The following is a 72089-nucleotide window of genomic DNA, read 5'->3' as shown; positions in this document are numbered from 1 at the left end:
CAGTGTTAGGATCACAACTTTTCACTTTAGACATTAATGATCTAAATAAAGGAACTGTGGCAATCTGGCTAAGTATGTAGATGATACAAAGATAGGTAAAGTGATAGATGGGATTGAGGAGGCGGGCACCTCCCTCCCCTTCAAGGGTCTCTCCATTTCCACTAATGACCACCGACTTGACACTGACATTTCTTTACAAACCCACCGACTCCCACAGCTACCTGGATTACACCTCTTCCCACCCTATCCCCTGCAAAAATGCCATCCCGTATTCCCAATTCCTCCGCCTCCACCGTATCTGCTCCCAGGAGGACCAGTACCACCACAGAACACACCAGATGGCCTCCTTCTTTAGAGACCACCATTTCTCTTCCCACGTGGTTAAAGATGCCCTCCAACGCAACTCATCCACATCCTGCACCTCCGCCCTCAGACCCCACCCCTCCAACTGCAACAAGGACAGAACCCCCCCCGGTGCTCACCTTCCACCCTACCATAAACCATAGAACATAGAACAGTACAGCACAGAACAGGCCCTTCAGCCCATGATGTTGTGCTGACCACTGATCCTCATGTATGCACCCTCAAATTTCTGTGACCATATGCATGTCCAGTAGTCCCTTTAATGTGCCCAATGACCTTGCTTCCACAACTGCTGCTGGCAACACATTCCATGCTCTCACAACTCTCTTGGTTAAGAACCCGCCTCTGACATCCCCTCTATACTTTCCTCCAACCAGCTTAAAACTATGACGCCTCATGTTAGTCATTTCTGCCCTGGGAAATAGTCTCTGGCTATCGACTCTATCTATGCCTCTCATTATCTTGTATACCATAATTAGGTCCCCCCTTCTCCTCCTTTTCTCCAATGAAAAAGGTCCGAGCTCAGTCAACCTCTCTTCATCTTTCCTATAATAGGGCAATCAGAACTGGACGCAGTATTCCAAGTGCGGTCTAACCAAAGTTTTATAGAGCTGCAATAAGATCTCACGACTCTTAAACTCAATCCCCCTGTTAATGAAAGCCAAAACACCATATGCTTTCTTAACAACCCTGTCCACTTGGGTGGCCATTTTAAGGGAGCTATGTACCTGCACACCAAGATCCTTCTGTTCCTCCACACTGCCAAGAATCCTATCCTTAATCCTGTACTCAGCTTTCAAATTCGACCTTCCAAAATGCATCACCTCGCATTTATCCAGGTTGAACTCCATCTGCCACCTCTCAGCCCATCTCTGCATCCTGTCAATGTCCCACTGCAGCCTATAACAGCCCTCTACTGTCAATGACACTTCCAACCTTTGTGTCGTCTGCAAACTTGCTGACCCATCCTTCAATCCCCTCATCCAAGTCATTAATAAAAATTACAAACAGTAGAGGCCCAAGGACAGAGCCCTGTGGAACACCACTCACCACAGACTTCCAGGCAGAATATTTTCCTTCTACTACCACTCACTGTCTTCTGTTGGCCAGCCAATTCTGCATCCAGGCAGCTAAGTTCCCCTGTATCCCATTCCTCCTGACCTTCTGAATGAGCCTACCATGGGGAACCTTATCAAATGCCTTGCTGAAGTCCATATACAACACATCCACAGCTCAACCCTCATCAACATTTCTAGTCACATCCTCAAAGAACTCGATAAGGTTTGTGAGGCATGACCTGCCCCTCACAAAGCCGTGTTGACTGCATTTAATCAAGCCATGCTCTTCTAGATGGTCATAAATCCTATCCCTCAGAATCCTTTCTAACACCTTGCAGACGACAGACGTGAGACTTACTGGTCTGGAATTGCCAGGGATTTCCCTATTTCCTTTCTTGAAGAGAGGAATTACATTTGCCTCTCTCCAGTCCTCAGGTACGACTCCAGTGGGTGGCACGGTGGCACAGTGGTTAGCACTGCTGCCTCACAGCGCCTGAGACCTGGGTTCAATTCCTGCCTCAGGCGACTGACTGTGTGGAGTTTGCACGTTCTCCCCGTGTCTGCGTGGGTTTCCTCCGGGTGCTCCGGTTTCCTCCCACAGTCCAAAGATGTGCAGGGTCAGGTGAATTGGCCATACTAAATTGCCCGTAGTGTTAGGTAAGGGGTAAATGTAGGGGTATGGGTGGGTTTCGCTTCGGCGGGTCGGTGTGGACTTGTTGGGCCGAAGGGCCTGTTTCCACACTGTAATATAATCTAATCTAATCAGTGGAGAGCGAGGATGCAAAGATCTTCGCAAGTGGCGAAGCAATTGCATTTCTCGTTTCCCAAAGCAGCCGAGGACAAATCTGGTCAGGGCCTGGCGACTTGTCAATCTTAATGTTGGACAAAATTTTCAGCTCATCAGCTCCCTCTATCTCTATCCATTCCAGCATGCACACCTGCTCTTCAAAGGTTTCATTCACTACAAAGTTCGTATCTTTCGTAAAGACAGAAGCAAAAAACTCATTTAGGGCTTCCCCTACCTCCTCAGACTCCACACACAAATTCCCTATGCTACCCTGATCGGCCCTACTCTTTCTTTGACCATTTTCTTATTCCTCACATAAGTGTAAAATGCCTTTGTGTTCACCCTAATCTGTTCTGCCAAGCCTTTCTCGTGCCCCCTCCTGGCTCTCCTCAGACCATTTTTAAGCTCCTTCCTCACCTGTCTGTAATCCTGTAGAGCTGAGCTTGACCCTAGCTTCCTCCACCTTATGTAAGCTACCTTTTTCCTTTTGACGAGAAGCTCCACCGCTCTCGTCATCCAAGGTTCCTTTATCTTACCACTTCTTGCCTGTCTCAGAGGGACATATTTATTCATCACTTGCAACAACTGTTTTTAGATTAGATTAGATTAGATTAGATTACAGTGTGGAAACAAGCCCTTCGGCCCAACAAGTCCACACCGACCCGCCGAAGCGAAACCCACCCATACCCCTACATTTACCCCTTACCTAACACTACGGGCAATTTAGTATGGCCAATTCACCTGACCCTGCACATCTTTGGACTGTGGGAGGAAACCGGAGCACCCGGAGGAAACCCACGCAGACACGGGGAGACCGTGCAAACTCCACACAGTCAGTCGCCTGAGGCGGGAATTGAACCCGGGTCTCTGGCGCTGTGAGGCAGCAGTGCTAACCACTGTGCCACCGTGCCGCCCACTAAACAGTCCTTAAACCATCTCCACATGTCTATAGTGCCTTTACCATGGAACAATTGCTCCCAATCCATGCTTCCTAACTCATGTCTAATCACATCATAGTTTCCTCTTCCCCAATTATATATCCTCCTATTTTGCCTAATCCTCTCCTTCTCCATAGCTATGTAGAATGTGAGGCAGTTGTGGTCACTATCACCAAAATGCTTTCCCACCACAAGATACCTGCCCTGGCTCGTTTCCGAGCACCAAGTCTAGAACAGCCTCTCCCCTCGTCGGCCTGTCAACGTACTGAGTTAGGAAACCCTCCTGAACACACCTTACAAAAACAGCTCCATTCAAATCTTCTGCTCGCAGGAGGTTCCAATCAATATTGGGAAAGTTAAAGTCACCCATTAGAACAACCCTACTACGTCCACACTTTTCCAAAATCTGCCGACCTATGCTTTCTTCCATCTCCCTGCTGCTATTGGGGGGCCTGTAGTAAACCCCTAATGAGGTGACTGCTCCCTTGCTGTTCCTAATTTCCACCCATACTGACTCGGTAGGCAGATCTTCCTCGACAAGGGAAGCTTCGGTAGCTGTGATACCCTCTCTGATTAGTAGTGCTACACCCCCTCCTCTTTTCCCCCCTCTCTATTCTTTTTAAATGTTCTAAACCCTGGAACATCCAGCAACCATTCCTGCCCCTGAGAAACTCATGTCTCTGTTATGGCCACAACATCATAGCACCATGTTTTAAAAAATTCTCAAGGTCAGGTTCGTAGGAGAGTAGTCTGACACAGAACAAACGACCAAGAGGCGAGACTGCTAGAATATGGGCATTTTATTCCCCGCAGCGTCGCACAACGGGTCTGGCTTATACTCACTCTACATGTTACAAAAACTGGGAGCCGTCAGTTCTCGTAGAGCGGTTGCCAACAACCCACGCTCGGCGGTTAAACGTAACCCCGGAGCAGACTCACCGAACTGGAGACTTTTCCAGCTGATATACTCCCTTCCAGATATAAACATTCATGTGAACAGCAGAGCAAGGCTAAAAAACACATTCCATTCTGGTTACATACAGATAAGAAGATTCACACGGGACTAAGCAACACCTCCATTCCGGTTAGATTCACACATGTATTGGGACATAATTTTTAACCGTTTCACCACATTCCACTGCTTGGAATTTTACACCACACACCAGGTACTGATCCATGCTCTAAATTCGTCACTTTTATTCCTGACACTCCTTGCGTTAAAGCAAACACACTTTAACTGATACCTTGGTTCCTTCCCAGGAAAATCCTTCCCCCTAGCTGGTCTACCTCTTGCTATTGCCTCATCTCCATCAACTCTCACCTCCGGTATACAGCTCAGGTTCCCACCCCCCTGCCATACTAGTTTAAACCCTCTCGAACTACTCGAGCAAACCTTCCACCCAGGACATTGGTCCCCTTCCAGTTCAGGTGCAACCCGTCCTTCATGTACAGGTCCCACCTTCCCCAGAAGGCATCCCAATTATCTACATATCTGAAGCCCTCCCTCCTGCACCAGCTGTGCTGCCACGTGTTAAACTGCACCCGCTCCCTGTTCCTTGCCTCGCAATCTTGTGGCACCGGTAGTAAACTAGAGAACACTACTCTGTTCGTCCTGCTCTGCAGCTTCCATCCTAACTCCCTGAAATCACTTTTTATATCCTCAATCCTTTTCCTGGCTATATCATTAGTGCCAATATGTAACACGATTTCTGGCTGTTCGCCCTCCCCTTTCAGAACCTTATACACCCGATTGGATACGTCCCGGACCCTGGCACCAGGGAGGCAACATACCTTCCGAGAATCCCGATCCTGACCACAAAATCTCCTGTCTATTCCCCTAACTATCGAGTCCCCTACCACGAGTACTTTTCTATTCTGCCCCCTTCCCTTCTTTGCCACAGTGTCAGGCTCAGTGCCAGAGAACTGATTGCTATGGCTTTCCTCTGGTAGGTCATCCCCCCCAGCAGTATCCAAAATGGTATACTTATTGCTGAGGGGAATGTCCACAGGGGATCTCTGCACTGTCTGACTGTCCCCTTTCCTCCCCCTAACTGTAACCCATCTATCCTTGTCCTGAGCCTTAGGAGTGACCAACTCCCGGTAACTCCTCTCAATTACCCCCTCAGCCTCCTGAATGACCCGTAGTTCATCCAGCTCCAGCTCCAATTCCCTAACACGGTTTTCAAGGAGCTGGAGCTGGGTGCACTTCCTGCAGATGTAGCCAGCGGAGACATGTGCCATGTCTCCCACCTGCCACATTCTGCAGGAGGAGCAAGCAACTACCCTAGCATCCATACCCCACTTACCTGAACACCCACTCAAGTACTAAAGTAGAAAGCTTAGTTCAAGTTGCTATAAAAATTAATAACAAACTTATATCCAATAGAGGAAGTTTAGAATGAACATTACCTTATTAACTAGGTTAGAGGAGGAGGGCGGGTGGGAGACTCTACAGTAGTAGAGTCTCGAGTTTAGCCGTCTTGCTGATATATATGGTCACTGCTTTCCTTCCCGGCTGCTCCTCCGGTCCACGTCACTTCCCCCGCTGCTCCCCCTCCTTCTGTGAAAGGGAAAACACCGCTGTCCGCTACCGGTAAGTAATTTTTTTAAAAAACTGCCTTACCTTAGCTGCAGTGTTCTGGCTTCGTCTTGCCTCCGCTGCTGCTCGCACTCAAAATGGCTATTGGTGTCGAAGGGTGAGAATTTATACTCACTGCTTACCTTCCCGGCTGCCCCTCTGGTCCTCGTCACTTCCTCCGCTGCTACTCGCACTCAAAAATCTAACCTTCGCTTAAACCACGCCATCAGCTGACATTTCTGCCACTTCCAAATGGACCCAACCACAAGGGATATATTCCCCTCCCCACCCCTTTCTGCATTCCGCAAAGACCATTCCCTCTGTGACTACCTGGTCAGCTCCATGCCCCCCACCCTCCCTTCCCGGCACCCTCCCCTGCCACTGCAGAAATTACAAATCCTGGGCCCACACCTCCTCCCTCACCTCCATCCAAGGCCCCAAAGGAGCCTTCCACATCCATCAAAGTTTTACTTGCACTTCCACTAATATCATTTATTGTATCCGTTGCTCCCGATGCGGTCTCCTCTACACTGGGGAGACTGGGCGCCTCCTAGCAGAGCGCTTTAGGGAACATCTCCGGGACACCCGCACCAATCAACCAAACCGCCCCGTGGCCCAACATTTCAACTCCCCCTCCCACTCTGCCAAGGACATGCAGGTCCTGGGCCTCCTCCACCGCCACTCCCTCACCCGACGCCTGGAGGAAGAACGCCTCATCTTCCACCTCAGAACACTTCAACCCCAGGGCATCAATGTGGATTTCACCAGTTTCCTCATTTCCCCTTCCCCTACCTTACCCCAGCTCCAGCCTTCCAGTTCAGCACTGTCCTCATGACCTGTCCTACCTGCCTATCTTCCTTCCCACCTATCCACTCCACCCTCCTCTCTGACCTATCCCCTTCATCCCCACCCCCATTCACCTATTGTACTCTTTGCTACTTTCTCCCCATCCCCACCCCCCTCTCATTTATCTCTCCACCCTAGAGACTTCTTGCCTCTATTCCTGATGAAGGGCTTTTGCCCGAAACGTTGATTTTCCTGCTCCTCGGATGCTGTTTGACCTGCTGTGCTTTTCTAGCTCCACTGTAACTTAGACTCTGCTTTCCAACATCTGCAGTCCTTGTTTTTACCTTGTAGAAAGTTTTTGCACAGGTTTGTAGAGTGGGCAATGAAGTGACAGATGGAGTACAACATGGGAAAGTGTAAGGTTGTGCATTTTGGTAACAAGAATAGAAGTATGGACTATTTTTTAAATGGAGAAAAAAATTCAAAAGAGACTTGAGAGTTCTAGTCTAGGCTTCTCTAAAGGTAAGCTTGCAGGTTGAGTCAGCAATTAGGGAGGAAAATGCAATGATAGCATTTATTTTGAAAGAATTTGGATATAAAAGCAGTAATGTACTTTTGAGGCTCTAGAAGAGTCTGGTCAGACCACATTTGGTGTATTGTGCGCAGCTTTCGGTCCCATATCTCAGGAGGGATGTACTGGCCCTGGAGCGTGTTCAGAAGAGCTTCATGAAAATGGTCCCAGAAATGAAAAGCTTAACATATGAGGAACTTTTGATGACTCTAGGCCCATATTCTATGGAGCTTAGAAGGATGAGGGGGGATCTAATTGAAACAGACAGAATATAGAATGGCCTGGAGACAGTAGATATTTGAAAGATGTTTCTATTTGTAGGAGAGATTAGGACCCGAGGGCACAGCCTTAGAGTAAAGGGAAGACGTTTTAGAATGGAGGTAAGGAGAAACCTCTTCAGCCAGAGAGTGGTGAATCTATGGTATTCACTGCCACATAAGGCTGTGGAGGCCAGGTCAGTGAGTCTGTTTAAAACAGATAGGTTGATTGTCAAGAATATTGAGAACTACAGGGAGAAAGTGGAATCATGGAGTTGAAAAACTCACCAGCCATGATTGAATGGCAGAGCAGACTCGATGGGCTGATCGGCCTAATTTCTGCTCCTATGTCTTATGGTCTTATACCCAGACATAGCGATAGTGCTTCATGAAACATTACTCATCAAGGTTTGGTTCTCTGAGCATGATGATGTCAGACATTTTCTTGACCAATGAAAATGAGGAAAAAAGCTGACAATGGAGCAGCGAATAATGGGTTATAAAGCTGAATGAAAGGCCTTCTATCTGAATGTGTGTTATATTCTCAAAAAGATCGAGGGATCCAATGTATACACTGAGGGAAATGAATATGATGTAATGACATGAGAGAGATTTGGCTACTGATTGACCGATATTGGATACTGAATATCCAGGACATTTTATATTTGGGAGTGTTAGACAAAAATAAAAAGGAGGTAGGGGAGTTCTCCGAATAAGGGATGATGTCTGTATGATCGCAGGTGATGATAGAACATGAACTGTTCAAGGCATTGGTTTCATCTTATTGTTTTGTGCACAACATGCCAGTTGAGTCAAGTTTGGGGGAGAAATCAACAGCGCGGCCGAATGGATCTCACCAAACTTAATGGGCAGAAGGGCCTTTTTCTTTGATGTGGAACTGTATGGCTCCATCACATTCTATAATTGACATTATTTTTGGCAGGCTGGACGTCAGTTAATGGAGCAGAAGATAAGATGCCGAGGGAAAAGGCATTATGGGTGGAGCTGAGAAATAAGAAGGTTACATTGTTGGGGCTGTATTACAGGCCTCCCAACAGTGAGCGTGAGGTAGAAGAACAAATAGGTAAACAGATAATGGAAAGATGTAGAGGCAACAGGGTGGTGGTGATGGGAGATTTTAATTTTCCCAACATTGACTGGGATACACATAGCGTCAGAGGTCTGGATGGGGTAGAATTTATAAGAAGCGTCCAGGAGAGTTTTCTAGAGCAGTATGTCAATAGTCCAATGAGGGAAGGGGCCATATTGGACCTGGTACTGGGGAACGAGCCAGGACAGGTGGTAGAGGTTGCGGTGGGGGATTTCTTTGGGAACAGTGACCACAATTCTGTAAGTTTTAGAATACTCTTAGATAAAGATGAGAGTGGTCCTAAGGGAAGAGTACTAAACTGGGCCAAGGCCAATTATATCAAAATTAGGCAGGAACTCAGAAGTGTGGATTGGACACAGCTATTTGAAGGGAAGTCCACATTTGAGATGTGGGAGGCTTTCAAAGATAGGTTAAAGATAGTGCAGGATAGGCATATCCCGTTGAAGGTAAGGAATAGGAAGGACAAGATTCGTGAACCGTGGATGACAGGAGAAATTGTACGACTGGCCAAGAGGAAAAGAGAAGTGTACATAAGGTCTAGGCAGCTAAGAACAGAATGGGCCCTGAAGGAATGTCGGAAGAGGAGGACAAGTCTTAAAAGAGGAATCAAGCGGGCTAAAAGGGGTCATGAAATAGCTTTAGCGAGCAGAATTAAGGAAATTCCCAAAGCATTTTATTCTTATATAAGAAGCAGGCAGGTAACTAGAGAAAGGATTGGTCTACTAAAAGATAATGAAGGAAGGCTGTGTGCCAAACCTGATAGAATGGGTGAGATTCCGAATGATTACTTTTGCATCAGTGTTCACTGAGGAGAGGAACATGATGAATCTTGAGATTAGAGACAGAAGTTTGATTAATCTGAATCACGTTGACATTAGTAGGGAAAATGTGTTGGGTATGCTAAAGGTCATTAAGGTGCACAAATCCCCAGGACCAGATGGAATCTATCCCAGGTTGCTGAGGGAGGCAAGAGAGGAAATAGCTGGGGCCCTGACAGATATCTTTGTGGCATCCTTAACTACAGATGAGGTGCCGGAGGACTGGAAGGTTGCTTATGTCGTCCCCCTGTATATGAAGGGTAGTAGGGATATTCTGGGTAACTACAGACCAGTGAGCCTGGCATCGGTGGTGGGGAAGTTGCTGGACAGGGTACTGAGGGATAGGATCTCTGGATATTTGGAAAGGAATGAGCTTATCGGTGATGGGCAAAATGGTTTTTGTGAGGGGTAGATCGTGCCTTACCAACTTAATAGAGTTCTTTGAGGAAGTGACCAAGTTTTTAGATTAGATTAGATTAGATTACAGTGTGGAAACAGGCCCTTCGGCCCAACAAGTCCACACCGACCCGCCGAAGCGAAACCCACCCATACCCCTACATTTACCCCTTATCTAACACTACGGGCAATTTAGCATGGCCAATTCACCTGACCCTGCACATCTTTGGACTGTGGGAGGAAACCGGAGCACCCGGAGGAAACCCACGCAGACACGGGGAGAACGTGCAAACTCCACACAGTCAGTCGCCTGAGTCGGGAATTGAACCCGGGTCTCTGGCGCTGCGAGGCAGCAGTGCTAACCACTGTGCCACCGTGCCGCCCACGGTGAAGGAAGGGCTGCTGATGTCATATTCATGGACTTTAGTAAGGTGTTTGATAAGGTTCCCCATTGTAGATTAATGGAGAAAGTGAAGTCACATGGTGTGCAGGGTGTCCTAGCTAGGTGGATAAAAAACTGGTTGAGCAACAGTAGACAGAGGGTATTAGTTGAAGGGAGTTTCTCGAAATGGAGAAAGGTGACAGTGGTGTTCCACAGGGGTCAGTGTTGGGGCCACTGTTGTTTGTGATATACATAAATGATCTGGAAGAGGCCACTGTTGATATGATCAGCAAGTTTGCAGATGACACAAAGATTGGTGGAGTAGCAGAAAGCATAAGGGACTGTCAGAGAATACAGGAGGATATAGATAGACTGGAGAGTTGGGCGGAAACGTGGCAGATGGCTTTCAATTCAGAAAAATGTGAGGTGATGCATTTCGGCAAGACTAATTCTACAGTGAATGATACAATGAATGGAAGAGCCTTGGGAAAAGTTGATGGGCAGAGAGATCTGGGAGTACAGGTCCATTGTACCCTGAAGGTTTCTGCACAGGTGGATAGAGTGGTCAAGAAGGCGATGCTAGCCTTCATTGGACGGGGTATTGAGTATAAGAGCTGGCAAGTCATGTTGACATTGTACAAGACATTGGTTCGGCCACATTTAGAATACTGTGTACAGTTCTGGTCGCCACATTACCAAAAGGATGTGGACGCTTTGGAGAGGGTGCAGAGAAGGTTTATGAGGATGTTGCCTGGTATGGAAGGTGCTAGCTATGAAGAGAGGTTGAGTAGGTTAGGTTTATTTTCACCAGAAAAAAGGAGATTGAGGGGGGACCTGATTGAGGTTTACAAAATCATGAAGGGTATAGACAGGGTGGATAGAGACAAGCTTTTTCCCAGGGTGAAAAGTGAGAGGTGGAAAGTTTAAGGGGGATACATGCAGTAAATACTTCACACAGAGGGTGGTGGGCGTTTAGAATGTGTTGCCAACAGAGGATGGATCCAGGCTGATGGATAATGTGTTTGATTTCCTTCCTCACAGTTACCGTAGTGACGATATACGTCCTGCTTTATAAAGATTGTGGATTGTCTCCATGTGTCAGACGTTACCTGGGGGCGATGGCAGCAGCGGATTTTCTAGTCATTATCTTTGACCTGATATTGAGACAAATTCCAATTATTTTTAAAAAACAGTTTGATTTCATGAGGAATATCCCTGTGTGTAATATCCACGCCATCCTGCTTTATGCAGTCACTGACTGCTCTGTCTGGTTCACCGTCACTTTCACCTTTGATCGATTTGTGGCCATTTGTTGCCAGAAGCTGAAAAGTAAATATTGCAGTGAGAAAACGGCGGCTGTGGTTCTGGGAGCAGTGACTGTGCTGAGCTGTTTAAAGAACATTTTCTGGTATTTTATGTTCTCACGTTGGTATTGGCTGAGGAACCTCTCCTGGTTTTGTTTTGTATCAATCGCTGTTCGTCATTCTCTGTTCTGGTCCACAATTGAGTTCCTCCACCATATTCTAACCCCGGCTCTCCCATTTCTCCTGATTCTGCTGCTCAATGTTCTCACCGTCAGACACATTTTAGTCACCAGCAGAGCCCGCAGGAGACTCCAGGCTCGGACCAATTGGGATGGTCAGTGTGACCCAGAAATTCAAAAACGAAAGAAATCCATCATTTTACTGTTTGTGATCTCGGCCAATTTCATCCTGTTATGGTCAACATTAATGCTGTTTTCTATATGGTACCGGATGTACTGGATTGGGTATGATTCTGTGTATCTAGGTTGGTTTGTGATGGAATTGGGCTTCATGCTGCAGCTCCTCAGTTGCTGCACAAACACCGCGATTTATGCCGTGACCCAGACTAAGTTCAGACAGCAGCTGAAGAATGTGCTGAAATATCCCTTTACCCAAATTCATCAATCAATCAAATTCATTCATTAATCAATCCATCCAGGATTTTCACATTCCAGTTCAATGTTTGAGCAATGAAACAGCCTGTCACTATGGTAACAGGCTGAGGGTAGTGCTGGTTTGTCCAACCTTATCCCACAGGGGGGTTTCAGGGACACATTTCAATGTTTCCCTCAACTCAGGGACCAGTGAGAAAAGGCACCATTCCACTGACTGTATCGATAACTTCAATTTGTAAACAATAAAAATGTTCATTAAAAAGTGCTGACCAGCAGAGTCAACTATCTTGCTGTTAGTCTTTGTGCTGAAGAAGCTGAGTCGGAGAGAGACAGACTTGGCCCCAACTCCTGCTCCTCAGGAAAGGGGAGGGGCGCAGGGCCCTGCTCAGGAATTGAGTTTAAGTCACTGTGTCCTTGCTTTCATCTCTGGGCGATCCACTCCAATCTGGCTTCAGTAGAATTCATCTCTCTCACTTGTTCCCTCTCGCTCCATAGCTCCCTCCCTCCCTCCCTCACTCTCTCTCTCTCCTCGTCCCATTTTTGTCTCCTTTTGCTCATAACAGGGAAATATTCGATGGCACAAAACTGCTGTCTCCAAAGACACTGTTTGAAGAAGGTTTCACAGGCTGTGATGTTTTCACCAAAATAATCTGCCGCCTGTGTCCGGGCATAGGGGGGGCCAGCATATGCTGGCACTGTATCACTTTAAACACAAGAGAGTGATAGAGTGTGTGAGAGAGAGAGAGAGACAGAGAGAGAGAGAGAGAGAGACAGAGAGACAGAGAGAGATAGATAGATAGATAGATAGAGAGAGAGAGAGAGACTCGGAACCTCTGATTTATCACTTTTAATTCATTTATTCATAGTTTGTGAGAAGATTTGTAACTTGGATGCTTGTTGTTGTGGTTCTGTTCGCTGAGCTGGGAATTTGTGTTGCAGACGTTTCGTCCCCTATTTCCTCCAGAAACATCACAGCAGCGCTTCACAGGAGGCTCCCAAGCACTGAGGATGTCACCTAGACAGGGGACGAAACATCTGCAACAAAAATTCCCAGCTCGGCGAACAGAACCACAACATCATTCATTCATTTTAACATCCTCCAGTTAGTGCTATTGCAGCCAGATACAAACACAAGGATACATATATGGAGAAACCAACAACATGACCGTTGTATCAGTTTAAACAGTCACATGAGGGAACAGGCTAATTATATTTCAATGGATTCACCCCCAAAACAACAGACTCACTGCACAGAAACACGGGCACAGAATTACATTAATACACACATTCAGACGCACTGCCTTTTACACACACAACTACAAAAACACAGATAGCTCAACAGAGGTATGCAACACACAGATGCAAAAACACAGACGCATTTATAAACACACATGTACAAACAGACACAGACACACATACAAAGACCGAAATACACAGACACTGATTCACACACACACGCACACCCAAACACTGACACTCATACAGACACACGCAGACTGTGTGCAGCAACTGACATTGCCCTCAGTTTAACCTACTTTAACACACTTGTGTCAATCAGATAATTTCCAGCTTTTCCTGATGAAATGTCAGTGAGAAAGTGAAACAATGCTGTGATCCCCCTCTCTTCATTATCAGATAAGAGATTAATGCATTGAATAAACTCATGATCATTTGTAAAATAAACAAACGTCCACTCATAAAACGGATCCATGTAATCTCTTGACGTCCACCTATGAAGTGGATCGATATTCATTCTTAGGAGCTCCTTAAAAGTTAACTCACTGACTTTACTGGTTAATTTCAGTCCCACTCAAACCTTGTGTTGGTCTGTGAAGTGTGTGTGTAGAGAGAATGAGAGAGAGAGTGACTGAGTGAGTGTATGAGGGGAGAAGTTAGGGACAGACAGAAGCCATTGGACTGAAGTTTTGAGTTGCTGCTTTCTCTCACATCTCCTCCTTTCCCACTTGTACCTCCCAAAGAAGACTCTTGGTTTACTCTGTACCTGGAAGACATGTGTTCCAGGTCGTGTGAGCTGGGAACTGACTCGACGAACCGGGATTTGGGAGGACAGAGGGTGGTTTATAAACCAGATATAGGCAGTCATGCTTGCTTTTGTCACGTGGATGGGGTCAGGAGGGAATAGTGTGAAAGAGACCATTCCTTCCATGACTTCCTTGTCAGGTCCAAATCCCCCGACCAACCCATCCTCCCATCCCAAATCCTTCCACTGCCACCACAAGTCCAAACCCTGGCCCACACCTCCCCCCGTCTCCTCCATCCAAGGCCCCAAAGAATCCTCCCACATCTGACAAAAATGTACCTGTACTTCTACAATCACCATCTACTGTGTCAGTTGAACCCATTGTGGTCTCCTCTACATTGGGGAGACAGGGCGCTAACTTGCAGATTGTTTCAGAGAGCATCTCTGGCACACCTGCACCAACCAATCCCACCACCCTGGGGCTGAACACCTCTATTCCCCCTCCCACTCTGTGAAGGGCATGCAGATCCTGGGCCTTCTCCACGCCAAACCCTAACCACATGACACCTGGAGGAAGAACGCCTCATCTTCCACTTTGGGACCCTGCAACCACACAGAATTAATGTGGATTTCACCAGATTCCTCCTTTCCCCTCCCCCACCTTATTCCAGTCCCAACCTTCCAACTGGGAACCCCCTCTTCAACGGTTCTACCTGTCCATCTTCCTTCCCAACTTTCTGCTTCACCCTCCCCTCCGACTTATCACTTTCACCCCACCTTCATCTACCAATCACATTCTCAGTTACGTTATACCCCAACACCACACCCCCCCCCCTCCATTTATCTCTCAGTTCCCATGTCCCACAAGCCTCATTCCTGATGAAGGGCTTATGCCCAAAATGTTTGTTCTCCTGCTCCTTGGATACTGCCTGATCTGCTGTGCTTTTCAGCACCATACTCTCGACTCTTATCTCCAGCATCTGCAGTCCTCACTTTCTCCTCCAAGGACTCTTTGTTCAGTCACATTTCCCAGGGCCTTAAACACTGCAATAAATATTCAGCCCTCCACCTGCACCCCCACCCCCTCAACCAACCCAGCGCTGAATCCAAATTAGCCCCCATGGAAAGAGGCAGAGGAACAGAGGGGCAAAGTCAGAGAGACTCAAACCCCCAGAGAAAGAGACAGAGGGATAGAAAGACAGAGAGACAGAGTGATGGAGATACAGAGACAGACGTTTGTTGAAAACCCAGGGCAGGGGTGGGAAGAGAGAAACGGGGAGACAGAGTGAAACCGCCAATGAGAGAGAAAGCATAGACAATCGCAGGCAGAAAGAGTGAAGCCCTGAGGGAGAGGCAAAGGGATACAGAGAAGCAGGCAGACCGAGAATGAAACCCCCACCCCCAGGGAGAGACAGAGACATGAAGAGACAAAGGCAGACAAAGACTTAAACCTTGAGGGACGCAGACAGACGTATAGAGACTGACAGGCAGAGTGTAAAACCCAGGGAGAGAGAAGGCGACAAAGAATCACAGGCAGCTCAAGAGTAAAACCAAGGGAGAAAGAGAAATAGAGGAATAGAGCTGCAGGCAGACAGAGACAGAGGGGTAGTAAGACAGGCAGTCAGTGTGAAACTCTCAGGAAAACAGAGAGAGGAACAGAGAGAGACAGGCCGATGGAGTGTGAATCCCCAGGGGAGAGTGACATGTGTTATGAAGGTGCAGGTGCGTTCTGTACCTTCAATTCAGAGTGAAAGCTGGCAAGGATTTAACAAGCAGAGAGTGCGCTGAACAATTTAAAAACCAAATTAAACATTTGGTTGTGAAACAAATGCCTGGAGCTGAGTTGCCTTGGTACCAACAAATACAAATTCAGCCAATCAGTTTAAATTATGCCCAAAGTTACCAAAATCCAATCGATTTTGAAATTTAAAGTTTTGATGACATCAAACCAACAAGCCAGTCCATTGTTGGGGAGTGTAAAAATTAGGTATTTTGAACTTTGAGCCAGGTGGCAACAAGCACCAACTAACTGGCCGCAGAACCCGCTCTCTGGATGGTACCTGTTCATATGAAATCTCTGAAGGAGAAAACCGAAGAAAAGAAGACAGGAAAATCTACCAAAGGAAAATACAGCGGAAAGTCGACCCAGCTGACTGGTTTTGAAATTAGATTATTTTGTTAAACTTAATTGGGAGTAGGAGGAATGGGGGGGGGTGGTTTTATGAGATCAGAATATTGTTGTAGAGTGGGGGGAGAATAAATTGATCAGACAAAGAAGGTTTGCAGAGTAGATAGTTGTTGTTTAATGTTTTGGTTTACTTGGAGTAAAAGAATAACTTGTTTTTTTTTCTTTAATGGTGGGATTTGGGTAGTTCTCTGTCACTCATACTTTAACAGATTACAAGGTGAGGTGAGCTTTTCTGTGTGTCTGGTTTAAACTGGCAGAAGGGTTTGCCTGTCATGTAGGAAGAGAATGAAACCCCCTGGGAGAGAGACAGATGTATAGACACAGGCAGACAGAGAGAGAAGCCCCCAGGAAGAGAGAGAGTGACAGAGACACACACAAACAGACAAGAATAAGGAGACAGGGATAGAGCGACACAGACAGAGTTTCAAAAACAAGGGCGGAGACAGAGGGATGGAGAGACACAGGCAGAGTGTGAGAACTCCAAGAAATGAGCAACTGAGTGATAGAGAGAGACCTGCAGACAGCCTGTGAAACCATGGAGAGAGAGAGAGAGAGAAAGAGAGAACAGATAGAGACGGGCAGAGTGTGAAACTCAGGGATAGAAAAGGCAATGGAGTGACACAGACAGGCAGAGAATTAAACCCAAGTGAGAGACGGAAAGAGATATAGAAAAAGACAGAACACGTAACCCCCAGGGAGAGAGGCAGAGGGATAGAGGGGTACAGGCAGATATGGTGGGAAATCCTGAGAGGTAGAGGCATAGAGAGGCACAGGCAGACAGAGATTAAAGTCCCAAGAGAGAGAGAGAGAGAGAGGCAGATATAGAGACAGGCAGACAGAAAACGAAATACTCCAAGCGAGAGACACTTGGATAGAGGGACCCAGGCAGACAGAGTGCAAAAGCCCTGGGAGAGAGGTAGAGGGATAAGGGACACAGACAGACAGTGAGTGGAATCCCCTGGGAGAGACAAAGCAATAGAGAGTGAAAGGCAGAGTGTGAAACCCCCAGGGAAAGAGTGACAGAGTGATAGAGAGAGAGACATGCAGAGAGCATGTGAAACCATGGAGAAAGATACAGGAGCCTGGAGTGTGGTGCTGGAAAAGCACAGTAGGTCAGGCAGCATCTGAGGAACAGAAGAATCAACATTTGGGGCATAAGCCCTTCATCAGAAATGAGGCTTGTGGACCAAGGGGGCTAAGAGATAAATGGGAGAGGCAAAGATAGCTGGGATTGCCTTTCCCCAGCCCCACCGACATGACCTTCTCTCACTATTATCCTTATATACAGATGAAGCAGGACACCACTTCGACTGGGACAACACATCCATCCTAGGACAAGCCAAACAGAAACACGCTCGAGAATTGCTGGAAGCATGGCATTCCAACTGGAACTCTATCAACAAACACATTGGGTTGGACCCATTTACCACCCCCGAGAAAAAGAACAGGGAGAGACATCTTCAACCCAAAGAAACCCAAACATATAAATAGAAAGCAGGAATCATCAGCATTGCTTCATCCAGAGGCTCATTGAAGATGTTACCTAGTATGGTGATGAACAACCTGAAAATAAACCTTCCAGCTCAGTGAGCAAACCTACATTCATAGGCATGGAGGATTGTATTGGTAGAAGGAGCTTCAGGGATAGTGACTGCTGTAGGAGTTTGCATGGATAGGGAAGTTTGTGTTTACTGGAGAAGGTTAGACTGATGCAGACAGTGTTAGGGATTGAAGAATTTGATAGCAGTAGGGCATGTTCTATGGACTGGAGGAGGTTACAGACTGAGGAAAGATTATAGGGACTAGAGGAGACTACAGACATCTGGAGGATTGTAGGTCTGGGAAGACGTTATTGAGGTAGGCAGTGTTCTAAGGGTGGGAGAAGGTTGTAGTGATCATTAAATTTGTCAAGACTTACTTGCTTTATTGATATAGAGTGGGACTGAGGATGTTACAGTCAAACGGAAATTCATCCATTCTAAATGAGTTTACAGAGATATGAATGGTTCGAGGAGTCGCAGGAGGTAACAGTGATGGGGAGCACTGTAAAGAATGGCTAAGGTTACAGTCATAGGGAGAATTCTAAGGGTAGGAAGAGATGACAGACGTATGGATCTTTGTAAGGACTGTAGAGGCTTACATAGGCAAGCAGTGTTTGAGAGACTGTAGGAGATTACAGAGATAAGGAGAGTAGTGGGGATGGGTAAAGGCTCAAGAGACAGAGACAGTTGACTAGACTGGAGAAAGATTTGATTATGCAGAAATCGAATGAGGTCACGAAGTTCATGAAGATTACAGGAACAGGGAAAGGTTACAAAGATGGCATGCTTTGGATGGACTGGCAGAGGTTCCAGCAATAAGGAAAATGGTGGAAGTTCTGTACGATTACAGAGATAGGAACAGTAGTTGAAACTGGATGAAGTTAGTAATACTGAGAGTTGTAAACACTGGATGAGGTTACAAAGTTAGCAAGGATTCTTCGGACTAGCCAGGGTTATAGACAGAGGCAGCTTTTGGGACTGGAAGTGATTACAGCAATCAAGAGGATGTCACACGTTACTGGTTGGTTTTAGTGTCCTCAGGAGGTGACAGAGCTAGAAAGGCTAGTCCTGATTTGGAGAAAGTTAGAGAAACAAAGCATTGTAGTAATGAGGGGAGGTCTCAGATATGAAGGAGATTGTAGAGACTGGGCAAGGTTACAGACAGAGAAAGGATTCAAGTGGTTTCAGAACATTGTATAAGCGGAGGGTTGGCAGGAAAGATTACAGGGACTGGAGGAATTTATGCAAATAGAGAGGTTTGTAGGGATTGTAAAAGGTTAGAGGTAGTGAGGTGCTGTAGAACAGGTTGCCAGAGTACTGTGTGAACTGGAAAAGTTTACAGTGATATCATGCACTGTATAGGCTGGAGCTTGGTGCAAAGATGGGGAGTTTGTTAAGGACAGGAGGATTAAACAGACAGAGTGGGCTGTAGGTACTGGACAAGAAAACAGAGAAGATTTTTGTGGCATGTTTTAGGGAGATCCCGACCATAACTCTATGTGTCAAAGTCACTGTGGAAAGCGATAAGGATAGTGCAGCATTAGTGTTAACATTTGGGGAAGGCCACTTATCATTCGATTATCTCTATCACTGGACATTATCACTATCATTAGATAGGATCTGGTAAACATAGACTGGAAGGACTTAATCTCAGCTGAGTCTATATTCAGAAAATGAGAGTATTTAAAAGTGATACAGTCAGAATTCAGGGCTAGTGAGTTCTGCGAAGAGTGAATGGCAAAGGCAGCAAGTCTAGCAAATACTGATCAAGTGATGTTGTGAGTTTGATAAAGAAAGTACAGTGCAATAAAATCAAGCAAAAGTCTTCAAACCTATAGAGAATGCAAGGGGATCTTAAAAATTAAGCACAAACAATGAAATACTATTGGCAGAAACTGCTAAGGTATAGTCAAAGGTATTTTATCAGTACAGTTCGAGTAAAAGAATTACCAAGAAAAAAGTGGGTTCTGTTATAAATCAAAGGGACAATCTGTGCATGGAGTCAGAGGAAGTAGATGAGGTCTTAAGTCAATACTTCTCATCTGTATTCACACAGGAGAAAGACATTGTAGTTGGGATTTTCAGTTGGGATGGTGAGGTTCTCAAACATGCTAAGATCATTAAGGAGGAGGTATTAAATCTTTCACCAGCATAAAGGTGGATAAATCCCCAGTGAAAATTACCCCAGGCTGCTACGGGCGGTAAGGGACGAGATTGCTGGGGCCCTGGTGGATATATTTAATACTTTGTTGACCACAGGTGAAGTGCCAAATGACTGGAGGATCGCTAATGTGAGTCCTTTGTTCTCGAAGGGCAGCATGGATATGCCAGGTAATTACAGAGCAGATAGTCTAGCATCAGTGGGAGGAGAATCCAAAGAGATTCTACAAGTATATTAAGGGCAAAAGAGTAACTAGGGATAGAGTAAGGTCCCTTACAGATCAATGAGGCCATCCATGTGTGGAACCACAGAATATGGATGAGATACAAAAAGGAGACTTAACGTCAGAACTTACTGTGGAGAAAGACGAAGAAAATTAGGGAATAAATAGTGATGCCATGAAGAGTCTACATTACAGAAAATAAGGAACTGAAAGTCTTAAAACGCACAAAGTAGATCAATCCCCAAGATCTCAGCAAGTGACCTCAGGACATTGTAGGGACACTATGGAAGATATTGCTGGACCCAACAGAGACAATTGCATTGTTTCTATTACCAATAATTACCTCCGTATTACCAATGAGGTAGGCACACTTGTGGATAGTGCCGAAGGGTGTTGTAGGTTACAGAGGGATACAGATAAGCTGCAGAGCTGGGCTGAGAGGTGGCAAATGGAGTTTAATGCAGAAAAGTGTGAGGTGATTCACTTTGGAAGGAGTAACAGGAATGCGGAGTACTGGGCGAATCGTAAGATTCTTGGTAGCGAAGATGAGCAGAGAGATCTTGGTGTTCATGTAGATAGACCCTTCAAAGTTGCCACCCAGGTTGATAGAGCTGTGAAGAAGGCATATGGTGTATTAGCTTTTGTTAGTAGAGGGATTGAGTTTTGGAACCATGAGGTCATGTTGCAGCTGTATAAAACTTTGGTGTGGCTGCACTTGGGGTATTGCATGCAGTTCTGGTCACTTCATTATAGGAAGGGTGTGGAAGTTTTGGAAAGGGTTCAGAGGAGATGTACTAAAATGTTTCCTGGTATGAAGAGAAGGGCTTATGAAGAAAGGTTGAGGGACTTGAGGCTGTTTTCTTTTGAGAGAAAAAGGTTGAGAGGTGACTTAATTGAGACATATAAGATAATCAGAGGGTTAGATAGGCTGGACAATGAGATCCTTTTTCCTGGGATAGCGATGGCTAGCACGAGGGGACATAGCTTTAAATCGAAGGGTGATAGATATCGGACAGATGTCAGAGGAAGATGTTTTTACTCAGAGAGTAGTAGGGGCATGGAATGCATGCCTGCAACTGTAGTAGACCCACCAACTTTACAGGCATTTAAATGGTCATTGGATAGGCATATGGACGAGAATGGATTAGTGTAGATTAGATGGGCTTCAGATTGATTCCACAGGTCAGTGCAACATCAAGAGGCTGAAGGGTCTGTCCAATACTGTAATGTTCTATGTTCTATTACCATTGAGCATAGGATGTTGAGGGCTTATGCATAGAGGTTTATACAACCATGAGGGGCATAAATAAGGTGAATAGCCAAGGCCATTCTCCCACGGTAGACGAGTCCAAATCTAGAGGACGTAGGTTTGACGTGCAAGGTGAAAGATTTAAAAATTACCAGAAGGACAGCACTTTGCACACGGAGGATAGTGCAGAAATGGAATGAATTATCAGAGGAAGTTCTAGAAGCAAGTAAAATGATAACATGTAAAAGAGAACTGGCAGGTACTGAATAGGAAAGTCTTGAGTGATGTTGTTCAGACACAGGCCAATGTGACCAGTTCACCTCAGGAAACCTGGTCAGCATGGATGGGTTCAGCTGAAAGGTCTGATTGCATGCTGCATGACACTATGATTCTAGTTGCTGGAGAAGGAGACCACTGGGATAATGCATGTTGTAGAGACTGAAGCACGTTACAGAGAAAGGGATGGTGGATTGGAGTCTGTTTCAAATATATAAGGGGATTGAAGGGAGGGGAGGAGGCGACGGAGATAGAAACAGTTACAGGAGTTAGAATAATTGAAGACACTGGTCTGCGAGGCATGACAGAGATAGTGGTGGAGAGAGAATCCTGGGAGTCCTGCTATCACCTCTACTGTACGATCCTCACTAAAACAGTTCAGACTTGGATTGATAACTGTGAACTCCCCATGCTGTTTTAGGAAGGCTCAGTACACCAGAGGTTAAAGTAGGCCACCCATTAGTGGGTAATGATTAAGTCTGGGATCTTTCTGCACTGTTCGTCCCCTCCAGCACTGTATCTTTGTCGTGTAATGAGGGACTGATGCTTTAAACTCTCTAGTTGCTCTCTGCTCTGTTGGCTGTGGGTGATCTTACCTTGCTGCAGATTTATTGAAAACTCCAGATCTCTCTCCTCTTTATCTCTCTGGCCAACCATCCATCTTCAATGTGATGATGGACAAGGTGGGAGTCAGTACTTCTGCTGAGTCAGGAACAAGACCAACAGGAGACAGAGAAATAAACAGACTCAGAAATCAGACTGATGCAGTGAGGGTTACACATGGAGGATGGCCCTGGGTCCCACAGAGACCCGGAAAATCCCAGTCTCCATCCCTGGCCTGTGCTGCTGTGTTTCTCTGGAATGGAGAATTCTGTTGGCTCAGGATCTGGAGTAGCTGCAAGAGTGAGACCCTGACAGAGGCAGCAATTAGACCCACACAGTGAGGGATACCACATGGAGATAGACTGAGTGAGATCACCAGAGTGCAGGAAGACTTCAGGATCAAACAATGATGTCACAAGAAGTGTTGATTTTAATTCGGCAGCACTGTTACAAGTACTCAGGGACAACTGAGCTATTATATTGGCTTGGGCTCCATTGGTACGATACTTGGACCAGTGCCCTGGTCAGTCATATGACCAGGATTCTACAGAGTGCTTTAAACTGACACAGATGAGGAGGGATAGTGCTCAGTTGAAGGGCAATTCCCAAATCCAAAGAGGAAGGTTGAAATATTGAAACACCGTGGGAATTTGGTTGAAGACAAGCAGAAAGAAACAGGAAAGGACCGAGTTTAACCATAAAAGTACAATAGCAAATAGGTTTCTAACAGGAAATTGTGGTGAAAAGTAATTTACAGTTTTTTGATTTGAATGCACAAATAGTTTGCACTTGTTACACAGCGAAGTAAACAGCTCCTATCTAATTGCAATCAGGACGACGTGGTTACAGAGCAGATAAAAAGGTGGAGCATCAATATTCATGGAGAGTCAGGCAGAATGGGAAGCAGGATGGGGAGCTCTCATAGTGAGGGATAACAATGGGATTACCAAGAAAATATATGAATCAGCATAAATATCATAATAAGTGTCAGACAACAGAAGTAAAAGGACAGTTTTGATGGCCCTTAACATTGTTAGACACTGCAGTAACATGGAATTATTGGAATTTGTCACAAAAGGTACTGGGATAATCTTCCTATCTCATCATCTCACTGGCTGTGGGTCACAGATGAGGCTGTCTATTTCCCACTCTCAGGGGGAGTCTGTAGGTGGCTGTACAGACCGATGTGCCCTTCCACAGACTGTGTTGCACTTGGGACAGAAGGTGGCCGTGGGAAGGGGGTGAGTGAGGCATTGGGGTGGCAGAGCGCTCCTTGTGCTGTTTTCTCCTGGATTCCCCTTTTACCCCACAGCAAGTTTCAAGGTGCTCGACACCTTCCCAATGCTCCTCCCCGACTTTAGACAGTCATAGCCCAGTAATTCCCAGGTTTCGGGGGGAATGCTGCACTTTCCCAGTGACGCCTTGAGGGTATCCCTGAAGTACTTCCTCTGTCCAACTGGGGCTCACCTGCTGTTTCGGAGCTGAGAGGAGAGCACCTGCTTGGGGAGCCTTGTGTCAGTCATGGGGACGATGTACCCAGCCCATTGCAGCAGATCGGGGGCGGGGGGGTCAGTGCCTCAATACTGGGCATGTTGACCTAGTCGAGGACACTGGTGTTGGTGTATCTGTCTTCCCAGCGGATTCACAGGATCTTACGCAGGCAGCGTTGGTGGTTCTGCTCCAGCACCTTGAGATCCCTGCTGTACACAGTCCGTGTCTCAGAGACATACAGGAGGGTGGAAACCACCACAGCTCTGTACACCATGAGCTAGGGGCTGGAGCTGATGTTGTTATCCTCGAACACCCTTTCCCTCAGATGGCTGAAGGCTGTGCTAGTACACTGGAGGCAGTTCTGGATCTCTTCATCAATATCCGCTTATGTCAACAGGACATTCCTGGAGGGATTGGAAGGTCCAAGGCTTCCCCATGGACATTGATGATCGGGGGGTTGCTCTGCAATGCCAGGCCGGGGGGGGGGGGGGGGGGGGGTGCCTTCATCTTGTGGATGTTCAGGGGAGACCCATTCTCTCACATGCCTCCAAAAAGGTACTGATGATGGTCTGGAGTTCATACGCTGGGATTGTATACTCACAAACACCATCCATGTCCTGCAGCCCCATGACACTGGGTTGCGGTGAGTCTGGTTTTGGTTTGAAGGTGGGGCGGTGGTAGGTTGACTAATTTCCTGATGGTTCTGGAGGTTAGCCCGACTCCAGCAGGGAGCTTGTCAGTGGGGAGGTGAAGCATTGCAGTGAGTTAGATTGGGAACAGTGTTGGAGCAATGACACAGCCCTGTCTGTCCCAGTCCAAGCAGAGAATGGGTCGGTGATGGAGCCATTGTCATTACCACGACTTCCATGTCATCATGGAGTAGGTGAAGATTGGGGACAAACTTCACGGTGTCGCCAAAGCTGAGATGGACACCTTATAATGTTTTCCGGTTGATGGTGTGAAAGACCTTTGTAAGATTGAAGGTGGACCTGGACACGGGGAGGTTCTGTTCTCTGCATTCTCCTGAAGCTGTCACATGGTGAAAATCAAGTCCATTGTGCCCCTCCACAGCCGGAAGCCACACTGCGATTCTGGGAGGAGTTCCTCAGTTTCAGCGGGGAGATGATTGAGGAGGATCTTGGCGATGACCTTTCCATAAATCTGCAGCAAGTCCAACTTAGAAATGTAAGTTGCTTGTCCCAATTTTTCAACACAGTCCTCCAACTGTAGAATTGGATATACATCAGTCTTTGTAACGGTGTTGACTTTGCGATAATCCACACGTAACCGTTGGGTACCATCTGGCTTTGGCACCATGACAATGGGTGAGCTCCAGTCACTGTCACTCACTTCGATTGTGCCGTTTTGGAGCATGCGCTCTATCTCCTGAACCTGCGCCAACTTTAGAGGGTTGTGCATATCAGGATGTTGCTTAATCGGAACAGCATCCCCTACATCTACATCGTGCACAATTAGGTCAGTACTTAGAAAAAGAAATGTACAGCACAGAACAGGCCCTTTGGCCCACGATATTGTGCTGAGGGTTAATCCTAACGTAAAATAAAATAACTTAACCTACACACCCCTCAACTCACCGCTATCCATGTGAATGTCCAGCAGTCGCTTAAATGTTCCCAATGACTCTGCTTCCACCACCACCGCTGGCAACACATTCCATGCATTCACAACTCTCTGCGTAAAGAACCTACCTCTGATGTCTCCTCTATACCTTCCTCCTAATATCTTCAAACTGTGACCCCTCATACCAGTCAATCATGCCCTGGAGAAATGTCTCTGGTTATTGACTCTATCCATGCCTCTCATTACCTTGTATACCTCGATCGAGTCTTCTCTCTTCCTCCTCCTCTCCAGAGAGAAAAGTCTGAGATTAGTCAAACTTACTTCATATAGCAAGCCCTCCAGTCCAGGCAGCATCCGGTAAACCTTCTTTGCACCTTCTTCAAAGCCTCTGTATCTTTCCTATAGTAGGGCAACCAGAACTGGGCACAATATTCTAAGTGTGGTCTCACCAGGGACTTGTAGAGCTGCAGTAAACCCTCGCGGCTCTTAAACCTGATCCCCCTGTTAATGAAAGCCAAAACACCATATGCTTTCTTAACAACCCTGTCCACTTGGTTGGCGACTTTGAGGGATCTATGTACTTGCACACCCAGATCCCTCTGTTCCTCCACAATGCCAAGAATCCTGTCTTTAATCCTATATTCAGCATTCAAACTCAGCCTTCCAAAATGCATCACTTCACATTTATCCATCTGCCATTTCTCAGCCCAGCTCTGCATCCTGCCTAGACCGCACTGCAGCCTGCAATAGCCCTTGATACTATCAACAGCACCTCCAACCTTTGTGTCATCAGCAAATTTACTATATCAACCCTCAACCTCCTCATCCAAGTCATTTTTAAAAACTACAAAGAGCAGAGGCCCAAGAACAGAGCTCTGAGGGACCCCACTCAACACTGACCTCCGGACAGAATACTTTCCATCTACAACCATTCTCTGCCTTCTGTCAGCCAACCAATTCTGAATCCAGATAGCCAAATCTCCCTGTATCCCATACTTCCTGACTTCATGAATAAGCCTACCGTGTGGAACCCTATCAAATACCTTGCTGAAATCCATATAAACAACATCCACTGCTCGACCCTTGTCAACCTGTCTTGTCACCTCCTCAAAAAATTCAATAAGTTTTGTGAGGCATGACCTGCCCTTCCCAAAGCCATGCTGACTGCCTTTAACCACGTTAAAAATCACACACCAACAGGTTTAATTGGAAGCACTAGCTTTCGGAGCACTGCTCCTTCATCAGGTGATTGTGGAGGACACATTTGTAAGACACAGAATTTATCACAAAAGTTTACAGTGTAATGTAACTGAAATTATACATTGAAAAATATCTTGATTGTTGAGTCTTTCATCTGTTAGAATACCATGATAGTTTCACGTCTTTCATCTGTAAATCACAAAACATTTTTTAAAAGCTACATTCTCAGGTTAACTGTAACAATTGGTGTCAGCCAGGTAATATGTTGAAGGTGTTAGCCCCCTGTGTTCCCTGTCTGTGCCATAATGTTTAGACTGATTCTAATCTAAAAAGTGAGTTAACAGTCTTACTTGGATTCATGCAGTTTTTGAGCAAAGTACAATGTAACTCTGCAAGTACAAATTCACCCCACAAACGTCTATGTATATGTGTGCATGTGGGGTTTTTGTGTGTGTCTGCCTGGGGTGGGGGATTGTGAGTGTGAGAGAGAGTGTATATGTGTGTGTATGTGACTGTAAAGTGTCTAAGTCTGTGAGAGGATGCATGTATGTGTGTGTCTGTAGGAGTGTGTGTGTGTGTCTGGGGTGGGGGATTGTGAGTGTCTGTGAGAGAGATTGTATATGTGTGTGTGAGTGTAAAGTGGTCTAAGTCTGTGAGAGGGTGCATGTGTGAGTGTGGGAGTGTGTTCATGTCCACACTCTGACACGTCTTGCAGTGCCTACCGCAACAAGGTTACGGTACCATGTACCATGCCACCATGTACATTGTCTATCTTGTACGCTGTGAGTGCTTGTGTGCATATCTGTGTACACATGTATCCGTGTGTGTGTGTGTAGGAGTAGCTTTGTGAGTGTATAGTGCAATAGTGGTCACCTGTAATGTGACATGACCCCAAGGTCCCGTTGAGGACCTCCCTATGGGTACCAAGCTTAGCTATCAGCCTCTGCTCGGCCACTTTTCGCTGCTGCCTGTCCCGAAGTCTGCCTTGGAGGATGGTCAACCGAAGGTCCGAGGTCGAATGTCCTGAACCACTGAAGTGTTCCCCAACTGGGAGGGAACCCTCCTGTCTGTTGATTGTTGTGCAGTGCCCATTCATCCGTTGTCGTAGCCTTTGCTCGGTTTCCCCAATGTACCATGCCTCCGGGCATCCTTGCCTGCTGCGTATAAGATAGACAACGTTGGCTGAGTCACACGACTACCTGCCACGTACAAGGTGGGAGGTGTCCCCACGTGTAATGGTGGTATCCGTGTCCACACTCTGACACGTCTTGCAGCACCTACCATGACAGGGTTACGGTACCATGTACCATGCCACCATGTACGTGGTGGGTACTCATGTGACAGGCAGCATCGAAAAGTGGGGCTCCGAAAGCTAGTGCTTCCAATTAAACCTATTGGACTATAACCTGGTGTTGTGTGATTTTTAACTTTGTACACCCCAGTCCAACACCGGCATCTCCAAATCATGCCTTTAATCACGCTATGCTTTGTCAAATAGTCATAAATCCTAGCCCTCAGACTTCTTTCCAAAACTTTGCTGACCACAGACTTAAGACTGACTGGTCTGTAATTGCCAGCGATTTCCCTATTCCCCTTCTTGAAAAGAGGAACAACATTCGCCTCCTTCCAATCCCCCGGTACGACTCCCGTGGAGAGTGAAGAAGTAAAGGTTCTCGCCAGCAGCTTAGCAACCTATTTTGTCGCTTCCCGGAGCAGCCTACTTCCTAGTTTATTTCCACATATCTCCCCATGTGATAGTAATAACTCTTTTGGGTCATTTCGATTTTCATGTGGAAGGCAACTCAATACTTTATCCCAATTTTTGACAACTTCCTCATTGTCCAATTTGATTTGAGGAATGTCCAGTTCAGAACCCTCTGAACCTGGTCCTTCCTTCTGTGCAGTAATCAGTAACACCTTCTCCTCTTGCTTTCCTTCCCGATCAAAATACCTTTTGAGCAGATTCACATGACACACTCTGTAAGGTTTCTTCCTGTCTGGAGTCCCTATAAAGTAGTTCACCTCACTCAATCTCTTCTCGATGTGATACGGTCCACTAAACGTTGCTTTTAAAGGCTCACCTCTTACCGTAAGAAACACCAATACCTTCTCCCCAATTGCAAAATTGTGAATTTGTGATTTCTTATCTGCTTCCTGTTTCGTTGTACTCTGTGATACTTTTAAATACTGTCTGGCCAACACTCCACCTCTATTTAATCGTTCTCTAAACTTTGACACATGGTCCAATGGGTGGTCTCTGAATTCTGAATATTAACTTCTCCTGAATCAGTTTTAACGGCCCTCTTACTTCATGGCCCAATTACAAAAAAACAAATGGAACTCCCTTACCCCAGTCAGCTGGATAATCCTGACCATACGCCATTAACGTGGTCTTCACTGTTTGATGCCATCTCTCTCGTGCTCCCTGCGATTCTGGATGGTACGCAGTAGATTTGAATTGCTTTATTCCCAAGTTATCCATAACCTCCTTAAATAGTTTGGATGTGAAGTTTAAACCTTGATCTGACTGGATCTATATTGGCAATCTGTATCAAGTCAAAATTTAAGTAATTCTTCTACAACCCTTTATCTGTGATGTTGTGTAATGCGATTGCCTCTGGAAATCTAGTTGACACATCCATTATTGTTAATAAATATTTATTCCCACCTTTTGTTTGAGTTAGAGGACTTATGCAATCAATCAAGACTCTTGTGAAAGGTTTCTCATATGCTGGAATAGGTATTGAAGGTACAGGTTTTATTACTGACTGTGGTTTTCCGATTAACTGACATGTGTGATACATACAACATAGAACATAGAACAGTACAGGACAGAACAGGCCCTTCAGCCCACGATGTTGTGCTGACCACTGATCCTCATGTATGCGCCCGCAAATTTCTGTGACCATATGAATGTCCAGTAGTCTCTTAAATGTCCCCAAAGACCTTGCTTCCACAACTGCTGCTGGCAACGCATTCCATGCTCTCACAACTCTCTGTGTAAAGAACCCGCCTCTGACATCCCCTCTATACTTTCCTCCAACCAGCTTAAAACTATGACCCCCTCGTGTTAGTCATTTCTGCCCTGGGAAATAGTCTCTGGCTATCGACTCTATCTATGCCTCTCATTATCTTGTACACCTCAATTAGGTCCGCTCTCCTCCTCCTTTTCTCCAATGAGAAAAGTCCGAGCTCAGTCAACCTCTCTTCATAAGATAAGCCTTCCAGTCCAGGCAGCATCCTGGTAAACCTCCTCTGAACCCAAAACACCATATGCTTTCTTAACAACCCTGTCCACTTGGGTGGCCATTTTAAGGGATCTATGTACCTGCAAACCAAGATCTCTCTGTTCCTCCACACTGCCAAGAATCATATCCTTAATCCTTTAAAAGCAAGGTTTAGTGGACCGTATCACATCGAGAAGAGATTGAGTGAGGTGAAAGTACTCAGCTTTCAAATTCGTCCTTCCAAAATGCATCACCTCGCATTTATCCAGGTTGAACTCCATATGCCACCTTTCAGCCCATCTCTGCATCCTGTCAATGTCCCACTGCAGCCTACAACAGCCCTCTATACTGTCAACGACACCTCCAATCTTTGTGTCATCTGCAAACTTGCTGACCCATCCTTCAATCCCCTCATCTAAGTCATTAATAAAAATTACAAACAATAGGGGCCCAAGGACAGAGCCGTGTGGAACACCACTCACCACTCACTTCCAGGCAGAATATTTTCCTTCTACTACCGCTCGCTGTCTTCTGTTGGCCAGCCAATTCTGTATCCAGACAGCTAAATTCCCCTGTATCCCATTCCTCCTGATCTTCTGAATGAGCCTACCATGGGGAACCTTATCAAATGCCTTGCTGAAGTCCATATACACCACATCCACAACTTGATCCTCATCAATGTTTCTAGTCACATCCTCAAAAAACTCGATAAGGTTTGTGAGGCATGACCTACCCCTTACAAAGCCGTGTTGACTGCCTTTAATCAAGCCATGCTCTTTCAGATGGTCATAAATCCCATCCCTCAGAATCCTTTCTAACACCTTGCAGACGACAGAGTGAGACTGACTGGTCTGTAATTGCAGGGGATTTCCCTATTTCCTTTCTTGAAGACAGGAATTACATTTGCCTCCCTCCAGTCCTCAGGTACAACTCCAGGGGAGAGCGAGGATGCAAAGATCTTCGCAAGTGGCGAAGCAATTGCATTTCTCATTTCCCAAAGCAGCTGAGGACAAATCTGGTCCAGGCCTGGCGACTTGTCAATCTTAATGTTTGACAAAAGTTTCAGCATGGTAAAAACAATGACTGCAGATGCTGGAAACCAGATTCTGGATTAGTGGTACTGGAAGAGCACAACAATTCAGGCAGCATCCGAGGACAGGCAAAACCGAAGTTTCGGACAAAAGCCCTTCATCAGGAATAAAGGCAGAGAGCCTGAAGCATGAAGAGATAAGCTAGAGGAGGGTGGGGGTGGGGATAGAGTAGCATAGAGTACAATAGGTCAGTGGGGGAGGAAATGAAGGTGATAGGTCAGGGAGGAGAGGGTGGAGTGGATAGGTGGAAAAGGAACTGGGCAGGTTGCAAAAGTCCGGACAAGACAAGGGGACAGTGTTGAGCTGAAGGTTAGAAACTAGGATGAGGTGGGGGAAGGGGAAATGAGGAAACTGTTGAAGTCCACATTGATGCCCTGGGGTTGAAATGTTCCGAGGCGGAAGATGAGGCGTTCTTCCTCCAGGCGTCTGGTGGTGAGGGAGCGGCGGTGAAGGAGGTCCAGCACCTCCATATCCTCAGCAGAGTGGGAGGGGGAGTTGAAATGTTGGGCCACGGGGGACATCAGCTTCCTCTATCTCTATCCATTCCAGCATGCACACCTGCTCTTCAAAGGTTTCATTCACTACAAAGTTTGTTTCTTTCGTAAAGACAGAAGCAAAAATCTCATTTAGGGCTTCCCCTCCCTCCTCAGACTCCACACACAAATTCTCTATGCTATCCCTGATCGGCCCTATTCTTTCTTTGACCATTCTCTTATTCCTCACATAAGTGTAAAATGCCTTTGTGTTTTCCCTAATCCATTCTGCCAAGCCTTTCTCGTGCCCCCTCCTGGCTCTCTTTAGACCATTTTTGAGCTCCTTCCTCGCCTGCCTGTAATCCTCTAGAGCTGAGCTTGACCCTAGCTTCCTCCACCTTATGTAAGCTACCTTCTTCCTTTTGACAAGAAGCTCCACTGCTCTCATCATCCAAGGTTCCTTTGTCTTACCACTTCTTGCCTGTCTCAGAGGGACATATTTATTCATCACTTGCAACAACTGTTCCTTAAACAGTCTCCACATGTCTGTAGTCTGACAAAATTCAACTACATCTTTGTGTAATATAGGCAAGTAAAAATGCCTTTGTATTTTTACCTGTGCTTTTCTCACCCCTAAATGACCTCCAAATGGTAGCACATGCACCACTCGCTGTACCTCCTTTCTGTACCTTACTGGCAAAACAGTTTGATGAATCTCTGCTTATTTTTCATCTGATTGATTGTGTGATATTCTCCATTTGCTAAGTAACATGCAGGAGTGCATTCAATTTCTTTCTTTGTAAATGTCTTTTGAAATAACTGTTTTAACTCCTCATCTTTCTGCTGTATTTCAATCAGTTTAATAGAGCTAAAGATGCTGGCAAGTTTACCTATTTGCTCCTTCTCTGTCCCACTTATCTGGTCAAAAAAGGTTTTGGATAACACTATGTCAGTTTCCTTATCTGTGCCTTTTGATCTCTCCTGCTTCAACTTGTGCCTCTGATCTTGTGATCACACAATCTGGGAAAATTCCTGGATAAACATACTCCATGTCTTCAGTTGCCTGCGTCTCCACTGGCTTTTCAACTAGAGTAGGCAGCACACCTACCAGTGAATTAGCTATATTATTTACAAGGACAAATTGTATTCCTAGAGCTGAGAGTTTGTGCAGTACTCCAGTTTTCCATTCCTCTCTGGACTCTCTAGCCTCGCTTTAGATAACTGAGCACTTCGTCTCTCACCATGAATTCCTGTTACCAGTACCTTTTCTGGTAATAGGCCCTCAAGAGTACATATTTCCTCATCCCTCAGCATATTTATTGACAATAATGGATGTGTCGACTAGATTTCCAGAGGCATTCTCTCAGACTGAGAGGATCCTGTGTCCCTTAATATTGTAACCTATTGTAACCTATTACTCCTGGCCTATGTGAACAAACTTTACTCTTGCATGTACATTTTTAAGCAGATCTGGCACTTCCCCCTTAACCAACCTTAGATCATCTTGTACACTCTGAGGCAGTTGTCTAACTTCCCTTGTGCTTTTTGTTACTAGTCCAACAAAACTCCCAGGCGTGTCTGGTTTTCCTACACCTGGCTTTCTCCTAGCCCACCAACACTGTGATTTCCTGTGGCCCACTTTATTACATGAAAACACCGGAGCCTTTTAATTTCTTTGTCTCCCTCAAGAGTTTCTTTTTTCCCCTGTGGTAAATTATCCTTATGATCTTCACTGAGATCTACCATTCCCTTTCCACGTGGGGATTTGTCTTTGCCCCAATTTCTCTCCCTCATGGACTGACATTGATTCTAGAAGCCAAAATGAGTTTTATGGACCAGCTCATAATCATCTGCCCCTTCAGCTGCTAACCTCGCTGTTTTAACTCCCTGCTCTTCCACATGAGTTTGCACTGCTTCAGGCAGTGAATTGTTGAATTTGTCCAAAATAATTACCTCTCTAAGGGCATCACAGGTTGCTCGATTTTTAAAGCTCTTATCCATCTATTGAAATTACTCTGTTTGATCTTTTCAAACTCAATATAGGTTTGACCAGGGCCCCTCCTTAGATTCCTGAAACATTGTCTCTATGCTTCTGGTACAAGTTCATCTGCACTTAAAATGGCTTTTCTCACCTCCTCATACTCCCCAGATATCTCCTCTGATAAGGATGCAAATACCTCAGTAGCTCTACCTGCAAGTTTCGTTTGGATCAACAAAACCCACATTGCCACTGGCCACTGCGTTTGTTTAGCCACCTTTTCAAATGAGATGAAAAAGACTGCCACATCCTTCTCATCAAATTTAGGCAATGCTTGAACATACTTAATCAGTTTCTCACTAGGCTTCTGATTACCAGGGGCTTGCTCATCCTCACTCTCTTCCTCACTGAGCCTACCCTCAGCCTTTATCGCCAGCCTTTTAAGCTGACTTTCCTTTTTAAGTGTCAGTTTTGGAAGTTCAAAAACTCTCTTTTTTTCCCCTCTCTTCTGCTTCTAATCATATCCCAAACTGTTTCATTTCTGCTGCCCCTTTCCTTATCTCTCACCTCTAACTCAAGCTGCTTAATTTACAATTGAATTCTTGCCTTCTCTATAGATTCTGATGGTTTCTCCAGCAAGTGTAAATGCTGTGCTACTGCTGTAATCATCTCTCCTTTCCTCACAGAAGCAGGAAGTTCCAATTCCAGCTTCTCTGTTAATTCCTGCAATTTGGTCTTAGTCACTTTTGGCAAAACTTCCAAAGTCACTGCATCCACATCCAGAAAACTCTTGGTGACTGAAAGAGCCCATTCCTATTCCAAACTTTGTCTCCCCAACCAAACCAACACCTGAAATAAAGACACGAGCACCTACCACTCGCTGTTTAAAATCCCGCAAAGAGCCCCCGATCTGTTATGGACCATTCCAGACCACTCAAAATATTCTTGATCAGGCAGCCGTAGACCTAACTTTGCAATTTGCTTCAGTAAGTGTGCAGTGAAAATTATCCAGAGTAAGATAGCTAGGTTGACTACTATATTTTCAAACAGACAAATAATTTATTCACAAAATACAAAGAACAGAATAAAGAACACAACCGGTCCAAGTAGACTCAATAATGCTGTTCCGAATACACACAACAGCCCCAATAAGCAAACTCCCTTTAAAACCCAGTAGAAATGGAACACATCCAAACAGGTTGAAGTTGAAGAGCAGAAAAGAGAGAGTTTTCACACAGCTCCCTGTTGAACTTCCCAGTTCAAGACTCAACTAAAAACAGCTCAGCTCAGCTAGAGAGCTGACCACTCCCCTTTCATTATACAGGTCACTTCTAAAGCATGATCACTTTGGCCTGAAGTCTCATCTTGATTAGATTAGAATCCCTGCAGAGTGGAAATAGGCCCTTCGGCCGAACAAGTCCACACCGACCCTCCGTAGAGCAACCCACCCAGACCCAATCCACTAACTAATGCTCCTAACACTATGGGGCAATTTAGCATGGCCAGTTCACCTAACCTGCACATCTTTGGACTGTGGGAGGTAGCCGGAGCACACGGAGGAAACCCACACAGACACGTGGAGAATGTGCAAACTCCACACAGACAGTCACCTGAGGCGGAAATAGAACCCGGGTCCCTGGCGCAGTGAGGCAGCAGTGCTAACCACTGAGCCACTGTGCCACCCTATATAAAGAAAAACCTCTCAAAATACTTTTCATCTCTGTACCAAACCAGACTGATTGGAGCCCGGCCTGGTTTATTGCCCCTCTGAGAAAAATCATGGACAGAGTCTCCTTGAGCCAAGGAACAGCTTTTAGAAAAAAAGGGATCAGCTCTGTGACACCAGTAGAGTGCCACAAAGATCGATGCTGGGCCCACAACTTTTTGTCATTTATATTGATGATTTGGATGTGAGCATAAGAGGTACAGATGGTAAGTTTGCAGATGACACCAAAATTGGAGGTGGAGTGGATAGTGAAGAAGGTTACCTCAGATTACAACAGGATCTGGACCAGATAGGCCAATGGGCTGAGAAGTGGCAGATGGAGTTTAATTTAGATAAATGCGAGGTGCTGCATTTTGGGAAAGTAAATCTTAGCAGGACTTACACACTTAATGGTAAGGTCCTAGGGAGTGTTGCTGAACAAGGAGACCTTGAAGTGCAGGTTCATAGCTCCTTGAAAGTGGAGTTGCAGGTAGATAGGATAGTGAAGAAGGCGTTTGGTATGCTTTCCTCTATTGGTCAGGGTATTGAGTAGAGGAGTTGGGAGGTCATGTTGGGCTGTACAGTACATTTGTTAGGTCACTGTTGGAATATTGCGTGCAATTCTGGTCTCCTTCCTATCTGAAAGATGTTGTGAAACTTGAAAGGGTTCAGAAAAGATTTACAAGGATGTTGCCAGGGTTGGAGGATCTGAGCTACAGGGAGAGGCTGAACAGGCTGGGGCTGTTTTCCCTGGAACGTTAGAATCTGAAGGGTGACCTTATAGAGGTTTATAAAATCATGAGGGGCATGGATAGGGTAAATAGATAAAGTCTTTTCCCTGGGGTCGGGGAGTCCAGAACTAGAGGGCATAGGTTTAGTGTGAGAGGGGAAAGATATAAAAGAGACCTAAGGGGCAACTTTTTCACGCAGAAGGTTGGACGTGTATGGAATGAGCTGCCAGAGGATGTGGTGGAGGCTGGTACAATTGCAACATTTAAAAGGCATCTGGATGGGTATATGAATAGGAAGGGTTTGGAGGGATATGGGCTGTGTACTGGCAGGTGGGACTAGTTTGGGATATCTGGGTTGGGATATCTGGTCGGCATGGACGGGTTGGACTAAAGGGTCTGTTTCCATGCTGTACATCTCTATGACTGTACATTATCATATCACGAGAGTGGATTGTGAGCAGGTAAATAAGCAGTTAAAAGGCTGCCTTGTCGCTGTCAGAGCAACAAAATGTGATGTTGATTGAGACGGCTAAAACAGTGCAGCAAAGATCTTGAGAGAGCGGAACAAATCCCAGCTCAACTTGCCTGTCGCTTGGCAGCAGTGCAACATAAAAATGAAAGTCAGGTGCAACAATGGCAGGTTGATTGCATGGAAGTGTTTGGGTTATCAACATTAGATTAAAACAAAAATTATTGGAATTGCACATATGGTATTCATCGGACTGTGAAGATGAGTGGATTGAGGGGGAAGGACAGGGTGATGAGCTGGGCAAAGAATTAGCATCCAGCTCGTAATAAATAACAAAGCAAATCATCAGGGAAATCCTCCTGCACAGTACACACATACTGTGTGAGACTATTCAATGACCAAGTTACACAACATGGGCAATAGAGATAGACAGCAGCTCAGCCAATCGTTAGTAACATGGGTATGTCATTGTGGGATCATGGAGCCGCTAACATCCAGATAACTGCAGAGAAATTGAAAAATATGAGGCAGCTGAGTACAGATCCTCAAATTAACAATGTCACTCAGAATACTCACAGTAATGCAAATTTGTTATGAAATGTGCAGTGGCAATTCAATACCAGCATCAATCAAACATGGATTGGGAAAAGAGCTCTTTTTCCTGGATCGCTACACAGGAGAGTATAACTAAATTGAGGAAATTGGATGCACAAACAGAGATATATAATCAAGGCTTTCAGGGGCGCAATCAGGATGCACTTATAACAAGGATGAGAAGTTGGCTCGTAAGGTTCGGAACTCCACATTGGAGCATTTCACAACGCTTTGTTGACATTGTTGCGACAGCCCAAGGTCGACTAGTGGGAGAGGTAGTTTTGTTACTTGGACAATTAGAGGATGTGGAAAAATGAAAGGTGCCTGAGGGAATGAGAAAGTTGGAACACAGAGGGGGAGAGCCCTGAGGTGGTACTGGGCTTGCAAAAAGGATGAGCAGACAGGGTATGTTTCTTTTTTTCATTATTTATTCATTTGTGGGATGTGGGTGCCGCTGACTGGACAGCGGTTATTGCCTGCCCCTGTTGCCCTTGAGAATGTGATGGTGAGCTGCTTTCTTGAGCTGCTGCATTCCAACTCCTGTGCATTGACCCACAATTCCATTAGGGAGAGAATTCCAGGATTTTGACCCAGTAACAGAGAAGTAAAGTCAGGATGGTGAGTTGCTTGGCAGGGAACTTGAAGATGGTATTCCCACATATCTGTTGCCCTTGTCTTTCTACATGGAAATGATGGTGGGTTTGGAAGGTGTTGCTTGTGGATCTTTGGTGATTTTTGCAGTGAATCTTGTAGATAATACATACTGCTGCTACTGAGTATCGGTGATGGAAGGAGTGGATTCTTGTGGATGTCATGCCAAGCAAACAGGCTGCTTTGTCCTGGATGGTGTCAAGCTTCTTGAATGTTGCTGGGGTTCCATTCATCCAGTCAAGTGGGGAGTATTCCATCACACTTTTGACTTGCGCCTTGTGGACAGGTTTTGGGTAGTCAGGAGGCATGTCATTCACCACAGTATTCCAGTGTCTCCAACCTTGTCTTGATATCATGTGCAGTGAATCAAATTGGCTGAAGACTAGTACCTGTAATCCTAGGGATCACTGGAGGAGACCGAGATGGATCATCTACTGAACACTTCTGGCTGAAGAGTGGTGCAAAGCTTCAGCCTCAGTTATTGCACTGATGTACTGGGCTCTTCCACCATTGATGAGAATATTTATGGAGCCAGTAAGCTGTTTAATCGTCCACCATTCACGACGGGATGTGGCATAATTGCATTGCTTTTACTTGATCTGTTGGTTGTGAGATTCCTTAGCTCTTTCTATCACTTGCTGCTTCTGCTCTTTGACATTCTGTTTGGTTGCTTCACCAGATTGACACCTCATCTTCAGGTGTGCCTGGTGCTGTTCCTGGCATGCCCTCCTGCACTCTCCGTTGAACCAGGGTTGATCCCCTGGCTTGATGATAAGGTTTGAGTAGGGGATATGACTGGGGACATGAGATGACAGATTGTGCTGGAGAGCAATTCTGTTGCTGTTGATGGTCGACAATGCCTCATGTCTGTCCAGTTTTGAGCTGCTTAATCTGTTAGAAGTCTGACCCATTTAGCATGGCGATGTGACGACACAACATGATGGATGTTATTCTCAACATGAAGGCAGGACTTAGTCCTTGAGGAGACAATGTGGTGGTCACTCTTACTGATACTGCCATGGGCAGATGCATCTGCAGCTGATAGATTGGGAAGGATGAAGCCAAGTATGTTTTTCCCATTTATTGGTTCACTAACCATTTGCTGCAGACCCGGTCTGGCAACAATATGCTTTAGGACTGGACCAGTTCGATCAGTTGTATTGCTACAGAATCACTCTTGGTGGTGAACGCTGAAATCCTCAACTCTTGCTATCTTCAAATCTTGCCATCCTCAGTGCTTCCTCTCAGTATTGTTCAAATGGAGAAGTACCGATTCATCGGCTGAGGGAGGATGGTTTTTGATAATCAGCAGGGGTTTCCTTGTACCTGTACAAGCTGAAACCATAAGACTTCATTGGATTGAGTCAATGTTGAGGACTCTCAGGACAACGATACACCACTGTGCTGCCGCCTTTGCTGGGTCTGTGTAACTGATGGACAGGACATATCTAGAGATGGTGATCGCAGTGTCTGAAACATTGTCTGTAAGATATAATTGCTATTGTAGGCTGTTGTTTGACTAGTCTGTGAGACAGCTCTCTCTATTTGGGTTCTAGCCCCCAGATGTTATTTGAACAGCACTTTGCAGGGTCGACAGGGCTGCTTCTGCTATGGTCTTTTCCATTGCATGCGCTAATGCCATATGATCCATTTGATTTCATTTCTGTGAGACTTTGTAGCGATTGGTGCAACTGAATCGCTTGCCAGATGAAGGGCTTTTGCCTGAAACATCGATTTTCCTGTTCCTCGGATGCTGCCTGACCTGCTGGGCTTTTCCAACACCACTCTGATCTAAAGACTATTTCAGAGGGCAATTGATAGTCAACCACATTGCTGTGGATCGGGAGTCACATGTAGGCCAGACCAGGTAAGGATGGCAGATTTCAATCCTGGAATATATATTAATATTAATGGTATAGAAGATGGTATTAGTAATAACATTAGCAAATTTGCTGATTATACTAAGCTGGGTGGCAGGGTGAAATGTGATGAGGATGTTAGGAGATGACAGGGTGACCTGGACAGGTTAGGTGAGTGGTCAGATGCATGGCAGATGCAGTTTAATGTGGATAAATGTATGGTTATCCACTTTGGTGGCAAGAACAGGAAGGCAGATTACTACCTAAATGGAATCAATTTAGGTAAAGGGGCAATACAAAGAGGTCTGGGTGTTCTTGTACACCAGTCAATGAAGGTAAGCATGCAGGTACAGCAGGTAGTGAAGAAGGCTAATAGCATGCTGGCCTTCATAACAAGAGGGATTGAGTATAGAAGCAAAGAGGTTCTTCTGCAGCTGTACAGGGCCCTGGTGAGACCACACCTGGAGTATTGTGTGCAGTTCTGGTCTCCAAATTTGAGGAAAGACATTCTGGCTATTGAGGGAGTGCAGCGTAGGTTCACGAGGTCAATTCCTGGAATGGCAGGACTACCTTACACTGAAAGACTGAAGCGACTGGGCTTGTGTACCCTTGAGTTTAGAAGACTGAGAGGGGATCTGATTGAGACATATAAGATTATTAAAGGATTGGACACTCTGGAGGCAGGAAACATGTTTCCGCGGATGGGTGAGTGCCGAACCAGAGGACACAGCTTAAAAATACGGGGTAGACCATTTAGGACAGAGATAAGAAGAAACTTCTTCACCTAGAGAGTGGTGGCTGTGTGGAATGCTCTGCCCCAGAGGGCAGTGGAGGCCCAGTCTCTGGATTCATTTAAGAAAGAGTTGGATAGAGTTCGCTAGGATAGTGGAATCAAGGGTTATGGAGATTAGGCAGGAACAGGATACTGATTAGGAATGATCAGCCATGATCATATTGAATGGTGGTGCAGGCTCGAAGGGCTGAATGGCCTACTCCTGCACCTATTGTCTATTGTCTATTGTCATAATGATATTAGTGAACCAGATGGATTTTTCAGATAACTAACAATGATTACATGCTTAATTCCAGATTTTTTTGTTGAATTTAAATTCCAGCATTTGCCTCAGTGGGAATCGAATGCAGGTTCCCAAAATATTACCTGGGTCTTGGGATTAATAGTTTAGCAATAATACTAATAATATCTCGGCCATCCCCTTTTCATGGTTTTCTGTGCTTTTCTGAGCTGGGGTTGACAAGACAGATTTTGATTGAACTCCACTAATCATTTGTATACTCTGGAAGAAATATTGTGCTCCAAATGGAGATGAGGTGGCAGGGAAATCACAAGTGAGAGAATTACAATCGGACACTGAAAAGACTGGGGAGGTTATAAGAAGTTTAACTTGCTTCCCCTGAAGCTACACAGTATTCCCTACACAGTATTTCCTACACAGTATTCCCTACACAGTATTCCCTACGCGAGTGGAGGGAAACACATAATGGGAAGTGCGTAATCCCATTGTCTTGGGGTGGGCCGCATCTCCAGAATCTTTATGTGGAAAGTCCCAAACGTGATTCCGAGAGACCGATGGGTACTCTGATAACAGTGGACTGGATGGGCGGTAATAGACAGCCAGAAATTACATTTTTGGATATTAATGTTGAAAGATATAATGTTATGGACATCTCCTCTGATATGGAAAAATCAAAAAGTGCCCAGCAGAAATCCATCAACAGACAGTAGCTAGAACAGTTATCTCACAAGACCTTGAGAATGTAGCTGACAGCATTTTCTCTTTTCCACCCCTGTGCAGTGAGACAAAGCCAGTGTGTAATGCCTCCCAGGGGTTATAAGGGTGTAAAAAGAAGTATCCCTATGCTTAATTTAGGAAGCGACCCTCTCCCACAGTGACGTAAAAGACGCCTTTGTGAAAGTTGGAATAGATTCAGAGTTCCCATTACAGTTGTAAGGAGAACATCGCTGATATTCGCCTGAACTTAGTATGAAAACAACAAGTCATGCAAAAGCACAATGATTTGAAGACTTTCATATCTGACATGATTGCAATTTTTTAATATTTCTAAAGCTGTTGTAGAAATGATGTTGTGAAAATAGTTTAGCTTATTCCTAAAACATGGATAAACCATTTTCGAAGACATCCAATTTAAACTCCAAACTTGGAATGAGAAATACTTTGTCAATATACTGTATAGTTCTATTTGATTGCGGTCTTAAACGTAAAAGCTAGCAAAATTCAGACAATACAGATTTAAAATGCCATTTGAGATGATCAGGAGATTTTTTGACAGTATTTTAAACTGAAAACATGAATGTATGACATGATGGTACATGGTGACTCAGACACTGTCCCTTCTGAAATCAGCAGAGTTAATTGTTCCTGCTGCGAATTTTAAATCTTCCCACACACCTTTGGTGTGGTGAAATGTGTGATCCTGGTTATAATTAAGCCACTGTGCTTCTTGCAGTGTTTTTTTTTCTGATCACGTTTCAAGAACAAGATTTCCAGCAAGGGAGTTGGATGTCTTGTAAATACAAAGTTTTGAAGACAGAAGAAACCTGAACTGATGACAAGTATTTGAATCTCCAACATAAGGACATGAGAAAAACAAAAGCTACCAATCCTGAATAGAATTGTTTTTGCAATAGTGATTGAGAAATAATTGATACAAAGTGGCTACTTCAAAAATGCAATAGGAAATTCAACTGCAATTTTAGTCATGGAATTCCCACAGTGTGGATACAGGACATTCAGTCCAACAAGTCCACACCGACTCTCTGAACAGCATCCCACCCTGAATCACTGCCTATTCTATCCCTATAACCCTGCAGTCCTGTTGTCTGATGCACTTTCTCTGCATATCCCCGGACACTAAACGACAATTTACTATTGAGCTTAAAAATGTGTTGCTGGAAAAGCGCAGCAGGTCAGGGAGCATCCAAGGAGCAGGAGAATTGACGTTCTGGGCATAAGCCCTTCGATTCTCCTGTTCCCTGGATGCTGCCTGACCTGCTGCGCTTTTCCAGCAACACATTTTTCAGCTCTGATCTCCAGCATCTGCAGTCCTCACTTTCTCCTAGACAATTTACTATCGCCAATCAACCTAACATCCATATATTTGGGCTGTGGAAGTAAACTGGAATTGAACTCAGTTCCTTCACGTTGTGAAACAGTAGTATAAGGCACTGATTCACCACGTAATTCCATGTCGCTGTGTCAAATGTTAAAGGGCAAATAAATTTGGATCCTTAAATTTTAATCTAAAATAACAGCTGTTAGAACAAGGCTGCATGGTTTGAAAAAAAAAGGGAAAAAACATCATCAGGAAGAACTAAGAGTCCCCTAACAACTGCCAGCCCCTCAACACCACAGGGGATGGATACAAAAGAAGCTTGAGCCAACTGTTTTCAATTTCAAATTTGGAACAATTTTAAAGAAGAAAGTCAGGTATAATTTTAATAGTTACATTTCAGAAAATTGTGTTCACTTTTTTTGTAAGAAAGACCAACAAGCAATAATTGGTAATACTTGAAACCACACAATCATAAAGCTGGTTAATATATTATAACCTAAGATAAAATGAAATAACATAATAGTGAAATGAGGGCTGTATTTAGAATAACAGAATAGTGACAGGGAAAAAGTGACACAACATCAAATAGCAATGGGAACGATTGACCTTGGGTGCAATTAAATGGAATGTATCAAATGAAATCAAAGCAGTGATACAATAGATTATCATCATAGGATTCCTATCATACGGAAACAGGCCCTACGGCCCAACAAGTCCACACTGACCCTCAGAGTATCCCAGCCCATTCCCCATTACTGTACATTTACCCCTATCTAATGCACCTAACCTACACATCCCTGAACACTACGGGCAATTTAGCATGGTCACTTCACCTAATCTGCACATCTTTGGATTGTGGGAGGAAATCCACACAGACATGGGGAGAATGTGAAAACTCCACACAGCCAGTCACCCGAGGCGTGAATCGAACCTGGGCCCCAGCACTGTGAGGCAGCAGTGCTAACCACTGAGCAACTGTGCTGCCACATTAACAGTTTTCACTTGCAGATATGTATGCCCTTGCCTGACAATTATTTTTTAAAGCAAACTGAATTGGCTAGTTTGGCCACCATCTAAGTGTGTAAAAGTGATCCTCACATCTGAAGTAATTAACATGTAAGCCGGCATGGCGAAAGTGCACCAAGGAATGGATCTTGGACATGTATACCTACTTGACAAAATGTTTATTTTGGCTACAAGCACACAAAAAAGTATCATCATTTGAATGATAAGGCATTCACACATAAACAGTCAGGAAATGGCTTTTAGTATGTGTGAAAAAAACATAACAAACAAAACAGAAAAAGGTGACTGGCTGTTCATTCAGGAAATTGACAATGTTGAATGGAAGTGAAGGAAGAGCTGGAGAAATCTTTTAAGTTCATGCAAACCCTGTGACCGATGAAGCATGAGCTAATGTTAAATTCTATCGTATGCATAATCACCTTGCAACTGTTGAACAACATGTATGTGCTTTCTCAAGGCTTTAATTAACTGTCATTTATTGCTCCCGATGCAAAATCCTCTACATTGGGGAGACTGGACGCCTTCTTGCAGAGTGCTTCAGAGAACATCTCCGGGACACCCACACCAATCAACCCCACCGCCCCGTGGCCCAACATTTCAACTCCCCCTCTCACTCTACCGAGGACAGGCAGGTTCTGGGCCTCCTCCACCGGCATTCCCTCACCACCTGACGCCTGGAGGAAGAACGCCTCATCTTCTGTCTCGGGACCCTTCAAGCCCAGGGCATCAATGTGGACTTCACCAGTTTGCTCATTTCCCCTCCCCCCATCTTACCCCAGGTCCAACCTTCCAGCTCAGCACTGTCCCCATGACCTGTCCTACCTGCCTATCTCCCTTTCCACCTATCCGCTCCACCCTCCTCTCTGACCTATCACCTTCACCCCCACCTCTATCCACCAATTGCACTCTCAGCTACCTTCCCCACCCCCGTCTCATTTATCTCTCCACCCCCAAGGCTTTCACCTCATTCCTGATGAAGGGACCCTACCCGAAACATCGATCTTCCTGCTGCTCGGATGCTGCCTGACCTGCTGTACATTTCCCACACCGCACTCTCGACTCTGATCTCCAGCATTTGCAGTCCTCCCTGTTATTTGGACATGTCTATAACCAATTGAAGGCAAGTGGAAATTTATTGATGCAAAACAGTTGCCTGGGAATCACGTGACACATGGTGCATGGTTTTCCGGCCATTGGAATATCTACCAAAGTAGTGAAAGCAGCCAGAGCAGTGTAAATATCAGGAGCTGTGCAACACTTGCTGGATTCCACCTCGGACTGAGATCATGACCGGTGTGAGGAAACCCGAGTTCTCCAGACCAGCCATCGTGAAGTGTGATTCTGGTTGGTCAGAACGCAGTGAGACTCATTGTTCAATGTTTTGACTATGTCTAAAGTTTGTATATGTTTCCAAAATATCGAAACTAGATTATAGATTCTTACCAAATATATTGACTGCTGTATATGTACATATGTATATTTATCTTCTGCTCTGCATGAATACTTCTCAATGTGTTAATTTATATATAATGAATTACTAAAATAAACTTAAATAGAATAATTTGACTCATTGAGTGTCTTTTTACATCCAAAGGAATCCATTATTTAACCATAAAACCTACTGCTTTGTTTCTCGTTTTTTATTGGATTAATCAGAAATAATAAAATGAAGAAACAGGTCTGGCTGGAACACGACAGGGAGCAAGGAATGCCTGTTGGATTAACTTACAGCTACTTCAATTCAAGAGGGCTGACAGGTAAGGCCGATGAACTCAGGACATGGATAGGTCGATGAGACTGCAATATAGTAGCCATTACAGAAACAGTTGAGGGAGGGAGGGACAAGACCAGCAGTTTAATGCACCAGGGTACAGGTACTTTAGGCAGGACAGAGGTGATAGAAGGAGGGGAGGGGGAGTTGCACTTTTTGATGAAAGCAAGGATCGCCACAATAATCAGAGATGAAATAACTGGAGAAACATCCAGTTAGGCTTTGTGGGAGGGGTGAAGAAATAAGAAGGGGATGGTGATGTTATTCGGGCGATACTATATGCTCCAAATAGTCAATGGCAATTTGACCAATAAATATGCAGAGAGATTGAGGAGACTCGAAGGAGCAATAGAACACAGAACACAACAGCGCAGTACAGGCGCTTCGGCCCTCGATGTTGCGCCAACCCATCATATCAATCTGAAGCCCATCTAACCTACACTATTCCATGTACGTCCATATGCTTGTCCAATGACACCTTAAATGTACTTGAAGTTGGCGAATCTACTACTATTGCAGGCAAAGCATTCCATACCCTTACTACTCTCTGAGTAAAGAAACTACCCCTGACATCTGTTCTATATCTATCACCCCTCAATTTAAAGTTATGCCCCCTTGTGCTCACCATCACCATTCTTGGAAAAAGGCTCTCCCTGTCCACCCTATCTAACCGTCTGACTATCTTATAGGTCTCGATGAAGTCCCCTCTCAACCTTCTTCTCTCTAACGAAAACAGCCTCAAATCCCTTAGCCTTTCCTTGTAAGACCTTCCCTCCATACCAGGCAACATCCTAGTAAATCTCCTCTGCACCCTTTCCAAAGCTTCCACATCCTTCTTATAATGTAGTGACCAAAACTGTACACAGTACTCCAAATGCGGCTGTGCTAGAGTTTTGTACAGCTGTAGCATAACCTCATGGTTCTGGAACTCAATCCCTCTATTAACAAAAGCTAAAACATTGTATGTCTTCTTAACAACCCTGTCAACCTGGGTGGCAACTTTCAAGGAGCTGTATACCTGGACACCGAGATCTCTCTGCTCATCTACACTACCAAGAATCTTACCATTAGCCCAGTACTTTGCATTCAGGTTACTCCGACCAAAGTGAATCACCTCACACTTGTCCACATTAAACTCCATTTGCCACCTCTCAGCCCAGCTCTGCAGCTTATCTATGTCTCTCTATGACCTACAACATCCTTCATCACTATCCACAACTCCACCAACCTTAGTGTCATTTACAAATTTACTAACCCATCTTTCTACGCCCTCATCCAGGTCGTTTATAAAAATGATGAATAGCAGTGGACCCAACACCGACCCTTGCAGTACACCACTGGTATCTGGACTCCAGGATGAACATTTCTCATCAACCACCACCCTCTGTCTTCTTTCAGCAAGCCAATTACTGATCCAAACTGCAATATCTCCTACAATCCCATTCCTCCGCATTTTGTACAATAGCCTATTGTGGGGAACCTTATCGAACGCCTTGCTGAAATCCATATACACAACCAGTTTACTCTCATCTACCTGTTTGGTCACCTTCTCAAAGAATTCAATAAGGTTTGTGAGGCACAACCAACCCTTCACAAAATCGTGCTGACTATCCCTAATCAAATAATTCTTTTCTAGAAGATTATAAATCCTATCTCATAGCCTTTTCCAACACTTTACCAACAACTGAAGTAAGGCTCACTGGTCAATAATTACCAGGGTTGTCTCTACTCCCCTTCTTGAACAGGGGAACCACATTTGCTATCCTCCAATCTTCTGGCACTATTCCTGTAGACAATGACGATTTAAAGATCAATGCCAAAGGCACAGCAATCTCCTCCCTGGCTTCCCAAAGGATCCTAGGATAAATCCCATCCGGCCCAGGGGACTTATCTATTTTCACACTCTGCAGGATTTCTAATACCTCCTCCTTGTGAACCTCAATCCCACCTAGTCTAGTAGCCTGTACCTCAGTAATCTCCTCGACAACATTGTCATTTTCTAGAGTGAATACTGTTGAAAAATATTCATTTAGTGCTTCCCCTATCTCCTCTGACTCCACACACAACACTACTATCCTTGATTGGCCCTAATCTTACTCTCGTCATTCTTTTATTCCTTAAATACCTACAGAAAGCCTTAGGGTTTACCCTGATCCTATCCGCCAACAATTTCTCATGTCTCCTCCTGGCTCTTACATAGAACATAGAACATAGAACAGTACAGCACAGAACAGGCCCTTCAGCCCATGATGTTGTGCAGAACACTGATCCTATGTATGCACCCTCAAATTTCTGTGACCATATGCATGTCCAGTAGATTCTTAAATGTCCCCAATGACCTTGCTTCCACAACTGCTGCTGGCAATGCATTCCATGCTCTCACAACTCTCTGTGTCAAGAACCCGCCTCTGACTACCCTCTATACTCTCCTCCAACTAGCTTAAAACAATGACCCCTCGTGTTAGTCATTTCTGCCCTGAGAAATAGTCTCTGGCTATCAACTTTATCTATGCCTCTCATTATCTTGTATACCTCAATTAGGTCCCCTCTCCTCCTCCTTTTCTCCAATGAAAAAAGTCCAAGCTCAGTCAACCTCTCTTCATAAGATCAGCCCTCCAGTCCAGGCAGCATCCTGGTAAACCTCCTCTGAACCCGCTCAAAAGCATCCACATCTTTCCTATAATGTCTACAGGAATGGTGCCAGAAGACTGGAGGATAGCAAATGTGGTTCCCTTGTTCAAGAAGGGGAGTAGGGATAATTTTAGTAACTATAGGCCGGTGAGTCTCACTTCTGTTGTGGGCAAAGTCTTAGAGAGAATTGTAAGGGATAGGATTTATGAACATCTGGATAGGAATAATGTTATCAAGGATAGTCAGCATGGTCGTGCCTCACAAACCTTATTGAGTTCTTTGAGAAGGTGACTAAGGAGGTGGACGAGGGTAAAGCGGTAGATGTGGTGTATATGGATTTTAGTAAGGTGTTTGATAAGGTTCCCCATGGTAGACTACTGCAAAAAATATGGAGGTATGGCATTGAGGGTGAGTTGGAGGTTTGGATTAGGAATTGGCTGGCTGGAAGAAGACAGAGGGTAGTAGTTGATGGCAAAGGTTAATCTTGGAGTGCCATCACTAGCGGTGTTCCGCAAGGATCTGTTTTGGGACCATTGCTGTTTGACATTTTTATAAATGACCTGGAGGAGGGGCTAGAAGATTGGGTGAGCAAGTTTGCGGATGATACGAAAGTCGGTGGAGTTGTTGACAGTGAGGAAGGATGTGGCAGGTTACAATGGGATATAGATAAGCTGCAGAGCTGGGCAGAAAGGTGGCAAATGGAGTTCAATGTAGGTAAGTGTGAGGTGATTCACTTTGGTAAGAGTAACAAGAAGATGGGGTACTGGGCTAATGGTCGGATACTTGGTAGTGTGGATGAGCAGAGGGATCTTGGTGTCCATGTACACAGATCTCTGAAAGTTGCCACCCAGGTAAATAGTGCGGTGAAGAAGGCATATGACGTACTGGCTTTTATTGGTAGAGGAATTGAGTTCTGGAGCCCTGAGGTCATGTTGCAGTTGTATAAGACTCTGGTGCGGCCATATCTGTAGTATTGTGTGCAGGTTTGGTCACCATACTATAGGAAGGATGTGGAGGCACTGGAACGGGTGCAGAAGAGGTTTACCAGGATGTTGCCTGGTATGGTAGGAAGATCGTATGAGGAAAGGCTGAGGCACTTGGGGTTGTTTTCATTGGAGAAAAGAAGGTTTAGGGGTGGCTTGATAGAGGTGTACAAGATGATTAGGGGTTTAGATAGGGTTGACCGTGAGAACCTTTTTCTACGTATGGAGTCAGCTATTATGAGGGGGCATAGCTTTAAATTAAGGGGGGGTAGGTATAGAACAGATGTTAGGGGTAGGTTCTTTACTCAGCGAGTCGTGAGTTCATGGAATGCCCTGCCAGTAGCAGTGGTGGACTCTCCATCTTTATGGGCATTTAAACGGGCATTGGATAGGCATATGGAGGATAGTGGGCTAGTGTAGGTTAGGTGGGCTTGGATCGGTGCAACATTGAGAGCCAAAGGGCCTGTACTGCGCTGTATTTTTCTATGTTCTATGTTCTATGTTCTATGTTCTAATAGGGCGACCAGAACTGGACGCAGTATTCCAAGTGCGGTCTAACCAAAGTTTTATAGAGCTGCAACAAGGTCTCACGACTCTTCTGAGCTCTCTCTTTAGGTCTTTCCTGGCTATTTTGTAATCCTCAAGCGCCCTAACTGAGCCTTCACACCTCATCCTAACATAAGCCTTCTTCTTCCTCTTGACCAGAGATTCCACTTCCTTCATAAACCAGGGCTCCTGCGCTCCACAGCTTCCTCCCTGTCTGACAGGTACATACTTATTTAGGACACACAGTAGCTTTTCCTTGAATAAGCTCCACATTTCTAATGCGCCCATCCCCTGCTGTTTCCTTCCCCTTCTTATGCTTCCTAAATCTTGCCTAATTGCATTGTAATTGCTTTTCCCCAGTTGTAACTCTTGCCCAGTGGTATACACCTATCCCTATCACTAGAGTAAACATAACAGAATTGTGATCGCTATCACCAAAGTGCTCACCGACTTCCAAGTCTAACGCCTGGCCAGGTTCATTACCCAGTACCAAATCTAATGTGGCTTCGCGGAGGAAGTGAGGACTGCAGATGCTGGAGATCAGAGCTGAAAAATGTGTTGCTGGAAAAGTGCAGCAGGTCAGGCAGCATCCAAGGAGCAGGAAAATTGACATTTCGGGCATAAGCCCTTTTTCAGGAATGAGGAAGGTGTGCCAAGCAGGCTAACATAAAAGGTAGGGAGGAGGGACTTGGGGGAGGGGTGTTGGGAATGGAAGGAGGTTAAGGTGAGGGTGATAGGCCAGAGAGGGGGTGGGGGCGGAGAGCTCCCCAAAACATCCTTTCTGCAACTGTAATACTGTCCTTGACCAACAATGCCACACCTCCCCCTCTTTTACCATCTTGTCTGTTCTTACTGAAACATCTAAAACCTGGAATCTGCAAAACCATTCCTGTCCCTGCTCTACCCATGTCTCCGTAATGGCCACAACATCGAAGTCCCAGGTACCAACCCACGCTGCAAGTTCACCCACCTTATTCCGGATGCACCTGGCGTTGAAGTAGACAAACTTCAAACCAACTTCTTGCTTGCCGGTGCCATCTTGCGCCCCTGAAACTTGATTTTGGATCTCCCTGCTCTCAACCTTTTGTAGAACATAGAACAGTACAGCACAGCACAGGCCCTTCAGCCCACGATGTTGTGCCGGCCATTGATCCTCACGTGAGGTAAATCTAATGTACGAACTCTCAAATTGCTGTGACCATATGCATGTCCAGTAGTCTCTTAAACATCGCCAATGACCTTGCTTCCACAACTGCTGCTGGCTACACATTCCATGCTCTCACAACTCTCTGCATAAAGAACCCGCCTCTGACATCCCCGCTATACTTTCCGCCAAACAGCTTAAAACTCTGACCCCTCGAGTTAACAATTTCTGCCCTGGGAAATAGACTCTGGCTATCAACTCTATCTGTGCCTCTCATTATCTTGTATACCTCAATTAGGTCCCCTCTCCTCCTCCTTTTCTCCAACGAGCTCAGTCAACATCTTTTCATAAGATAAGCCCTCCAGTCCAGGCAGCATCCTGGTAAACCTCCTCTGAACCCTCTCCAAAACATCCACATCCTTCCTATAATAGGGCGACCAGAACTGGACGCAGTATTCCAAGTGCGGTCTAACCAAAGTTTTATAGAGCTGCAACAAGATCTCACAACTCTTAAACTCAATCCCCCTGTTAATGAAAGCCAAAACACCATATGCTTTCTTAACAATCCTGTCCACTTGGCTGGCCATTTTAAGGGATCTATGTGCCTGCACACCAAGATCCCTCTGTTCCTCCACACTGCCAAGAATCCTATCCTTAATCCTGTACTCAGCTTTCAAATTCGACCTTCCAAAATGCATCACCTCACATTTATCCAGGTTGAACTCCATCTGCCACCTTTCAGCCCATCTCTGCATCCTGTCAATGTCCTGCTGCAGCCTACAACAGCCCTCTGTACTGTCAATGACACCTCCAACCTCTGTGTCGTCTGCAAACTTGCTGACCCATCCTTCAATCCCCTCATCCAAGTCATTAATAAAAATTACAAACAGTAGAGGCCCAAGGACAGATCTCTGTGGAACACCACTCACCACAGACTTCCAGGCAGAATATTTTCCTTCCACTACCACTTGCTGTCTTCTGTTGGCCAGCCAATTCTGTATCCATACAGCTAAGTTTCCCTGTATCCCATTCCTCCTGACCTTCTGAACGAGCCTACCATGGGGAACCTTATCAAATGCCTTACTAAAGTCCATATACACAACATCCACCGCTCGACCCTCATCAACTTGTCTAGTAACATCCTCAAAGAACTCGATAAGGTTTGTGAGGCATGACCTGCCCCTCACAAAGCCGTGCTGACTGCCTTTAATCAAGCCATGCTCTTCCAGATGGTCATAAATCGTATCCCTCAGAATCCTTTCTAACACCTTGCAGACGACAGACATGAGACTGACTAGTCTGTAATTGCCGCGGATTTCCCTATTTCCTTTCTTGAAGAGAGGAATGACATTTGTTGTGGTCCTGTTCGCCGAGCTGGGAATTTGTGTTGCAAACGTTTCGTCTCCTGTCTAGGTGACATCCTCAGTGCTTGGGAGCCTCCTGTGAAGCGCTTCTGTGGTGTTTCCTCCGGCATTTATAGTGGCCTGTCCCTGCCGCTTCCGGTTGTCAGTTTCAGCTGTCCGCTGTAGTGGCCGGTATATTGGGTCCAGGTCTATGTGTTTGTTGATGGAGTTTGTGGATGAGTGCCATGCTTCTCGGAATTCCCTGGCTGTTCTTTGTTTCGCTTGCCCTATAATGGTAGTGTTGTCCCAGTCAAATTCATGTTGCTTATCGTCTGCGTGTGTGGCTATTAGGGATAGCTGGTCGTGTCGTTTCGTGGATAGTTGATGTTCATGGAACCGGATCGTTAGCTGTCTTCCTGTTTGTCCTATGTAGTGTTTTGTGCAATCCTTGCATGGGATTTTGTACACTACATTAGTTTTGTTCATGCTGGGTATCGGGTCCTTCGTTCTGGTGAGTTGTTGTCGGAGAGTGGCTGTGGTTTGTGTGCTGTTATAAGTCCTAGTGGTCGCAGTAGTCTGGCTGTCAGTTCTGAAATGTTCTTGATGTATGACCTTATACACCTGATCAGAGACGTCCCGGACCCTGGCACCAGGGAGGCAACATACCTTCTGGGAATCCCGATCCTGTCTATTCCCCTAACTATCGAGTCCCCTACCACGTACTTTTCTATTCTGCCCCCTTCCCTTCTTTGCCACAGTGTCAGGCTCAGTGCCAGAGAACTGATTGCTATGGCTTTCCTCTGGTAGGTCATCCCCTCCAGCAGTATCCAAAATGGTATACTTATTGCTGAGGGGAATGTCCACGGGGGATCTCTGCACTGTCTGACTGTCCCCTTTCCTCCCCCTAACTGTAACCCATCTATCCTTGTCCTGAGCCTTAGGAGTGACCAACTCCCGGTAACTCCTCTCAATTACCCCCTCAGCCTCCCGAATGATCCGTAGTTCATACAGCTCCAGCTCCAATTCCCTAACACGGTTTCCAAGGAGCTGGAGTTGGGTGCACTTCCTGCAGATGTAGCCAGCGGAGACATGTGCCATGTCTCCCACCTGCCACATTCTGCAGGAGGAGCAAGCAACTGCCCTAGCATCCACACCCCACTTACCTGAACGCCCACACAATACTAAACAAGAAAGCTTAATTCAATTGCTATAAAATCAAGCAATAAACTTATATTCAATAAAGGAAGTTTAGAAATGAACTGTACCTTATTAACTTGGTTAGAGGAGGAGGGCGGGTGGGAGACACTGCACTTGTAGTGCCTCGGGTTTAGCCGCCTTGTAATACATATGGTCAAAAGGTCGCTGGCGTCGAAGGGTAAGTACTTATACTCACTCGTTTCCTTCCCGGCAGCCCCTTTGGTCCGCGTCACCTCCGCAGCTGCTCCCACTCCTTCTGTGGAGTGAAAATACCTCTGGCCACTACCGGTAAGTACTTTTTAAAAATCCCCCTTACCTTAGCTGTCGCCTTCCTAGTTCGCATTACCTCCACTGCTGCTCCCACTCAAAAAAATGTTTCTATACTCGAACAACAATTTTGGTTCCCATCCCCCTGCTGGATTAGTTTAAACCCACACCAATAGCCTTAGTGAATTTCCCCTCCAGGATATTGGTGCCCCTCTGGTTCAGATGAAGACCATCCTGCTTGTAGAGGTCGCACCTACCCCAGAAAGAGCCCCAATTATCCAAGAATCCAAAACCCTCTCTCCTGCGCCATCCCTGTAGTTACGTGTTCAACTCCTCTCTCTCCCTATCTCTCGCCTCACTAGCACGTGGCACGGGCAACAAACCAGAGAAAACAACTCTGTTCGTCCTAGCTCTAAGCTTCCATCCTAGCTCCCTGAATTTCTGCCTTAAATCCCCATCTCTCTTCCTACCTATGTCGTTGGTGCCAATGTGGACCATGACTTGGGGCTGCTCCCCCTCCCCCTTAAGGATCCCAAAAACACGATCAGAGATACCACGAACCCTGGCACCCGGGAGGCAACACACCAACCGTGAGTCTCTCTCATTCCCACAGAACCTCCTAACTGTCCCCCTAACTATGGAGTCCCCAATGACTACTGCTCTGCTCCTCTTCCCCCTTCCCTTCTGAACAGCAGGGACAGATTCTGTGCCAGAGCCCTGTGCCCCATTGCTTAACCCTGGTAAGTCCTCCCCCGCAAAATGGTATACTTATTGTTGAGGGGAATGGCCACCGGGGATCCCTGCACTGCCTGCCAGTTCCCTTTCTGTCCCCTGACTGTCACCTTTTTCTTGTACCTGAGGAGTGACTACCTCCCTGTAACTCCCTCTGCCTTCCGAATGATCTGAAGTTCATCCAGCTCCAGCTCCAGTTCTCTAACGCGGTTTTTGAGGAGCTGCAGTTGGGTGCACTTCCCGCTGATGTAGTCAGCAGGGACACTAGTGGTGACCCTTACCTCCCACATTTTGCAGGAGGAACATTCAACTGCCCTCACCTCCATTCCCACTATACTAAATTCCCAAAGAGACTGTTGTAAAACAAAATAGGCTTGTCATAGTAGGGACATAAATATTCCTAACATAAACTGGACTGCTAGAGCATTAAGGGCTTAGATGGGGTGGAATTTAAGTCTGTTCAGGAAAGTTTACTCAAAAAATGTATGGAGGGTGCTCCTGCGGAATGGGCAAAACTCGACCTGCTTTTGGGAAATAGGGCAGCAGATGTGGTGGAGGTGACAGTTCTGGGGCTGAGCTTTGGGACCAGTGATCATAGTTCTATTAATTTTAAAGTCTTTATGGAAAGAGACAAAAATGGTCCAGAGGTTCAAGTTCTAAAATGGGACAAGTCAAATTTTGATGTAATTGGGAGCTTGCAGCGGTTGACTGGAGTGATCTGTTTATAGACAAGGGATCTTCAGCAAGTGGAAGACTTTTAAATTGTGAAAGCTCGAGTTCAAAGTTTAGATGTTCCTGTGAGGGTGAAGGGCAAGGTGGGCAGGAATAGGGTACGCTAGATGACAAGAGATATTAAGGATTTGACCAGAAAATAAGGAGGTATGGCTCAGGTATGGACAGGCGGGATCAAGGGAATCCTGGAAGGTATAGAGGAGATACAGGAGTTTACTAAAGGAGGACATCAGGAGAGTGAAAAGGGGGCATGAGATAGCCTTGGCAGAGAATATTAGCCTGAATCCAATGAGCTCATTTAAGTATGTTAAATGAAAAAGAATAACTCGAGAAAATTGGATCCGTCAAGGACCAAAGTGGGCATATACATGTCAAAACACAGAGGTGGGTGAGGTCCTAAATGAATATCTCTTCTGTGTTTACTGTGGAGAAAGACTTGAAGACATGGGAATTTGGGAAATTAGTGGTGATATGTTGGGCACAGTCTATATCACAGCAGAGGAGGTGTTGGATGTATTAGAATGTATCAAGGTGGATAAATCTCCTGGTCCTGACCAGATATATCCAAAAACCCTGCAAGAGGCTGAAGAGGAAATGGTGGGGACCCTTTTGCATCATTGTTAGCCACTGGTGAGGCCCTGGAAGACCGGAGGTTAATGAATGTTGTGTCATTATTCAAGAAGGGCTGCAAAGTAAAACCTGGGCACTATAGACCAGTCAGCCTAACATCTGTGGTGGGTAAGTTACTTGAGAAGATTCTGAGATAAGATTTACATGCATCTTGAAAGACAGGGTTTGATTAGGAATAGTGAGCATGGCTTTGCACATGGGAGATCATGTCTCACAAACCTTTTAGAGTTCTTTGATGAATTGATCACGATGGTTGACGAGGCCAGGGCAGTAGATACAATCTACAAGGATTTCATTAGGGCCTTTGATGATGTTCCACATGGTAAGGTTAGATCACGTTGAATCCAGTGGGAGCTGGTAAATTGGATACACGGTTGCCTTGATGGTAGCAAGCAGAGGGTAATAATGGAAGAATGGGCGGCACGGTGGCACAGTGGTTAGCACTGCTGCCTCGCAGCGCCAGAGACCCGGGTTCAATTCCCGACTCTGGCGACTGACTGTGTGGAGTTTGCACGTTCTCCCCGTATCTGCGTGGGTTTCCTCCGGGTGCTCCGGTTTCCTCCCACAGTCCAAAAATGTGCGGGTCAGGTGAATTGGCCTTGCTAAATTGCCCGTAGTGTTAGGTAAGGGGCAAATGTAGGGGTATGGGTGGGTTACGCTTCAGCGGGTCGGTGTGGACTTGTTGGGCCGAAGGGCCTGTTTCCACACTGTAATCTAATCTAATCTAATCTAATGCTTGACAAACTGGAGGCCTGTGACTTGTGGTGTGCCTCAGGGTTCGGAGCTGGACTTGTTGTTGTTTGTTATCTATGCCAATGATTTGGATGGTAATATCCAAGGGCATGATAAATTTGCAGATTACACTAAAATAGGAGATATCGTGGACAGTGAGGAAAGTTGTCAAAAATTGCAGCAAGACCTTGGTCAGCTGGGAAGTGGGCCAAGAAATAGACAATCTCATTTTATTTCCCCAGGGCTTTAAAATCCTTCCTCAGATAAAGTTCTGAGCACAATACTCCAAATATAGCATCACCCCCTTGCTTTTATACTCTATACCACTACTTATAAACCCAAGGGTCTTCTGAGCCTTCTTAACTGCTGTTTTAGCTGCCACGCATAATTTCCTGTATTCTGCATTGCTTTCTACTTAAACTGGGGTGTAACATTTACCAGTCCTCTCGGCCTCCAGTGATCCCTGAAAGATCACCAGCAATGTCTCCACAATCTCTTCAACTACCTTTTAGTATTATTAGATGTGGGTGATTTAGCCAACATCAGACCTGTCAGCTTCTCCAGTACCTTCTCCTTAGTAATGGTCACCACACTCACCTCCTCCGCCTGACTCCTTTAATGTTCTGGCAGGTTTCTGGTATCTGCTAACATGATGACTGATGCAAAGTACCATTCAATTCCTCTGCCATTTCTTTGTTTTACATAATGACATCTTTCCAGCAGTGCAATGTTAGCTCTTGCCTCTTGTTTATCTTTTATATATCAAAAGTGTCTCACAGTCTTCTTTTTTACTATTAACTAGCTTATCATCATATTTCCCAGCAAAAGAGAAAACGCTGGAAAATCTCAGCAGGTCTGGCAGCATCTGTAAGGAGAGAAAAGAGCTGACGTTTCGAGTCTAACTGACCCTTTGTCAAAGCACCATCATTTTTTTACCATCATAGAACATAGAACATAGAAGAATACAGCGCAGTACAGGCCCTTCGGCCCTCGATGTTGCGCCGATCCAAGCCCACCTAACCTACACTAGCCCACTATCCTCCATATGCCTATCCAATGCCCGCTTAAATGCCCATAATGAGGGAGAGTCCACCACTGCTACTGGCAGGGCATTCCATGAACTCACGACTCACTGAGTAAAGAACCTACCCCTAACATCTGTCCTATACCTACCCCCCCTTAATTTAAAGCTATGCCCCCTTGTAATAGCTGACTCCATACGAGGAAAAAGATTCTCACTGTCGACCCTATCTAAACCCCTAATCATCTTATACACCTCTATCAAGTCACCCCTAAACCTTCTTTTCTCCAATGAAAACAACCCCAAGTGCCTCAGCCTTTCCTCATACGATCTTTCTACCATGCCAGGCAACATCCTGGTAAACCTCCTCTGCACCCGTTCATATTTCATCTTTTTTGTTTCAGCTGGTTTTTAAAGGTTTCCTAATTCCTTACATTCCCAATAATCTTCACCACGTTGTATGTTTTCTTCATTTGCTTTTCTACTGTCCATGATTTCCCTTGTCAGCTACGGTTGCCTTGTCCTCCTCTGAGAGGGATGAGTTTCAGCTGTGCCTCCTAATTACTACCAGATAGTCCTCCCATTACTGCCCCATCGTCTTCCCAACTAATCTTCCATTTCAATTAACACTTCCTCCCTCAAGTCTTTATAGTTTTTTGCTACTCAGTTATAACCGCATCACATCCAAAAGTGAACAATATTTCTAAACTGAAAGAGGGAGTTTTGAGAGATGGGACACGGAGAATGAGTGGAGTATTTATTAACTGTTGTATGTGTTTGTGTGTGTGCGTGTGAGTGAGAGAGAGAATATAGATGAGGAGATGTCAAAGTTGTGAAAACTAGATTATTGACAGAAATAGATGTACTTCTCTATTTGTTTTGTTGAAATACGTTGAGACACCGGAACAAGGAATTTATAGTACACATACTGATAAGAATGATAAACTACAGCAGGGAAATCCAGAGAGGGGAATTCCTTGAGAAAAGAGGAATGTAACACCTCAGTTAAGGATCAAACATTTTTATAAAGTTTCCACATCATATGCAGTATTTTCTTAACTGTATCTCTGTTGTTAAATCCGAATATCTTGTGCTCATATGAACAATCTTACCTGCACGCACAAACACACAAACTAAACATTGTATAAAATCACTTTCCCTCCATTCCATTTAAAATGTTTTGTTAACATTGTCACTCAATATTCCTTCCTCTTGATATATTCTGCTTCTTTTTCTGCATTTGTTCTATTCCGTCTATCAGGACAAATATTGGTGACGGGGTGGGGGGACATCATTTACTCCTCTTCTATTAATAAGAGAGTTCTTTCGAATGTGTTATCCCACTGTATCAGCAGCAGCTCCATCCTCAACATGATTGGGATCAACAGTTCAAGAGAGAGGTAGGGGAGAGATCACAATCTGACAATAACAGACTGGAATGTCCCAACAATGGGCAGCACGGTGGCACAGTGGTTAGCACTGCTGCCTCACATCGCCAGAGATCCGGGTTCAATTCCCGCCTCAGGCAACTGTCTGTGTGGAGTTTGCACATTCTCCCTGTGTCTGCGTGGGTTTCCTCCGGGTGCTCTGGTTTCCTCCCACAGTCCAAAAATGTGCAGGTCAGGTGAACTGGCCATGGTAAATTGCCTGTGGTGTTAGGGGAACGGGTCTGAGCGGGTTGCGGGTCGATGTGGACTTGTTGGACTGAAGGGCCGTTTCCACACTGTAAGTAATCTAATCTAATGGATCAGAATTGGAGTACAATAGATTGGAAAGTTCCAACAATGGATAGGGGTTTATCCCATGGTCTTTACTGGCTTTTTCATGAAAATGCAACATTATCAAAGTGGATAGAATCCGTTTTGATGATTATTCAGGCAGGTTACTATCCCTTCCTCACTCTGGTTGGTGCTCCTGGTAAGTCTGCCTCTGACTCTTTATTAGTTCTGTAAACCATCGTGAACATCACTGTTATTTCTGTTTTTTATATTTGGCAAAGACGTCAACTATTTTTTTCTGTTTTTTTTTATTGTGTGATTGGTAAAATCTTTACTTTTTTATTTATCTAAGGTAAGACTAAGTTAAGCTTAATGCTAAAAATGGCAGGAGATTCCAGACCCGTGTTATGCTCCTCTTGCTCAATGTGGGAGCTCAGAGACATGGCTGATGAGCCTGACTCATCATGTAGGAAGTGTGTCCAGCTGCAGCTCTTGTTAAACTGCATGACAGCTCTGGAGCTGTGGATGGACTCACTTTGGAGCATCCATGATGCTGAGGGGGTCGTGGATAGTACGTTTAGTGAATTGGTCACACCGCGGGTTAGGATTGCTGAGGGAGAAAGGGAATGGGTGACCAAAAGGCAGAGAAAGGGTAGGAAGGCAGTGCAGTTGTCCCCCATGGTCATCTCCCTCCAAAACAGGCATACCGTTTTGGATACTGTTGGGGAGATGACTCACCAGGGGAAGGCAGCAGTAGCCAGGTTAATGACACCGCAGTTGGCTCTGCTGTTCAGAAGGGCAGGAAAAAGTGTGGAAGGGTTATAGTGGTAGAGGATTCAGTTGCAAGGGGAGTTGCAAGTGGGCGGCACGGTGGCACAGTGGTTAGCACTGCTGCCTCACAGCGCCAGAGACCCGGGTTCAATTCCCGCCTCAGGTGACTGACTGTGTGGAGTTTGCACATTCTCCCCGTGTCTGCGTGGGTTTCCTCCGGGTGCTCCGGTTTCCTCCCACAGTCCAAAGATGTGCGGGTCAGGTGAATTGGCCATGCTAAATTGCCCGTAGTGTTAGGTTAAAGGGGTAAATGTAGGGGTATGGGTGGGTTGCGCTTCGGCGGGTCAGTGTGGACTTGTTGGGCCAAAGGGCCTGTTTCCACACTGTAAATAATCTAATCTAATCTAGATAGGTGGTTCTGTAGTTGAAAACGAGACTCTGGAATGGTAAGTCAGGGATGTCCCAGATCGGCTGAAGAGCATTCTCAAGGGGGAGGGTGAACAGCCAGTTGTCATGATGCATGTGGGCACAAATGATAATTGGTAAAAACAGGATGAGGTCCTACAAGCAGAATTTGGTGAGTTAGGAGCCAAGTTAAAATGTAAGCCCTCAGAGGTAGTAATCTCAGGATTGCTACCAGTGCAGCATGTGAGTTAGAGTAAGAATGATAGAATAGGCAGGATGAATGCTTGGCTTGAGAGATGGTGCAGGAGGAAGGGGTTCAGATTTTTGGGTATTGGGACTGGCTCTGAGGGAGATGGGACTATTACAAATTGGATGGTCTACACCTGGGCTGGACTAGAACCAATGTCTTCTGGGGTGGCTTTTGCTAATGCTGTGGGGGAGGAGTTAAACTAATATGGCAGGGATTGGGAACCACCTGAGGTTAGTGGACAGTAAAGAAACAGTAACTAAAGCCTGTAAGGAACTACATAGTGAAGTCAGTGTGACTAAGGGGAAGAGTAGGCAGGGAACAGATGATGAAGGCAAAGACACTGGTGGTCTGAGGTGCATTTGTTTTAATGCAAAAAGTATAGTAGGTATGATAGATGAACTCAGGGCTTGGTTTAGTACCTGGGAGTATGATGTTATTGCTATAACTGAGACTTGGTTGAGAGAAGGGCATGATTGGCAACTAAATATCCCAGGATATCAATGCTTCAGGCAGGATAGAGAGGGAGGTAAAAGGGGTGGAGGAGTTGCATTACTGGTCAGAGAGGATATCCCAGCTGTGCTGAAGGAGGGCACTATGGAGGACTTGAACAAGTGAGGCAATATGGGCAGAGCTCAGAAATAGGAAGGGTGTGGTAACAACGTTGGGGTTCCCAACAGCAAGTGTCAGATAGAGGTACGTTGAAACTTTATTGCTGGAACAGCACAGCAGGTCAGGCAGCATCCAGGGAACAGGAGATTCGACGTTTCGGGCACAGGCCCTTCTTCAGGAATGAGGTACAAATATGTAAACAGATTGTGGAAAGATGTAGGAGCAACAGGGTTGTGGCAATAGGAGATTTTAGTTTTCCCAACATTGACTGGGATTCACTTAGTGTTTGAGGTCCAGATGGAGCAGGTTTTTCAGGAGCATCCAAGAGGATTTTCTAGAGCAGTATGTAAATAGTCCAACTCGTGAAGGGGCCATAATGTGTTGGGGCATGAGCCCAGCCAGGTGGCCTGGTGTTGGGCTTAGTCTGACCTGGCCTGGTTTCAGGTGGTTAAAGTTTCAGTAGGGGATTACTTTGGAAATAGTGATCACAAATCTGTAAGTTTTAGAATACTCACGGACAAAGATGAGAGTGGTCCTAAAGGAAGAGGGCTAAACTGAGGGAAATAGCAAAGTTTGGCAGGAGCTGGGGGATTTAGATTGGGAGCAGCTGTTTGAAGGTAAATCCACTTTTGATATGTGGGAGGCTTTCAAAGATAGGTTGATTACAGCTCCGGAGTGTCCCTGTGAAAATGAAGGCAAGGACTGATTCGGGATAGTCAACATGGCTTTGTGCGTGGGAAATCATGTCTCACAAACTTGACTGAGTTTTTTGAAGAAGTAACAAAGAAGATTGATGAGGGCAGAGCGGTAGATATGATCTATATGGACTTCAGTAAGGTGTTCGACAAGGTTCCCCATGGGAGACTGATTAGCAAGGTTAGATCTCATGGAATACAGGGAGATCGAGCCATTTGGATACAGAACTGGCTCAAAGGTAGAAGACAGAGGGTGGTGGTGGAGGGTTGTTTTTCAGACTGGAGGTCTGTGACCAATGGAGTGCCACAAGGATTGGTGCTGGGTCCTCTACTTTTTGTCATTGACATAAATGATTTGGATGAGAGCATAAGAGGTACAGTTAGTAAGTTTACAGATGACACCAAAATTGGAGGTGTAGTGGACAGCGAAGAGGATTACCTCAGATTACAACAGGATCTGGACCAGATGGGCCAATGGGCTGAGAAGTGGCAGATGGAGTTTAATTCAGATAAATGTCAGGTGCTGCATTTTGGGAAAGCAAATCTTAGCAGGACTTATACACTTAATGGTAAGGTCCTAGGGAGTGTTGCTGAACAAAGAGACCTTGGAGTGCAGGTTCATAGCTCCTTGAAAGTGGAGTCACAGGTAGATAGGATAGTGAAGAAGGCATTTGGTATGCTTTCCTTTATTGGTCAGAGTATTGAGTACAGGAGTTGGGAGATCATGTTGCAGCTATACAGGACACTGGTCTCCTTCCTATCAGAAAGATGTTGTGAAACTTGAAAGGGTTCAGAAAAGATTTACATGGATGTTGCCAGGGTTGGAGGATTTGAGCTAAAGGGAGAGGCTGAACAGGCTGGGGCTGTTTTCCCTGGAGTGTCGGAGGCTGAGGGGTGATCTTATAAAGGTTTACAAAATTATGAGGGGCATGGATAAGATAATCTTTTCCCAGCAGGGGGGGGGGGGGGGGGGGGGGAGTCCAGAACTAGAGGGCATAGGTTTAGGGTGAGAGGGGAAAGATATAAAAGACATCTAAGGGGCAATGTTTTCACACAGAGGGTGGTACGTGTGTGGAATGAGCTGCCAGAAGAAGTGGTGAAGACTGGTACAATTGCAACATTTAAGAGGCATTTGGATGGGTATATGAATAGGAAGGGTTTGGAGGGATGTGGGCCAGGTGCTGGCAGGTGTGACTAGATTGGGTTGGGATATCTGGTCGGCATGGATGGATTGGAATGAAGAGTCTGTTTCCATGCTGTACATCTCTGTGACTCCATGACTCTAAATGGCCAGATTAGGGAACCATGGATGACAGGTAAAATTGTGAGACTAGCTCAGAGGTAAAAGGTAAGATGTAAAAAGAAGAATCGACTGGGACAACACATCCATCCTAGGACAAGCCCAACAAAGAAGTGCACGAAAATTCCTAGAAGCATGGCATTCCAACTGGAACTCTGTCAACAAACACATTGAGTTAGACCCCATCTACCATCCCTTGAGAAAAATAACGGGAAATTACATCACCACAGGAAATGACATTGCCAACCCAAACATATAACTAGAAAGCAGGAATCATGAACAATGCTTTGCCTGCAAGCTTACTGAAGATATTACCTCATAGGATGATGAAACATCTGGAAATGAACCTTCCAGCTCAGCGAGCAAACCTATATCCAGGTAAAAGGAAGCATACGTAAGGACTAGGCAACTGAAGACAGATGAAGCTTTGGAAGCATATCAAGAATGTAGGACCAATCTAAAAAAAAACAATTAAGAGGGCTGAAAGGGGTCATGAAAAATCTTTAGCAAACAGGCTTAAGAAAAATCCCAAATCCTTTTATTCATATTTAAGGAGCAAGAGGGTAACTTGGGAAACAGTTGGTCCACTCAAGGACAAAGGAGGAAAGAAGTGCATGGAGTCAGAGAAAATGGTTGAGATTCTTAACAAGTACTTTGCATCAGTATTCACCGAGGAGAGGGATGAGGTTAGGGATAGATGTTTGATTACTCCAGGTTAAATCAGCATAAGGAGGGAGGATGTGTTGCGTATTCTAAAAGGCATTAAGGCGGTCAAGCCCTCACGTCCGGATGGGATCTATCCCATGTTACTGAGGGATGTGAGAGAGAGGAAATGGTTGGGGTTTTAGCAGATATCTTTGCAGCATCCCTGAACACAGGGGAGATTCTGGAGGACCGGGAATTGCTAATGTTGTCCCCTTATTTCAGAAGGGTAGCAGGGATAATCCAGGTAATTATAGACCGGTGAGCCTGATGTCAGTGATAGGGAAACTGCTGGAGAAGATGCTGAGAGATAGGATGTATACCCATTTGGAAGAAAATGGGGTTATCAGTGATAGAACATAGAACATCGAACAATACAGCACAGATCAGGCCCTTTTCAGCCCTCGATGTTGCGCCGACCTGTGAACTATTCTCAGCTCGTCCCCCTACACTATCACAAAATCATCCATGAGCTTATCAAAGGATTGTTTAAATCTCCCTAATGTGGCTGAGTTGACTACCTTAGCAGGTAGGGCATTCCACACCCTTACCACACTCTGAGTAAAGAACCTGCCTCTGACATCTGTCTTAAATCTATCACCCCTCAATTTGTAGTTATGCCCCCTCGTACAAGCTGACGCCATCGTCCGAGGAAAACATCTTTCTCTGTCTACCATATCTAATCCTCTGATCATCTTGTATGTCTCTATCAAATCCCCTCTTCGCCTTCTTCTTTCCAATGAGAACAGACCCAAGTCTTTCAGCCATTCCTCATAAGACATTCCCTCCAGACCAGGCAACATCCTGGTAAGTTTTCCTATCTTTTCCAATGCTTCCATATCCTTTTCGTAATGGGGGGACGAGAACTGTACACAGTATTTCAAATGTGGCTGCACCAGCGTTTTGTCTATTTGCAGCATGATATTGCAGTTCCGGAACTCAATCTCTCTTCCAATGAAACCTAACACACCATATTCCTTCTTAACAGCACAATCCACCTGGGTGGCAACTTTCAGGGATCTATGCACATGAACTCCAAGATCCCTCTCGCACATCCACACGACCAAGAATTTTTCCATCGACCCAGTACTCTGCCTTCCTGATATTCCTCTCAAAATCAATCACCTCACATTTATCTGCATTGAACTCCATTTGCCACCTCTCAGCCCAATTCTGCAGTTTATCCAAGTCCCCCTGCAACCTGTAACATTCTTTCACACTGTCCACTACTCCACCGACTTTAGTGTCGTCTGCAAATTTACTAATCCATCCACTTATGCCTGCGTCTCAGTCATTTCTTAAAATGACAAACAGCAGTGGTCCCAAAACAGATCCTTGTGGCGCACCACTACCTAACCGGACTCCAGACTGAATATTTTCCATCAACCACCACTCGCTGCCTTCTTTCAGAAAGCCAGTTTCTAATCCAAACTGCAAAAACACCTTCAATCCCATGCCTCTGCATTTTCTCCATCAGCCTCCCATGTGGAACCTTATCAAAGGTTTTACTGAAGTCCATGTATACCATGTCAACTGCCCTACCATCATCTACATGCTTGGTCACCTTCTCAAAAAACTCAATGAGGTTTGTGAGACACGACCTACCCTTGACGAAACCAGGTTGTCTATCTGAAATCATATTGTTGCTTGCTACATGATTATAAATCTCATCTCTTATAATCCTTTCCAAACCTTTCCTACAACAGAAGCAAGGCTCACTGGTCTATAATTACCTGGGTAATCTCTGCTGCCCTTCTTGAACAAGGGCACAACATTTGCAATCCTCCAGTCCTCTGGTTCTAAACTGGTAGACAATGACAACTCAAATATCAAAGCCAAAGGCTCTGCTATCTCCTCCCTAGCTTCCCAGAGAATCCTCGGATAAATCCCATCCGGCCCAGGGGACTTGTCTACTTTCACTCCTTCTAGAATTGATAACACCTGTGTGTAACTAACCTCAATCCTTTCTAGTCTAATATCTCGTACCTCATTCTTCTCCTCTACAATATTCTCCTTTTCCTGAGTGAAAACCAACGAGAAATGTTTGTTTAGTACCTCTCCAATCTCCACAGGGTCCACATTCAACTTCCCACTTCTGTCTTTGACTGGCCCTAATCATCCTTTTATTCCTCACATATCTATAGAAAGCTTTAGAGTTCTCCTTTATTCTATTTGCTAAAGACTGCTCGTGTCCTCTCTTTGCTCTTCTTAACTCTCTCTTTAAATCCTTCCTAGCTGATCTGTAACTCTCCGTCACCTCATCTGAACCATCTCACCTCATCAACACATGAGCCTCCTTCTGCTTAACAGGAGATGCAATTTCTGTAGTAAACCACGGTTCCCTTACCTTATCACTTCCTCCCTGCCTGACAGGGACATACCTATCAAGGACACGCAATATCTGTTCCTTAAACTAGCTCCACATTTCTATTGTCCCCATTTCCTTCATTTTGCTACCCCATTCTATGCATCCTAATTCTTGCCTAATCACATTATAATTGCCCTTGCCCCATCGATAACTCTTGACCTGTGTCATGTACCTATCCCTTTCCATCGCTAAACTAAATGTAACTGAATTATGGTCATTCTCTCCAAAGTTCTCACCTACAACTAAATCAAACACCTGGCCTGGTTCATTACCAAGCACCAGACCCAGTGTGGCCTCCCCTCTTGTCAGCCTTTCAACATACTGTGTCAGGGAACCCTCCTGTACACACTGGACACAAATTGATCCATCTGACGTACTAGAGTTATAGCATTTCCAGTCAATGTTGGGGAAGTTAAAGTCCCCCATAATGACCACCCTGTTCCTTTCACTAATACCCAGAATCATTTTGCCAATCCTCTCCTCCACCTCCCTGGAACTCTGCAGAGGCCTATAAAAAACTCCAAGAAGTGTGACCTCTCCTCTCCTGTTTCTAACCTCAGCCCACACTACCTCAGTGGAATGCAGAAAAGTGTGAGGTAGTTCACTTTGGAAAGAGTAATAGGAATGTAGAGAACTGGGCTAATGGTAAAATTCTTGGCAGTGCAGATGAACAGAGAGATCTCAGTGTCCAGGTGCATAAATACCTGAAAGTTGCCACCCAGGTTGGATAGGGTTGTTAAGAAGCCATATGGTGTGTTGATCTTTATTGGTAGGGGGATTGAGTTTCGAAGCTATGAGGTCATGCTTCAGCTGTACAAGACACTGGTGTGGCCGCAACTGGAATACTGCCTGCAGTTCTAGTCACCGCATTATAGGAAGGATGTGGAAGCTGTGGAAAGGATTCAGAGGAGATTTACCGGGATGTTGCCTGGTACGGAGGGAAGGTGATACGAGGAAAGGCTGAGGGAACTGAGGCTGTTTTCGTTGGTCAGAAGAAATTTGAGAGGTGACTTAATCAAGACATGTAAGATAATCAGAGGGTTAGATAGGGTGGACAGGGAGAGCCTTTGGATGGTAAAGGCTAACACGAGGGGACGTAGCTTTAAATTGAGGTTGTGATCGATTTGGGACAGATATCGAGGTAGTTTCTTTACTCAGAGAGTAGGAAAGGCGTGGAACGGCCTGCTGCAACAGTAGTAGACCCGCCAACGTTAATGGTATTTAAATGGGCATTTCTCATTCATATGGATAATAATGGAATGGTGTAGGTTAGATGGGCATCATAGGTCGGTGCAACATTGAAGGCCGAAGGGCCTGTACTGCTCTGTGACGTTCTATGTTCCTAGAGAATCCTCGGATAAATCCCATCCTGTCCAGGGGACTTACCTATTTTACACTTTCCAGAAGTGCTAACACCTCCTCCTTGTGAACCTCAATCCCATCCAGGGTCAAGAGTGTGGTGCTGGAAAAGCACAGCAGGTCAGGCAGCATCCGAGGAGCAGGAGAGTCGATGTTTTGGGCAAAAACCCATCATCAGGTCTAGTAGCATGTATCTCAGTATTCTCCTCAACAACATTGTGTTTCCTGGTGTGAATACTGATGAAAAATATTCATTTAGCACTTCCCCTATCTCTTCGGACTCCACACACAGCTTCCTACTACTATCCTTGATTGGCCCTAATCTTACTCTGGTCATTGTTTTATTCCTGATATACCTATAGAAAACCTGAGGGATTTCCTTGATCCTATTTGCCCACGACTTCTCATATCCCCTTTTGGCTCTTCCTAGCTCTTTCTTTTGGTCTTTCCTGGCTAATTTATAACTCTCAAGTGCCCTAACTGAGCCATCACATCTCATCCTGACATAAGCCATCTTCTTCGTCTTGACAAGAGATTCAACTTCCTTAGTAAGCCATGGCTTACACGACCAAGGCCCGACCGCTTCCTCCCTGCCTGACCGGTACATACTTTCTGCAGTAGTTGGTCCTTGAAAAGCTCCACATTTCAATGGTGCCCATCCCCTGCAGTTTATTTCTCCATTCTATGCATTCTAAATCATGTCTAATTGCATTGTAATTGCCTTCCCCTCGCTATGAGTCTTGCCTTGCAATATATATCTATCCCTTTCCATCATTAAAGTAAACATAACCAAATTGTGGTCACTATCACCAAAGTGCTCACTGACCTCCAAATTGAACACCTGGCTTGATTCATTCCCCAGTACCAAATCTAATGTGGCCTTGCCCCTTGTTGGTCTGTCTACATACTGTGTCAGGAAACTCTCCTGTACACATTGGACAAAAACTGACCCATCTAAACTACTTGGAGTATAGTATTCCCAATCAATATTTGGAAAGTTAAAGCCCCCATAACAACTCCCCTGTCACTCTCACTCCTATCGAGGATCATCTTTGCTACCTTATACCCTACATTCTAAAACTACTCCGAGGCTTATAGAAAACCCCCAAGCCCAGCCCATTCTGCCTCAGTAGATGATTCCTCGAATGTCCTTTCTACAATCGTAATACTGTCCTTCTATTCCAAGTGTGGTCAAACCAGAGTTTTATAAAGCTGCAGCAAAACTTCACATCATATGCTTTCTTCACGATCCCATCAACTTGGATAGTAACTTTGAGGGACCCCCAAAAACCCTTGTTCCTCCATACTGCCAAGAATTGTGTATTTCAGCATTCAAATTCAGCATTGAGTTCCATCTGCCAGTTCTCAGCCCAGCTCTGCATCCTGACAATGTCACGTAGCCTTCAACAACCCTCAACACTATCTACAACATCACTGACCTTTGTGTCATTGGCAAACTTACTAACCCACCCTATCAGTTCTTCATCCAAGTCACTTATCAAAACTCCAAACAGCAGAGGCCCGAGAACACATCCCTGTAGGACACCACTGATCACTGACCTCCAGGCGGAATACTTTCCATTCACTACCACTTGCTGTCTTCTTCCAGCCAGCTAATTCTCTATCCAGATTGCCAAATTTCCCTGTATCCCACAACTCGTAACTTTCTGAATGAGCTTATCATGGGGACCCTTATCAAATGCCTTATTGCAATCCATGTACACCACATCCACTGCTTAGCCTTCATCAACTTGTCTCATCACATCCTCAAAGAACTCAGTAAGGCTTGTGAGATATGACCATGCCCCTCACAAAGCCATGCTGACTATCTTAAATCAAACCATTTTTTCCAAACAGTCATCTGAGTTCCTTGATTAATCATCTAGGCCGGAGAGGGGGTGGGGGTGGAAAGGTCGGGAAGAAGATTGCAGGTCAAGAGGGCGGTGCTGAATCCGGGAGTTGGGACTGAGATAGGTGGGGGGAGGGGAAATGAGGAAGCTGGAGAAATCTACATTCATCCCTTGTGGTTGGAGGGTTCTTAGGCGGAAGATGAGGCGCTCTTCCTCCAGGCATCATGTGGCCAGGGTCTGGCAATGGAGGAGGCCAAGGACCTGCATGTCCTTGGCGGAGTGGGAGGGGGAGTTAAATTGTTCAGCCACGGGGCGATTGGGTTGTTTGGTGCGGGTGTCCCAGAGTGTTCCTTGGGACACTCGCACCAACCAACTCAACCGTCCCGTAGCTGAATTAAGGAGAATCCAAAGGGCTTTTACAAATATATTAAAGAAAAAAGGGTAACTGGGGAGAGAATAGGGCCCCTCAAAGATTAGCAAGGAGGGCTTTGTGTGGAGCTGCAGAAAATGGGGGAGATACTAAATGAGGATTTTGCATCAGTATTTACTGTAGAAAAGGATTTGGAAAATATAGATTGTGGGGAAATAGATGGTGACATCTTGCTAAATTTCCATAATACAGAGGAGGAAGTGCTGGTTGTCTTGAAACACATAAGGGTGGATAAATCCCCAGGACCTGATCAGACGTACCCGAGAACTCTGTGGGAAGCTAGAGAAGTGATTGCTCGGCCTCTTGCTGAGATATTTGTATCAGCGATAGCCACAGGTGAGGTGCCGGAAGACTGGAGGTTGGCAAACGTGGTGCCACTGTTTAAGAAGGGTGGTAAGTTCAGTGGTGGGCAAGTTGTTGGAGGGAATCCTGAGGGACAGGATGTACATGTATTTGGAAAGGCAAGGACTGATTCGGGATAGTCAACATGGCTTTGTGCATGGGAAATCATGTCTCACAAACTTGATTGAGTTTTTTGAAGAAGTAACAAAGAACATTGATGAGGGCAGAGCAGTAGATGTGATCTATATGGACTTCAGTAAGGCGTTCGACAAGGTTCCCCATGGGAGACTGATTAGCAAGGTTAGATCTCACGCAATACAGGGAGATCGAGCCATTTCGATACAGAACTGGCTCAAAAGTCGAAGACAGAGGGTGGTGATGGAAGGTTGTTTTTCAGACTGGAGGCCTGTGATCAGTCGAGTGCCACAAGGATCGGTACTGGGCCCTCTACATTTTGTCATTTACATAAATGATTTGGATGAGAGCATAAGAGGTACAGTTAGTACGTTTGCAGTTGTCACCAAAATTGGAGGTGTAGTGGACAGTGAAGAAAGTTACCTCAGATTACAACAGGATCTGGACCAGATGGGCCAATGGGCTGAGAAATGGCAGATGGAGTTTAATTCAGATAAATGTGAGGTGCTGCATTTTGGGAAAGCAAATCATAGCAGGACTTATACACTTAATGGTAAGGTCCTAGGGAGTGCTGCTGAACAAAGAGACCTTGGAGTGCAGGATCATAGCTCCTTGAAAGTGGAGTCTCAGGCAGATAGGATAGTGAAGAAGGTGTTTGGAATGCTTTCCGTTATCGGTCAGAGTATTGAGTACAGGAATTGGGAGGTCATGTTGCAGCTGTGCAGGTAATTGGTTAGGCCACTGTTGGAATATTGTGTGCAATTCTGGTCTCCTTCCTATCAGAAAGATGTTGTGAAACTTGAAAGGGTTCAGAAAAGATTTACAAGGATGTTGCCAGAGTTGGAGGATTTGAGCTATAGGAAGAGGCTGAACAGCCTGGGGCTGTTTCCTCTGGAGCGTCGGAGGCTGAGGAGTGACCTTATGGAGGTTTATAAAATTATGAGGGGCATGGATAAGATAAATAGGCAAAGTCTTTTCCCTGGGGTCAGGGAGTCCAGAACTAGAGGGCATAGGTTTAGGGTGAGAGGGGAAAGATATAAAAGAGACCTAAGGGGCAACCTTTTCACACAGAGGGTGGTACGTGTATGGAATGAGCTGCCAGAGGATGTGGTGGAGGCTGGCACAATTGCAACATTTAAGAGGCCATTGGATGGGTATATGAATAGGAAGGGTTTGGAGGGATATGGGCCGGGTGCTGCCGGGTGGGTCTAGATTGGGTTGGGAGATCTGGTCAGCATGGACGGGTTGGACCAAAGGGTCTATGTCTATGCTGTACACCTCTATGACTCTATTTCCCATGGCTAACCAAACTAACCCTCACCTCCCTCGGCACTATGAGCAATTTAGCAGCTTTGGGCTATGGAGCACTGGGAAGGACCACATGGACACTGGAAGGATGCGAACTCCACACAGACAGTCACCTGAGAGTGGAATCAAACCCGGGTTCTAGGTGTTGTGAGATAGCAGTAATAACCACTGAGCTACCATGGTGCTGCCCTGACCCCACTGATCCACTGTGCAGCCCCTGTGATATGTATTAAACACTTTCAGATGCTATGGAGACAAGTGTGTTCTGTGAAGGGCACATAGCGATGTTATGGACCAGGCCAGATCCCCTCTAAATATTTTCAGAATCTAACTTTTCCAGTTATTTTAAGAAGATAAGATGTGGATATTTAAGGAGAGTGCAACTGGCCCAAACACTCAGTTTTAAACAAAGAAGTATTTGTTTACACACGAGCAAATTAGAAGAGAAGACAGAATAACATAACTTATCTGAAAACCCAAGTGTCTCTATCACAACTTAATGACGCTGTTCCAAATACCTGCACCATCACATAAACACAACTCCTGGCAAAACATTTGAAATCACACACAGAATCGTACAGGAGAGATATCAGAGAGAGAGAGAGAGAGAGAGAGAGAAGGGGGGGAGATAGAGATAGAGACAGAGGGAGAGAAAGGGAGAGAGAGAGAGAGAGATAGAGACAGAGGGAGATAGAGAGGGAGAGAGAGAGATAGAGACAGAGAGAGATAACAATCGAGGGAGATAGAGAGAGAGAGAGGGGGAG

The sequence above is a fragment of the Chiloscyllium plagiosum genome, unplaced genomic scaffold (assembly GCF_037043375.1).
Source record: "Chiloscyllium plagiosum isolate Xiang-an unplaced genomic scaffold, Cpla_swu_hap1 HiC_scaffold_21, whole genome shotgun sequence".
Classification (NCBI taxonomy): Eukaryota; Metazoa; Chordata; class Chondrichthyes; order Orectolobiformes; family Hemiscylliidae; genus Chiloscyllium; species Chiloscyllium plagiosum.
The sequence above is the reverse complement of the archived record's forward strand: the minus strand, read 5'-3'. Positions refer to the sequence as shown.